Here is a 72,089-nt window from a genome sequence, read left to right on the forward strand (position 1 = left end):
TTACACCATCACAACATTCGGTGGGATATGAAATTCACCTCCCTACAAACTCAATTGGATCAGATTCAGCGGAAGCTAGAAGAAGATATGGCCTAGCTATTCCATGACAAAAAGGGGGAGATGATGTTCATAGGGGGAATACAATGAAAATGGGAGAAATAGCTTGATCAAAGAGGGAGAAGACTATTAAAGGGGGAGATTTCAGCAAGCAGGCCTATGTTCAATATTTTTGTTTAATATTTTTCTTAATATTAGCATATGCTATTTTAGTATTTTATGGAACTTGTTTATGGTACATTTTGTACCCATGTTGCTTTTGTAAGTTTTTAGGGTTTGTTTCCATGTGTTTTGTAGGCTTTTATGGTTTGTACCATGCTTATGCATTCTTTTTTTTTTGCTTTATTGCCTAGTACTTCTAGCTAAATGTTATGCTTTTTCTTTAAGTACTCTCACTCTTGTACCCTAGTAGGATCTTGTTCCTAGATGCATATACTTTATGTATTGTGCATTGGTTGAGTGTTGGGCATGCAAGTGATTTGCACTGAGCTTATTGGCTTGTATGTCCGGATGTTCATTCCAAGTGTGAATGAGCATTGTGGTCACTATTTTATAGTGATTGCTTGTTTGGTCAAGCCATGGTTTATTACTTTATTCTATTTTGCTTGATCGTATTATGCTTGCCTCATATGCATTGCAAGTTTTTCTACATACAATGATCATATTGTGTTATTGTGTTTCAGGAGATTCTTGTTCATATGATTCAAGAGCTTATTAGATTTTAGAGTTAGGTGTGAGTGAGTTTTGTTCAACTATTCCCAACTCACATGTTAAGTCTAGAGTTTGTTTTGGGGTTTTGTCACGGAATAACCAAAGGGGGAGATTGTAAGGTTGAATTTTATCAACCATCTTGTTGGCTTTATTATGTGCCAAATTTGCTTGTATTTTAGCAATTAATAACTCTGTATTTAGGTGGGAATCATGTAAGGGTAGTGAGTGAGAGAGTGTGAAGAAATGCTCAAGATTGTGCAAGGATGCAGAGACTCGCGACTGACTCGCGACTGGCAAGCCGCCAAAGCTGGCACACGTGTGAAGCATGCAGGGGAGTTGAAGAGTCATGCCAGCTGTTGCACTATAGGACAAAAGTCCTAGGCTGGCCAGGCTGTTAGCTCGTGACTTGAACTCGTGACTCAGTCCAGTCGCGAGGCCAAGTCGCCAGACCACCTTGTTTGGGAAAAACTGACTCTTCGCATTTTTTTCTCACCTCACTATATAGAGACCCTTATACTCACGAAATATAGAGAACTTCCAAAGAGAATTTTGAGAGAAAAACCCTAGAGAAAAACAAGATTGATTCATCCACAATCTTCACATAGAGACTCTTCAAATTTCTTTACTCTCTTCCTTTCCATTGTTACATTTTTGAGAGGTACATTACCGAAACCTTTTTTCACCACACCCATATCTGTGAGAAGGCTGTTTGGTGCTTTGGGAAGTAGTTAAGAAGGGACCAATTTCATATTGGTTGATGCTGTGGTCAAGTAGCGAAATCTGGTAAGCTAAAGAAAAAATAGGTTCGGCATAACCTCGTTGGAGTAGGAGTTTAGAGGGTCTTTTACTATTCATGTATCCCAACTACATTCTTTAGTGGATTATTTACCGCTTGGAGGCTAGCAGAGAGGTTTTACGCCGAGGGCTTCGGTTTCCTCTTCGATAACACATCGTGTATTGTCCTTGTGTTTGCATCTCTCTTCCCTTAATCTTTGCCATTTAATTTTTGCTGTTGATGTGATTTTATTTGGTTTAAATTGTTTATCAATTATGTATTAAGCTTATGTTCATATTCTGCACATTAATTTTTTGATATTAAGCTTGAATTGGTAATTTGTAAATTGGGGGTCTAAACGTTCAAGGTGTTTTGTACACTTATTGAACTTTCAATACTAGAGTGAGAATGAAATGTGAAGAGTCAGTTTTTCCATAATAAAGTGAACTGACGATTTGGCCTCACGACTTGACTGAGTCGTGAGTCCAAGCCACAAGCTAACTGAATGGCCAATCTGGACTTTTTGTCCTGTAGTGCTACAGTTAGCACGACGGTTCAACTTCTCTACAGGCTTCACTCGTGTGCATCTTTTGGCGGCTTGCAAGCCGCGAGCCACCTGTGAGATCCAGCTGCGAGCCCCTGCTTCACTGCACAGTCTTGAGCATTTCTTCACATTCTCTCATACACTACCCTTACATGATTCCCACCTAAACATAGGGTTACTAATTGCTAAATTACAAGCAAATTTGGCACGGAATAAAGCCAACAAGATGGTTGATTAAATTCAACCTTACAAATGTTACTAATCTAATTTAGGTTCAATACTAACATCACATTTTTATCCACAAATAATAACTTGTAGCACAAGATTTGTTATTAAAATATTGTGGACATATCATTTCTCCAAAATCATTCTGACTTGCCAAATATAATTCTTAACCCCTTAAAAAAAGGCTTAAATATTATCAATAAAAATTAATCCAAATAACAACAAAAATAACTCAAACAAAAACAAGAATAGGTCAGACAATAACAGGTGAAAAATTCTTCCAAAAAAAAAAAAAAAGCCTATTCATAAACAAAAATAAATAAAAATCCCAAATCATTCAAATTCATAACCCATTCAAAAAATTACTTAAAAATAATCTTAAATTTCATTTTTCCTTAAAAAAATGATATAAAGAGAAACGCTATGGTCATGGGTTCTCCTTGGCGGTGCCAGCAACAATTTTGCTCTCCTTAGTGACTTTGCTCACAGTTTTATTAAATACCATTATTTGCGTGTTTTTTGTGACATTGATATATTTAAGTTATTTATTTTTTAGAATTTTTATATTTTAACTTTTTTAGTGACCACCCTAAAAAGAATTCCTAGAACCGCTATTGGCTTTGCCAAAACGGCTGTTTTGTTGCATACCCATTTTTTTGTTTTTCAATCCTATTCATGTTTTTGTTATCTTTTGGTCGTGAAAACTTTGTGGGCTTTACATTATGTGGTGCAAGGAGAAGGGTTTCCCATTGTTCTTATTCATGTTTTTTTATTTTTTATTTTTAATTTTTAATTTCTGGGTTTGTGTTCTTAGATCTGGGTTTGTATTCTTGTTGTTCTTGTTCAAGACATACTTAGATCTCAATTCATGTCATTTTTGGTTTTTAATTCTGTTTTTAATTTTTTTATTTAGTTAAAATTAACAAATTAATTTTTTTTTTAATTTAGATGCTAACGTGGCATTTTTTAATGCCAAAATAAATTTATTATTATTATTTTAATAGTTCTGTCGGCCGCCAAGGACTTTGCCATTAGGGCACTAAAGGAAATGACTAAAATGGATGGCCTTTTTTTAAATAGGGACTAAAAGCGGTAAAAATAAAATCTAGGGACCAAAGTGGGAATTGCCTGAAAATGTAGGGACAAAAATGTGGTTTTCGCCTAAAAATAATTGATGATAAAAGTGGTGAGTTCATGCGAAAATGATAGTAATGAGTTACAGTTTGCCATGTAAGATAATTGTGCCAATATTATGGATACCGAATTTGTGGGCTCAATTCCATATTTAAAATGACGAATTATATGGGCTCATTTCTCTCTTTCAGCCAAAAAGTGTGAAAAAAAATACACCAATTTTGGTACTCATTATATGGAAATTTCTCCGACTTCTCTCTCCCTTAAATAGCTACTTGTCAATGTCCTATTTACCTATAAACATGTTCACAAGCTTTGGTAGGAAGATTTTGATTACTTAGAATTTACTTGGCATTTAACCCCACAAACAAGTAACTTCTAGTGGTGCTTCTTAAAGAAGTATGATATATCTAAAGTGAGTTCTTACCTTGTTATGTATATATTAACCACAATTTTAAAATAAAACCAACAAGTCAACAACTATGACAAGGGTGTCTTCCATTAATTTAGGCTTATTTTTGTTTATTATTGCTTGCATGAATCCGCAAATGAATTGTGAAAGGGTTTAGTTTACCTCCAGTACTTTTTTAATTGGAATTTCCTTTTGTTTAAATGAGAAACTGTCACATCATCTACTAACTAAATAAAAGGTGACGATTAAAACCTATTACCACTTGCCATTGTATATTTAAAATAAAAGAACATGTCCAGTTAAAAAATTATTGGAGATAAGACAAACCCATTGTGAAATACACAGATCTAACAAGTTTAAAAAATTATGTTGAAAATATAAGAACAATAATGTATGAGAAAAAATAATTAAAAAAAAAAAATATATATATATATATATATATATATATATATATATATATAAAGTAAGTTCTAATATTAAAATAGATATAAATTTTGGCATGAGTAAATTTTGGCATCAATTTACCCATTATATGCAAAAAGATATTACAATTTGGTTTCCGTCACTGATTCAAGAATTATGTAAATCAATATTTTTTAGTAAACGTGTCAATCATGGTAATATGTTGCCAATCATCAAAACTGATTCCACCAACTTCTCACATTATATTTTATTATTTGGTTTGGAGAGAACCAAACCATACTACTAAACAATAAGCTATTGACTAAGAGGAGAAAGAGTGACCCCTTATTGTGTAGCCCATAAATAATAGACCTTTACTAGACAAAATGGAAATTATAAGCAAAAGGATATTAAAATTTGATTTCCTTCACTGATTCAAGAATTATGTTAATCAATATTGTTTAGCAAACGTGTCAATCATGGTAATATGTTGCCAATCGCCCGAAATTGATTCCACCAACTTTTCACGTTATATTCTATTATTTGGTTTATTACGTAAGTAACTCGACATATTTGTCACAAGAGATATCTCATGCACCTGCATGTTGTACCAGTTATAGACAGAAGGAGAAGACTATGGAAATAGGAAAAGAAACTTGTCCTATTATTCGTGCATGGTTGAAGAGATATATAGCTTGGACTTTTACCCAATCATTTTCTAAAATATAATGTGAAAAGTTGGTGGAATCAATTTCGATGATTGGCAACATATTACCATGATTGTCACGTTTGCTAAACAATATTGATTAAAATAATTCTTGAATCAATGAAGGAAATCAAACTGTAATATCCTTTTGACTATAATTTCCATTTTGTCTACTGAAGGTCTATTCTATTATTTATGGTCAACACATCAACGGGTCACTCTTTCTCTTCTTAGTCAATAGCTTATTGTTTAGTAGTACGGTTTGGTACTCTCCAAACCAAAAAATAAAATATTACCATGATTGACACGTTTGCTAAACAATATAGGAAAAGAAACTTGTTCTATTATTCGTGGTTGAAGAGATATATACCTTGGACTTTTATCCAAATATTTTCTAAAATATCTATTTCAAGTATATATTTATCTAATATAGTCCCTTGGGTGGGTTCCAGTTAGCTCAACTGATAAAGTCTCTGATGGTTGTATAAGAGATTTGGGGTTCAATCTCCGTCTACACCAAAAACTGATTAGTCTCTTAGTTTAATAATAAAAAGCTATCATTAGGAGTGAACGCCATAGATTGAAACTCTCTCAAAAAAATAATATAGCCCCTTGGACCCTTGCGCTTGCCTCCTCTACCAATCAGAGAGAACAAATTACATCCACATTCAAAAGAAAGTCTCTCTCTCTCTCTCTCTCTCTCTCTCTCTCTCTCTCTCTCTCTCTCTCTCTCTCTCTCTCTCTCTCTCTCTTTGTATGTGTGTGTATGTGTGAAGTTCCTTTCTAAAGACTTGGACTCTCAACCCTTGCCTTGGTAGCATACCCATGAGGCATGTCCCCTAGCCCAGCCCTTGGCTTGGCATCAGATGTTTTCAATATTTAAATTATTTAATTATAATCTAGCATCAAGATACATGTTTAAGATTTGTAGTTATAGTAAGTTTTTTGAATGCTCAAATAATGTATAAAACACTTTGAACGTTTAGATCCCCAATTTACAAATTACCAATTCAAACTTAATATCAAACAATATATGTGCGGAAAATGAACATAAGCTTATAACAGAATTGATAAACAATCTAAACTAAATAAAATCACATCCATAGCAGAAATTAAATGTCGATCAAGACACAATCTGCTTGTGACAAGACACAATAATGTCGATCCAACTTTTTAGATTTTCTACTTTTTATGTGTTTTGGATTTTTGACATAAAAACAAGAAAAGATTGATAAAAAACAATAATAAAAATTTTTTAAAACAAATGCAGACAAACAAACAATTTTCAACTCAAGCTAGCAACAACACACAACCAAGCATAGTCACAAAACATTGGAAGTATTAATACATGGACATGTTGTAATGCTTATGCATGAGTACTCCTTTTCACCCACACGTCACACGTGTTTGGGGTGATATCCCTATAGGATTGGGTATGAGAGTTAGGACTTTTAAACCTTCTAGTGAAGCTTTCCAAGCAAGTGGTGAATGCACCGATCATCTTCATCACGTCCATCACACCCGGGATCACCATTTCAACCTCTTGATGACTCAACAGCCCAAGTCCTCTTGTCATTTCTTGGTTCTCTTGACCTTTGATCACTTGCATTCTTCAATGCTCTTAGCTTATGACAATTCGGTTTAGTGTGCCCCTAAAGTCCTCAATGAGATTGGTTACGGGGCTTGTTCAACACCCGTTGTTCAACCACATTCTTCTTTTTCTCAACCTTTGCCTTCTCCACAATAGGGGCAACTACAACTGGCTCTTTGACCTTCACAAACTTCACTTCTTTAGAGATATTCACAGCTGAACTACTTTCTCCGGTGTATCCTAATCCAGTTTTGTCAGAGAAGGGTTTTCGATGAGAGAGGACATCATCAAGTTCCTTTATGGATACTCGCTCTACCTTGGCATTTGCTTGAACCACCTCAAGCTCAAGGAATTTCACCTTGGTGTAAGCATCGGTTAGCTCACCATTTAGCGTCTCAATCTCACACTTGGCCTCCTTATATCTTACTAGGTGACTTCTATAGTCCTCCTCTGCTTTCTTCATCTTCTTCACAGCCGCCTTGGCCACCTTTGCATACTCTTCCGACTTCTCAAGGAGTGAGTTGTAATTCTCTTGAAGATTGGCTGTATCTTTATCTTCTTTAGCATCCGATTCTTCTACAATTCCCATGGATTCCTCATCACTATGCTCCCCCAAGTTCTTGCGCAAGCAAATTCAAGTCCTCCAAAGACTTAACATGAGCAAAAATCATAAATGCTGAGAAATTCCCTTCTTCATCACAACTATCCTCCGAATCAGAGGTGGAGGAATCTGAGTCACTGAGAGTGGTGGCATACGCCTTGCCCTTCAATCTTAAGTAATTAGGACATTCCTTTTTGAAATGGCCATGTCCATTACATTCAAAACAAGTGACTCCTTGATTAGATTGGGACTCCTTCTCATCTCTCTTTTTGAAGTCCTTCTTCTCCTTTCCGGAACTTGTGAATTTCCCTTTATCACCAAATTTCCCACTGTTCTTGAATTTCAGGAATTTGTGGAATTTTTTTGCAAGGTAAGCAACATCTTTCTCGACAACATCCTTATTTGACGAGTCGTGTGCTTCTACCCTTTCATTTATGGTCTTAAGAGCAAGAGATTTGCTCTTCCTTTGAGTGGGCAATGACAATTCATAAGTCTGAAGTGAGCCAACCAGTTCTTGGACTTTGATATCATCAAGATCTTTGCTCTCTTCAATCACCGTCACCTTGGCACGGAAGCTTTCCGGCAATGACCGAAGGATCTTCCTTACTACCTTCGAATCCTTCGTTTTCTCTCCCAAATTAAACTTGCCGATGACCACTTCATTTAACTTACTATAGAAAGAGTCAAATGACTCATCCTCACTCATTCTGAGCTCCTCATATCGAGTGGTCAGCATCTGTAGTTTCGTGTCTTTTACTTTCTTCATTCCCTAATAAGTGGTCTCCAATATATGCCAAGCCTCCTTGGCAATGGTAATGTGAGAAATTCGATGGAACTCATCTGGAGACACACCACAAAAAATAGCGTTAAGTGCTTTGCTATTAGCATTTGATGTTGTGAGGGCTGCCTTATCCCATGTGGATTTGGCTGCCTCCAGCCTAGTCCAATCGATATCAACGGCATCCCAAATAGATTCATCTATCAAACATAAAAATTCTCTCATTTGTACCTTCCAAAAGGAATAATTGATACCATCAAAATATGGTGGAGTATTTAAAGATTGAGACAAGTCCATCTCAAAAGGGGTCAAGGATCACACTAGGGTAATTAAACCACAACAAGTGCACCCGCTCTGATACCAATTGAATGTTCAAATAGCGTATAAAACACCTTGAATGTTTAGACCCCCAATTTACAAATTACCAATTCAAGCTTAATATCAAACAATATATGTGCAGAAAATGAACATAAGCTTATAACAGAATTGATAAAAAATCTAAACCAAATAAAATCACATCCACAATAGAAATTAAATGGCAATGATTAAGGGAAGAGAGATGCAAACACAAGGACAACACAACGATGTGTTATCGAAGAGGAAACCGAATCCCTCGGCGTTAAACCTCTCCACTGCCCTCCAAACGGTAAATAGTCCACTAAAGAATGAAGCTGGGATACATGAACAGCAGAAGACCCTCCAAGCCTAATCTACCCAGTGTACCTAAGCCCTCCAAGGTTCTTGCTCCAACGAGGTTACACCGAACCTTTGTCTTCTTTAGTTTATCGGATTCTGCTATAACCTATAGCATCAACCAATATCAATTGGTCCATTCCTAACTACTTCCCAAGCACCAAATGGCATTCTAACAGATATGGGTATGGTGAGATAAGGTTTTGGCTAATGTACCTCTCAAGGATGTAACAATGGAGAGGGTGAGAGTTGAGGAATTTGAAGAGTCACTATGTAAAGATTGTGGATGAGCCAATCTTGTTTTTCTCTAGGGTTTCTCTCTCAAAATTCTCTCTGAAAGCTCTCAATATTTCGTGGGTATAAGGGGTATTTATATTGGAGTGAGAAAGTGAAAGTTCAATAAATGTATAAAACACCTTGAACGTTTAGACCCCCAATTTACAAATTGCAAATTCAAGCTTAATATCAAACAATTAAAGCGCAGAAAATGAACATAAGCTTAATACAGAATTGATAAAAAATCTAAACCAAATAAAATCACATCCGTAGTAGAAATTAAATGTAAAAGATTAAGGGAAGAGAGATGCAAACACAAGGACAACACTCGATGTGTTATCGAAGAGGAAATCGAAGCCCTCAGCATAAAACCTCTTCGCCGCCCTCCAAGCGGTAAACAATCCACTAAAGAATGTAGTTGGGATACATGAACAACAGATGACCCTCCAAGCCTAATCTACCCAACGTACCTAAGCCCTCCAAGCTCCTACTCCAACGAGGTTACGCCGAATCTATTTCTTCTTTAGCTTGCCGGATTCCGCTACTTGACCATAGCATCTACCAATATGAAATTGGTCCCTTCTTAACTGCTTCCCAAACACGAAATGGCCTCCTCACAGATATGGGTATGGTGAGAAAAGGTTTTGGTAATATACCTTTCAAGAATTTGACAATGGAGAGGAAGAGAGTAGAGGAAGTTGAAGAGTCTTTATGTGAAGATTGTGGATGAATCATTCTTGTTTTTCTCTAGGGTTTCTCTCTCAAAATTCTCTCTGGAAGCTCTCTGAATATCGTGGGTGTTAGGTTCTAAAGACTTAGGTTTTTATGTATTTAGAACTCTAATGTGTATTGTTGGCAAACCATGATCAAAAAAATATGTTTAGTTGTGTTTAGACTTGCTCAAAGTTGTATCTTTTATGTAAAGTTAGAATCGAGCCGATGCAGAAGTTACTGTGCGTTTCGGCCTGGCTCGATCGATCGAATCTCGGGCAGAATGCGTTTTTCTGCAGATTTCCAACTCAGCCCTAGTTTGTTTTAAAACGTTTAGAGTTTTCTAATTTGTCCTAAGTATAAAAGGAAAACCCTAGCCACGTTTTAGTGTTGCTCATATTGCTGTTTGTGTAAATCTCTTGTGAGATCTAGAGGAGCTTTCTTTTATACAAACTTAGGATTTTCAAGGAGGAGATATTATCTACACCTTGATGATCAGCTCAGTTGCTACCATTAAAGCTTAAAGAAACACAAGCGGGTGTGTTTGTATTTGGTGGTGAATCCAAGAAAGAGGGAGTCCGTGGATTCGGAGCTTGCACGTGGTCGTGTCAGTAAGTTCTACTGATGGGTAGTAATAAGAAGTCGAGTGTGGGGGCTTGTAAGTCTTATTGTATGAACTTCTATTCTTTCTAGTGCATTTTCTTTTTACCTTGAGGATAGCTAAGTTAAATCCTCCCTAAGTTTTTTACCGGTTTGGTTTTCCTAGGTTATCATATCATTGTGTTTTTTTTTATTTTCTGCTGCTATACATTGATATGATATATTTGTGTTAACCTAAATTTGCTAATTTGACTAAGTTATCACTTGGCTAATTACCTAGGTTAATCTATTTGTGGTTTTAAGGGGTCTAAAAACTGTCAAGTGGTATCAGAGCGGGTTGCTCTCTTGTTGTTGATCTTTTGATCACTGAGCTGATTCTTGACCCCTGTTGTCATGGAACACGAACACTCTCTAGTTATTCCTCCTCACTTTGATGGGAATAATTATGCTTATTGGAAAGTAAGGATGAAAGCATTCCTGAAATCGATTGATGAGAGAGTTTGGAATTTCGTTGAATACGGATGGGAAAAACCCACTACTCCTGTTAGTGAGTGGCAAACTTCTCAAAAAGAAGCAGCCGCATTCAATAGCAAGACTATGAATGCTATCTTTAACGCTGTTTCTATGGAGGAATTTAAGAAAATCTCTAATGTTGAGGTTACTCATACTGCTTGGAATATCCTCCAGACTGTGCATGAAGGCACAAAGGCTATCAAAATCAATAAATTGCAGCAATTGACTTCAAAATTTGAAAGTATTAGGATGTCTGATGATGAATCTTTTGATGAATTCTATGCTAAATTGAATGATATTGTTAATTCTGCTTTTAACTTGGGTGAAATCTGTGATCAACCTAAAATTGTTCGGAAGATTTTTAGATCTTTAACTGAAGACTTTAGATCCAAAGTGATTGCCATTACTGAGAGCATGGATGTGGACTCCATCCCTGTTGATGAACTTGTAGGATCTCTTCAATCTTATGAGTTGGACCTACCCAAAACCAACAAATCCAAATCAATGACTCTTAAGTCAGTTGATGATGTTGAGGTTGGTGGATTTGATGATGAGCTTTCTACTACAGAGATTGCTTACCTTGCCAAGAATTTTAGAAACTTTCTCAGGAATAGTAACAGAAAGGCAAGAAGCACGAACACTGCTGAACCTAGAAACTTTAGGAAGAATGATCCCACTAAGGTTAACAATAATGATAAACCTAGAGAAAAAGTAGGTCAATCTTCTAATAATTCTATGGGTGTAACCCTTAGCGATGGTGAAGTTTCTAATGATGAGCCTGATTGTGATGAGGATGGAAACTTCATTGCTTTCACTGCTACTGCTATAGTAAATGAGAGCATATCTGCTGAAGAGAACCCTTCTGATGGGGAACTCTCTGAGGATGCAGATCTTTAAAAGGCCTAAAATAAACTTTGCAAAGTTGCTACAAAGGATGCTATGAATGTTGAACTTGGCCTGAAGAAAATTGAATCTCTTGAGCTTGATAAGAAGAATTTGCTTGTAAAACTGTTTGATACTAATGAACTTTTGAACAATGTGAAAACTGAGAATATGCTATTGCTTGATATAGTTAAATCTTTGGAACTTGATTTATCTGTTGCTAGATCTGCTAGTTCTAAACTTGATCAAATGCTGAGTGTTCAAAAGTCTCCTTCTGACAAATCTGGATTAGGTTATGTTGAAAGCATCTATGTGTCTGCTCCCCATTCCACAAACTTTCTCCCTTCATCTTCTTTTGAACCTTCTGTGAGTGAGATTGTGAGTGAAACTATCAAACCCCCTGTAAGTGAAGTTGTCAATCCCATAGAAGTTTCATCATCTAGGAAGATTAGGGTTAATCTGAAAGAGTCTAAACCTAAGAAGCCTACCCTATTTAAGGACAAGTCACATGATAAACCTGCATGGGTTTGTCATTTTTGTGGAAAGTCTGGACACATTCGTCCAAACTATTACAAGCTGCAAGCTGTAAGCTGTAAAGAGAGCAAACAAACCAAAAGTACCTGTGCCTCAAGCATAAGATCCTATGGTACTCATTGGTGAATTGGTAAAGGCTTTAAACCTTTATTCCAATCCTGGAGTTGGTAATCATTTTCATGTGAATAAGAACTCCAATGCTCATGGTGCATCTAAAAGGTTTTGGATGCAAAAGACTCGAACTAATTGAGTCTTTCTGACATGGTCCTTGTACTTCATTGATCTACCCTTTGTGACCATTGTTATTTGGTTCTGTGTTTTTTTTCTAGGATTTGCATTGCATAACATTCATGCATTTCATTCTAGGTATTTTTTTTAATATATATATATATATATATATATATATATATATATATAAGGAAAAAAGGGAAGAAAAAGGAAGCAAATTGTGTTTTGCACTAGTTTCTTGGTTTTTGAGAACAAGGTTGGTCAATTAATTTTCACATGACATGTCTTTTATACCTTGTTTAGCTTTGATGAGCTTACTTATTGCACTTTACTAGTTGAAGCTTTGTAGTGCATGTTGTGTGGGAAAAATGTTTATGGTTTTGATCATTTTGTCTTGATCTTGAAGTCATATATGTTTGACTGTCGAACTTGAACTTTTAGAGAAAGGCATAAATAACCATCTCACCACTATTCACTAGCCAATCATTACACCTTAGTGCATATCGTAAGATTTTGTGCTCGAGAAAGTGTAGCACATGCACAAAAAGAACATAAGGTGTAACCTTGATTTAATTGCTTAATACTTAAAATTGGTGTGTACTATTAGGCTTGATGCCAAATCACATAATTAAAACTGGTGTGTACATTATCCTGGCTCTTTAATAAGTTTCTGAATAAATTAAAATTGGTATGTATATTATGAGGCAAAATTCAAGAAACTTACATGATTGCAAGCTTATGATCTAGGAGATGTGGAAGTTATATGATGTAACCCTTTAAGTGATAGTCTCTTTTAAATTCTATATGATGAATTTTGTAGACTTTGTGATTGATTGCTATTTACATATCACCTCACATGTATCTCAAGTTTTTGCTAGTTGCACACACTACACGAGTTACTCTTTGCTAAACATTGTACATGTTATTGTGTGTGTTTATGGTCTGACCAACCAAGTTTGCAATTACTTTGAATTCTGTGCAAAATTGATTTGATGCTTTAAAATTTATGGAGAATGCAAGAAATTTTAATTTTGGGAAATTTGGGCTTCAATTCTTGTTTTTGAAAATCATATCATCACATACTCATGCATTTTGTTCCTCAATGTCAATGCTTTAAGTTGTTCCTAAATGTCTTTTCAAAAACTGTGTTTTTCCTCAAATTTAGTGAGCCTCTACCAATTTCGATTGATCCAATCTATTTTTCGATCAATCGAAATTTAAAATTTTTTTTTTTTAACGAGCCTCTGTCTGTTTCGATTGATTGAAACTGTTTTTCGATCAATCGAAACTCGTGAATCAGGTTTTTTAAAAACTCATATTTAACTTGTTCAAATCACTTTTTCAAAACTTTTCAAAACTTTTTTCTCTCTCTCCGACTAGGCAAGGCTCCACAGAGATTTTTTGTCGTTTTCCTCCAAATTTTTTGCAAGGTTTTCCTCTCCCAAGGCCGATAAGACCTTTATACCCTTCCTTTTGCATTTATTTTCATGTTTTCATGCATAAACTCATGCATTCTTGTGGGATTTTCAGAACTTTTCAAAATTGGGATTTTTGTTGATTCAATCCTCTTATTCTGAAATTGATCATTGGGTTTTGTTCCTTTATTGTTATATTCATGATATATGTTGGTTAATTTGATCAATTTGGGGCTTTGTGAAAAATAAAAAATTCTAGGGTTTGTCTTGAATCCGAATTGGGGCTTTTTGTTCAAATTGGTTCAATTGATGAAATTGGCTTGTTGAATTGATGTAATTGGTCTTTATTTTCTTAAATCTATCTTGTATGATGATCAATTCATCAATTTATTACAAATTGATCAAGTGGTTTTTCAAAATTTTGGGGTTTTTGTTAGAAACTCTATGCTCAAGCCAAATTTGTGAACTTGAACTAATTTTGAACTTAATTGCACTGCATTAGGTCATGCATCACTACATTTAATTTATTCATGCATCATATAGATTTTTGTTCTATATTGTTTTTGTTCTAACTTGCAGTCTGCCCTTGGTTTTTGTTTTTTTTGCTTTGTGTCTTGGTCCTTATCCTAGCACTATGCCTAGGAAAACTAGAGCCCATAGGACCCCCTCCACTTCCTCTGAGTCTCCCTCTAGGAGTGAGGTGTTTAGGAATGACAAAAGCAGAGAGGCCTTTGAGAATCTGAACAGTAAACGTAAGATTTGGGCTGAGCGTGCTGTGATTTTAGATGAGATTGATCTAGCCATTATGGCTAACTTTGAGTCGAGAGGTTGGTTGTCCCTCTTAGAGATAGATCATCCACCCTCGCCCGCCCTGATTAGAGAGTTCTTCTCAAATCTCTCTTGTCACGTCTATGATTTCAACACTCTTGTTAGGAGTTGGATACAAGGTGTTGAGTTCACCATTACTCCTCGGGTAGTGGCTGAAGCTCTTGGGGTTCCGGTTGTTCGGGAGCCTGACTATCCCTATGATGAGTCTCCGCCCTTAGATGTTGTCATGCCATACATCACTGGGTCTTCTATCCAATGGGGTTCTGATCCTCGGATTACGTCTGTTGAGCTTACCGAGATTGCCTATCTTTTCTTTAGAATAGCGTGTCATTCTTTGTGGCCTATCTCTCATCTCCACACCATCCCTCTAGAGCGATGTGTATTTTTGTATGCTTTTGTTTCTGGTGCGTCTATCAGTTTCCCTTATCTGTTCCTTCGTTCTTTGAACGAGGTTCATAGGAGTTCTACCGTAGGGCATGCGCATCCTATTTTCATTCATAGGATTTTGCTGTTTCTGGGTCTAGATGGTTTTCCTTTCGATGAGCCTGTTCATGTTGTTGCTCCTATAGGTGCCACCTTTCTTAGGCAGAGGGCTGCTCACTTGAGAGTTGCTCCTTCGCGTCCTAAAGGTGTGTCATCTGGTGTTGTTCCCCCTCCTCCCTCTTTTACAGGTGCAGATGCCGCTGAGACGTCTGGTGCTACTGCTGCTGATGCTGATGTTCCTCCACCGACTACTTTGGATGATTCGGACATTCGACGTACGTTGGATCATGTCTTGACCGTTCAGGCGGCTTATGGATAGATTTTGGTGGACATGCTCGATGAGATTCATGCTTTGCGCGCCGAGTTGGCACAATTTAGATGATCTTCACCGCCACCTCCCTTTTGATGATGGATTTTGATTGCCCTTTGGCATTCTGTCACAAAAATGGAGAGTACATATTTGAGCTTGTAGAGTTTTGTCTTCAGGGGGAGAGTATTTTTGTTGGTTGGAGCTTGTGGAGTTTAGATTGTATTTAGGTGCTTCACATAGTATTTTATCTTTTTAGCTCTTGCCATATTTTTGTTGGGATATTCATGATAGGGGGAGTTACTTTTATTGCTTTTTATGTTGTTTTCAACTGTTTATTGATTTATATTTATGAGTTATTCATTGATATATGTCTTTATTGTGTGTTGTTTGAAATCAAGATTTTATTTTGTTTACTTGTATTTTCCACACATACGGTTATGCATTTTGTTTTGTGTTTCAGGAAATATACAGGTTGATTCAATTGAATTGCTGTCTATACTTTCAACTGATGGATAGTAGTTAGGATTGAGTTTGTTTTATGAGCATTTGTTTTGTAAAGGGTTTTTCTTTGTAAACTTTGAGCTTCTAGTTGTGTTTTGTCACGGATTGCCAAAGGGGGAGTTTGTTAGGTTCTAAAGACTTAGGTTTTTATGTATTTAGAACTCTAATGTATATTGTTGGTAAACCATGATCAAAACAATATGTTTAGTTGGGTTTAGACTTGCTCAAAGTTGTATCTTTTATGTAAAGTTGGAATTGAGCTGATGCAGAAGTTACTGTGCATTTCGGCCTGGCTCGATCGATCGAAACTTAGGCTCGATCGATCGAATCTCGGGCATAATGCATTTTTCTGCAAATTTCCAATTTAGCCCTAGTTTGTTTTAAAACGTTTAGGGATTTCTAATTTGTCCTAAGTACAAAAGGAAAACCCTAGCCACGTTTTAGTGTTGCTCATATTGCTGTTTGTGTAAATCTCTTGTGAGATCTAGAGGAGCTTTCCTTTACACAAACTTAGGGTTTTCAAGGAGGAGATATTATCTACACCTTGATGATTAACTCAGTTGCTCCCATTAAAGCTTAAAGAAACACAAGCAGGTGTGCTTGTATCTGGTGGTGAATCCAAGAAAGAAGGAGTCTGTGGATTCGAAGCTTGCACGTGGTTGTGTCTGTAAGTTCTACTGGTGGGTAGCAATAAGAAGTCGAGCGTGGGGGCTTGTAAGTCTTATTGTATGAACTTCGATTCTTTTTAGTGGATTTGCTTTTTACCTTGAGGATAGCTAAGTTAAATCCTCCCTAGATTTTTTACCGGTTTGGTTTTCCTGAGTTATCATATCGTTGTGTTTTTTATTTTCTGCTGCTATACATAGATATGATATATTTGTGTTAACCTAGATTTGCTAATTTGACTAAGTAATCACTTGGCTAATTACCTAGGTTAATCTATTTGTGGTTTTAAGGGGTCTAAAAACTATCAGTGGGTATAAGGGTATATACATAGTAGGGTGAGAAGGAATGTGAAAAGTCAATTTTTCCCAAACAGGCTGTTCTGGCGACTTGACCTCGCGACTAGGTTAAGTCGTGAGTTCAAGCCGCGAGCTAACGGCCTAGTCAACCTGGGACTTTTGTCCTGTAGTGCAACAGCTGGTGTGAATCTTCAGCTTCTGGCATGTTTGGCACGTGTGCAACTTCTAGCGGCTTGCAAGCCGCGAGTCACCCGCGAGATCCAGTCGCGAGTCCTTGCTGCTTTGCACAATCTTAAGCATTTCTTCACACTCTCTCACACACTACCCTTACATGATTTCCACCTAAATATAGGGTTACTAATTGCTAAAATACAAGCAAATTTGGCATGGAATAAAGCCAACAAGATGGTTGATAAAATTCAACCTTACAATCTCCTCCTTTGGCTATTCCGTGACAAAACCCTGAAACAAACTCTAAACTTAACATGTGAGTTGGGACCAGTTGAGCAAAACTCACTCACACCTAACTCTAGAATCTGATAAGCTCTTGAATCATATGAACAAGAATCTCCTGGAACATAACAACACTATATCATCATTGTATGCAAAAAAAAACTTGTAATAGCATATGAGACAAGCACAATGCGATCAAGCAAAATGGAATGAGAAAAAAACCATGACTTGACCAAATAGGCAATCACTATAAAATAGTGACCACAATGCTCATTCATACTTAGAATGAATATCCGGACATACAAGTTAATAAGCTCAATGCAAATCACTTGCATGCCCAACACTTAACCAATGCACAATACATAAAGGATATGCATCTAGGAACAAAATACTACTAGGGCACAAGAGTGAGAATACTTAAAGAAAATGCAAAACATTTAGCTAGAAGTATTAGGCAACAGAACATAAAGGTTGCATAGCGTGGTACAAACCATAAAAGCCTACAAACACATGGAAACAAACCCTAAAAGCTTGCAAAAGCAACATGAGCACAAACTAAAAACATACTGAATAACAACTTCAAATATTAACAAACCAGAGTAACATAAGTGTTTTAAAAAAAAACAGATCCATGAGTTTTAAAAAAAAAAACAATAACCAAGAAACACAGCTATACAAAACCAAGAATTTATAAAGACAATAGAAGATTATAAGTAAATGACTGGTAAACTAGGCTAGCCAAACTTAAGCAATAATATGTCCAAAGTTATGTGTGAGTGTATATGACAGCTTTCTCCTCTTGAGCACACAACTCCCCCTTTGACTATGCACACTTCCCTTTGTGTTGCTTTCCCCCTTTCAATAAGCTCTCCCCCTTTTTGGCACGAATAGCTAAAGACTATCCTCTAGCTTTTGCTGAATAGCATCTAGCTGATTCTCCATGGTCGTGAGTCGCAATTGAACTTGATTGTCGGTGGAGTAGATAAGTCTTCCAATTCCTTCAATGTGCATATGAAGATTTGCAAACAAAAGACCCAACCTATCAGCTTGAGGACCAGACTGTTCTGGCTGATTGCTAGTTGGCTATAACTCAGGGGTGACAGGAGAGATAGTTGCGGTATGCACAAGTGTATCTGACCCATGAGCAGATGTTGTAGCAGGAGACATATGTTTAGTCTTTGGTTTTTGAGAGGAGTGACTCTTGCTAGCTTGTAGAGATACCATGGATATTGGTTGAGGACGGTTGATTATTTTTCCATTTGATGGGGATTGACACCTTCAAGAAGTATGATCTTCTTGATGAGACTACAAAATGGAATACATGCTCCTGTTACTGTTCGAGCCGCAGTCTTCCCAATAGTTTGGAAGATATGGGCATATATATCAATCGGGGCCCCAGTAATAAGATCACATAGGAATTGAGCTCTTCCAAGATTGATAAAAGCAGTGTTGGACAACGGGTAGAGATTGGAGAATATGATTAGCTTTAGTATGGTCAACTCAGGAGCAAACTTTGCAGTGTTTATAGATGTGCCTTTACTAGAGACTTCATGATTGGGCCCAAGAATTTGCATAATGTCTTGAACCTTAGGAGTTCGATCATCATAAGGGGTGAGGTCCACATTCTCAGGTCTAGTGATGCGAAGAACCTTGGCTTTGTAGTTCGGATTGATGGAAAACTCTTTCCCTCTTACCTAGCATTTTAACTCAACACCAATGTATCTCGCATTTGAGAAGAATTCCCTAACCAACTCTTCCATTGGTTCTTTGAAATTCCCAAACAGATTGGCCTAATCTTTAGCTTCAAAGATTCTAGGGATAAAAGTTGTCCCTAAAGTGTCAAACTTTACCACTCGTTCCACTATGAGAGTAGCATCTTCAAAAATGCTTGAGTGAGTCTATGAATCAAGAGGAGTTTTGAACCTCTCATAGTTTAAGTCTTTAGACGACTGAGATGAGAGACGAGTTTGTTTAGCAACAGGGGAAGATGAAATATCAGTTACAATCTCTTTATCTTTGGACGATCGATGAGACATCTGTAAGAGAACAAACACACAGCAAAGATCCAAGAGCACAAACACAAGACACGAACAACAACTTGATTAGATACAAGATAGTCAAAAAATGGAGACTCATTGAAATTCAGACTAAGATATCACTTAAACATAGTACATGAACCCAGTCAGTAGTATGTGAGAATGAGAAACACTGAGGAAATGTACACTAATGCATGCAACAGATGTTCAGCACAGATGAATAAACAGTCACAGTTCAGTTCACTGTAACCTAAGGCGATCACAAAGTCTCAAATATTTGACATTGTGACATTCTACCATGAGAATGATATGCTCAAAGCAGCACAGTTAAGATACACAACTAAGAAACAGTCAAGAATACCAGAGAAGCAAGCATTAAAACACTAGAATCAACAAAAACCTCTTTAGCCAACCTAATAGAGTAAACTCATGTACGAACATTGCAAAACACACAAACTCAAACAAAATTTCACAAATCGAGGAAATACACGGATAAATATGTAAAATAGAGTGAGAAAATAGAAGCCCAAACCTTTTTCCTGAAGTTTTGAATGAGAAATGAAGCAAAATGGAAGTTCGTTTGAGAGTGACACGGTGAGTTTGAGAGTTTTTCAGAAAAGGAAGAAGATGAACAGTCAGAAATGTTTGAGGGAAAACTGAAAAGGTTTAAAAACTGACCAAGTTTGCCCAAAACACGTGATTTTCGTGACTGACTCAAGTCGCGTGCAAGTCGCCAGGACCAGCCGTTAGAACACTTGAAAGGGAAATCTTGAAAAATTTTCTAAGTGTTTTTTCGCGACTGGAAGTTCCACACGTGAGAGAGTCGAGAAACTGAGTCGTGAAAATCTCTGTGTACCTCTCGCGATTGGACCTTCCACCCGTGAACAAGTCGCCAACCTGAGCCGCGAAAAGCATGAAATTCTAATTTTTTGTAAAATATTCTAAGTCTTTTTCGCGACTGAAGCATTTACCCGCCAATGAGTTGTGAGTGAGTCGCGAAAAATCTCTGTGATGGACTTGCGACTGGGGCATGCGACTGGTTCTACCCGCGACTGAGTCGCCAAAATAGGGCAAAACAATTTTTGAAATTTTTGACAATTTTTGCAAAAACAAAGTACTTTCCAAAAACAACTAAAGCACTCAAAAATCATTTTGTGATAGATCAACAAAGGAAGAAGATGAACAATCAGAAATGTTTGAGGGAAAACTGAAAAGGTTTAAAAATTGACCAAGTTTGCCCAAAACACGTGATTTTCGTGACTGACTCAAGTCGCGTGCAAGTCGCCAAGACCAACCGCTAGAACACTTGAAAGGGAAATCTTGAAAAATTTTCTAAGTGTTTTTTCGCGACTGGAAGTTCCACTCGTGAGAGAGTCGAGAAACTGAGTCGTGAAAATCTCTGTGTACCTCTCGCGATTGGACCTTCCACTCGTGAACAAGTCGCCAACCTGAGCCGCGAAAAGCATGAAATTCTAAATTTTTGTAAAATATTCTAAGTCTTTTTCGCGACTGAAGCATTTACCCGCCAATGAGTTACGAGTGAGTCGCGAAAAATCTCTGTGATGGACTTGCGACTGGGGCATGCGACTGGTTCTACCCGCGACTGAGTCGCCAAAATAGGGCAAAACAATTTTTGAAATTTTTGACAATTTTTGCAAAAACAAAGTACTTTCCAAAAACAACTAAAGCACTCAAAAATCATTTTGTGATAGATCAACAAAGATAGAGCATGTGAAAACACATTTAATCAAGTACAATCACACAAATGAATATGGCTTTCATTGAATATAGGCATGTGTGTTATGTGTGAATATCAAAGATGAGATAGTCCTTAGTCTAATGTGAAGCTTCAATGATCAATTCAATCAAGACATACACAACTAGCACTAGATAATGTGATCCATCTCAATTATAGAAATATGCATATATGACCTCCTACAAAGGCTTGAGTATAATATCTTTGAAGTTTTTCATTTGGCTCCATGTTTGACATATCATTTGATCTATTTGAATCAACACATCTCATTTTGAGATCGATGCTTGAAATTTTTGATATTTCACTTTGATGAGTTAGCCATTGGCTTTTTGGGCACCATATACTTTTATGTTTTGGTGGCTTTCCCTTTCTCCTATTCAAATACTAGTATGTGCGACAGGCTTTTGTAGCTCAATATCTCTTTCCATTTGGAGATTTACATTTGGTGAGCTCTTTTAGCAAAAACAATAAAATAAAGAGTGGGAAGATATATAGACACAAGTCTATGCATGTCTCAAGATCAACAAAACCATTCACTAATCATTCATGTCAAGGTTGAAGATTTATTTACAACAGTCACAAAGATTTCAAAATATCTCCCACAATGATATAAGTGCATAGGGAACAAGCTATTCTCGTAGATGCACAAAGCCATTTGCACAAAGGTATAAGGTAAAACATATTTGAGACAAAACTCAACAATGTTGATCAATCTTTTTGGATTTTCTACTTTTTATGTGGTTTTTGGATTTTTGACACACAGGAAGGAAAAGATTGATTAGAAGAAACAATGTAAAAACAAAAACAAAAAAAAAAAAAAAAAAAATGAAACAAACAAACAATTTTCAAATCTCATAATCAATAAACAAACCAACAGTCACATAACATAGGTAGTATTAATGCATAGAAATGTGGTAATGCTTATGCTTGAGTACCCTTCATCATCCACACGTCACGTGCGTTTGTGGTGATATCCTTATAGGATTGGGTATAAGAGTTAGGAGTTTCAAACCTTCTAGTGAAACTTTCCAAGCAATTGGTGAATGCACCAATCATCTTCATCACATCCATCATTCTGGGATCAACATTTCAATCTCTTGATGACTCAACAGCCCAAGTCCTCTTGTCATTTCTTGGCCTTTGATCACTAGCATTCCTCAATGATCTCAACTTATTACAATTGGGTCGGGTGTGCCCTTGAAGTTCGTAGTGATGTCACACATGATTCGTTCTAGGACCTCTTTGCGATCGAGGAAGAGATTTTGATCTGCCTTCTAACCTGACCACAGATTGATTACGAGGCTTGTTCAACACTCGCTGGTCAGTTACATTCTTCTTCTTCTCAATATTTGCCTTTTCAACAGTAGGGGCAACTCAACCGGCTCTTTGGCCTTCACAAACTTCATTTCTTTGGAGATGTTCACAGCTGAACTACATTCTCTGGTGTATCCTAATCCGGTTTTGTCAGAGAAGGTCTTTTGAGAAGAAAGGACATCATCAAGCTTCTTTGTAGAGACTCGCTCCACCTTGGCATTTGCTTGAATCACCTCAAGCTCAAGGAATTTTACCTTGGTGTAAGCCTCGGTTAGCTCGCCATTTAGCGTCTTTATCTCACACTTGGCCTCCTTATATCTCACTAGAAGACTTTTCTAGCTCGCCACCCTTGCATATTCTCCTGACTTCTCAAGTAGAGAATTGTAGTTTTCTTTAAGACCAGTTGTATCTTCATCTTCTTCAGCATCTGATTCTTCTACAATTCCCATGAATTCCTCATCACTATGCTCCCCAAGTTCTTCCACAAGCAAATTCAAGTCCTCCGAAGACTCAACATGAGCAACAGTCATTAATGCTAAGAAATTTCCTTCTTCATCACAGCTATCCTCCGAATCAGAGGTGGAGGAATCTGAGTCACCGAGAGTGGTGGCATACACCTTGCCCTTCAATCTCAGATAATTAGGACATTCCTTTTTGAAATGGCCCTGTCATTACACTCAAGATAAGTGACTCCTTGTGTAGATTGGGACTCCTTCCCTTCTCTCTTTTTGAAGTCTTTCTTCTCCTTTCCGGAACTCATAAATTTCCCTTTATCACCAAATTTCTCACTGTTTTTGAACTTTAGAAATTTGCGGAAATTATTTGCAAGGTAAGCAACATCCTTTTCTATTGCATCCTCATCCAATGAACTATGACCTTCTACCCTTTCATTTATTGTCTTAAGAGCCAGTGACTTGCTCTTTCTTTGATTTGGTATTGAAAGTTCATACGTTTGGAGAGAACCAATCAGCTTTTGGACTTTGATTTCATCAAGGTCTTTGCTCTCCTCAATTGCAGTCACCTTTGCATGGAAGCTCTCCAGCAATGAACGAAGAATTTTTCTTACAACTTTCGAGTCCTCCGTTTTCTCTCCTAAGTTAAACTTGCCGATGACCACTTCATTTAGCTTACTATAGAAAGAGTTAATGGACTCATCCTCGCTCATCCTGAGCTCCTCAAACCGGGTAGTTAGCATCTGTAGCTTTGTGTCCTTAACTTTCTTTGTACTCTCATAAGTGGTTTCCAAAATCTTCCATGCTTCCTGGGCAACAGTGATATGAGAAATCCGATGGAATTCATCTGGGGACACACCACAAAAAATTGCATTAAGTGTTTTACTATTAGCATTTGACGCTGCGAGGGCTGCCTTATCCTAAGTGGATCTGGCTGCCTCTGGCTTTGTCCAACTTATTTCAACAGCATCCCAAACAGCCTCATCTATAGAACATAGAAATGCTCTCATCCTTACCTTCTGAAAGGCATAGTTGTTACCATCAAAATATGGTGAAGCATTTAAAGATTGAGACCGGTCCATCTCAAAATGGGGTCAAGGATCACACTATGGTAATGAAACCAATAAAAATGTACCTGCTCTGATACCAATTGGAAGTTCAATAAGTGTATAAAACACCCTGAATGTTTAGACCCCCAATTTACAAATTATCAATTCAAGCTTAATATCAAACAATTAATGTGCAGAAAATGAACATAAGCTTAATACAAAATTGATAAACAATCTAAACCAAATAAAATCACATCTACGGCAAAAATTAAATGGAAAAGATTAAAAGAAGAGAGATGCAAACATAAGGACAACACTCGATGTGTTATCGAAGAGGAAATCGAAACCCTCGGCGTAAAACCTCTCCGCCGCCCTCCAAGCGGTAAACAATCCACTAAAGAATGTAGTTGGGATACATGAATAGCAGAAGACCCTCCAAGCCTAATCTACCCAATGTACCTAAGCCCTCTAAGCTCCTACTCCAACGAGGTTACGCTGAACCTATTTCTTCTTTAGCTTGCCGAATTCTGCTACTTGACTATAGCATCTACCAATATGAAATTGGTCCCTTCTTAACTGCTTCCCAAACACCAAATGGTCTTCTCACAGATATGGGTATGGTGAGAAAAGGTTTTGGTAATGTACCTCTCAAGGATTTGACAATGGAGAGGAAGAGAGTAGAGGAAGTTGAAGAGTCTCTATGTGAAGATTGTGGATGAATCAATCTTGTTTTTCTCTAGGGTTTCTCTCTCAAAATTCTCTCTGGAAGCTCTCTAAATATCGTGGGTATAAGGGTATATATATAGTAGGGTGAGAAGGAATGTGAAAAGTCAGTTTTTCCCAAACAAAGTGTTCTGGTGACTTGACCTCTCGACTGGGTTGAGTCGCGAGTTCAAGCCGCAAGCAAATGGCCAGGCTTGCCTGAGACTTTTGTCTTATAGTGCAACAGCTGGCATGACTCCTCCGCTTCTAGCATGCTTGGGACGTGTGCAACTTCTGGCGGCTTGCAAGCCGCGAGCCACCCGCAAGATCCAGTCGCAAGTCCCTGCTTCTTTGCATAATCTTGAGCATTTCTTCACACTCTCTCACACACTACCCTTACATGATTCCCACCTAAATACAGGGTTACTAATTGCTAAAATACAAGCAAATTTGGCACAAAATAAAGCCAACAAGATGGTTGATAAAATTCAACCTTACAGAAAGGAATGCGAAGAGTCAATTTTTCCATAACAGAGTGGACTGGCGACTTGGTCTCGCGACTTCACTGAGTCATGAGTCTGAGCCACGAGCTAACTGAATGGCCAGTCTGGACTTTTTGTCCTGTAGTGCTACAGCTAGCATGACGATTCAACTTCTTTGCATGCTTTACTCGTGTGCATCATCTGATGGCTTGCCAGCCGCGAGCCACTCGCGGGATCCACCTGTGAGTCCCTGCTTCACTGCGCAGTCTTGAGCATTTCTTCACACTCTCTCACACACTGCCCTTACATGATTCCCACCTAAATATGGGGTTTCTAATTGCTAAATTACAAGTAAATTTGGTACGGAATAAAGCCAACAAGATAGTTGATTAAATTCAACCTTACATTTGTTTTCCTTAATGTTGAAGTTGGACTAACTATATGTATTAATTTACAATTCATAATAAATAATTATGTCGATATATTTAATTATGTTGCTATGTTATTTTCTTATTGAAATTGTCAAATTATATTTTTATATTTAGTAAGATATATTTATTATTTTGTTGGGATCATGGGAGACTCTAAAAATATTATGAATAGGCTTGAACTCAATTAACTATTGAAGAGCCATAAACAATCTTAAGCTAAACAAATAAAAATAAAAATAAAAAAATAGAGTAATTGTGCTGGTTCTTAGGTTAGGCCACTTCATCTATTAATAAAACTAGTATATAATCCACACTATGTTCAGGGCTTGTATTTTTTGTTCTAATACCAAAGTTGTAATGATCCAAGGAAAAGCGCTAGTCATATCTGTGCTATACCTCAAAAGGACTAGTCTTAATTGAGGCTCCTTGTAATTGTTAATAAAGCCCAGATCTACCCAGTAAATACCCGATGTGGGACTCATCACACACCCACACACATCACACAATCAATCAATCCCGTGTGGGCTCAGAGACACTACCCCACAAATTGGGCCCTAACGAGGACATTAGGGATTTAAGTGGGAGAAATTGTGATGCCCCAATTTGATTGATTGTGTGGGTGTGTGATAAGTCCCACATCGGGTATTTACTGGGTAGATCTGAGCTTTATTAACAACTACAAGAAGCCTCAATTGTGACTAGTCCTTTTGAGGTATAGCGCAGATGTGACTAGCGCTTTTTCTTGGGTCGTTACATATGGTATCAGAGCCGGCCCGGTAACCCCGTGTGGGTTCAGAGACACTACCCCACAAAGTGGGCCCTAATGAGGATGTTAGGGATTTAAGTGGTGGAGATTGTGATGCCCCAATTTGATTGATTGTGTGATGTGTGTGGGTGTGTGATGAGTCCTACATTGGGTATTTACTGGGTTGAACTGTGCTTTATTAACAACTACAAGGAGCCTCAATTGTGACTAGTCCTTTTGAGGTATAGCGCAGATATGGCTAGCGCTTTTTCTTGGGTCGTTACATATGGTATCAGAGCCGGCCCGGTAACCCCGTATGGGTTCAGAGACACTACCCCACAAAGTGGGCCCTAATGAGGACATTAGGGATTTAAGTGGTGGACATTGTGATGCCCCAATTTGATTAATTGTGTGATGTGTGTGGGTGTGTGATGAGTCCCACATTGGGTATTTACTGGGTTGAACTAGGTTTTATTAACAACTACAAGGAGCCTCAATTGTGACTAGTCCTTTTGAGGTATAGCGCAGATGTGGCTAGCACTTTTCCTTGGGTCGTTACAAAAGTAGTTCATATATAAACATTTATATATATATATATATATATATATATATATATATATGATAACCATTTATTCTAGTGGAAATCATGTAGAAAATAGTGCAAATATATCCAACAAAGAAAAGTAATAACACATAAATAAATAAATAAATCAAATATGATAAAAAGTGGGAAACAGATTGCTTAATAATTTTATGGAAATATTTAAAGTACTATCTGCTGCAAAAAATGAAAATTCCTTGCTCATGCGGCTTTACCGAATAATAGAATATTTTACGAGATTCTTTTATTCATTGCATTTTGTTTAGTACACTTTTAAAGCAACTAGATTGGCATGCCATCATTGTCTAAACATTTGGGACTAAATCTTCAACAGTTGAGTTAGTACACCGAGGACGATATTTTTTAAGGGCTTGTTGTTCTATTGTAAATAATAGTATGCTAGGATGAGCCATTTGCTCTTGATCTATGGGGACCTACATCTAGTAAGTCACTTGAAAACCAAGATAATCCAAAATATCATTGTATCAACCAGTTACAGTACCAAAGGAAAAGCTATAGTTTCTCGTTGTAAATAAGTTTTGGTCTCTACATTTTGGGCCACTTTTCATTTTAGTCATGTGGGCGCAAGCGCCCGCGATGAGTGGTTTCTTCATAGGAAATACGCTTCGTCCTAGAGTAGAGGGTGAAAATGGAGTTGTTATCTAAATTAGGTCTAGGAACTATATGTGTAGTGCCTTTATGTGAAGAACTAATTTTTAACCAGAGCACGTGTCTTAGACAAGAGAGTCAATTTCATACCGGAAGTCGTTTCGGTTTAACCAAAGGAACGATATATTTCGGTACCAGTTAATACCGGTGTACCGTTTTAGGATAACTGCTAAATATATATATATATATATATATATATATATATATATATATATATAAATAGTGTTTAAAGCCCATATATATAAATTCAAAGATTAGACTAATTTGTAATTTTAAACCCAAGCCCAAGCCCAAGCCCAAGCCTAAGCCCAAGTCTATATCTATGAAAAGAATTAAAAATCAAGTTAAATTTAACGTACTAAGCCTACCTTTCACAAGTGAACTAACTGAGGGCTTAAAATAAAAAAATAAAAAAATAAAAAAATAAAAAAATAAAAAAATAAAAAAATAAAAAAATAAAAAAAAGAAAGAAAAAAGTAGAACAACTGACATTTGAGAGGACTTTTGAAAGTTTTTAGGTGCTAGAAAATAATAAAAAAATGAAAAAAATCTTACATATGAAAGTTGCTTTTGACTTTAAACATAACTTTTACAAGCTGTCAAATTTATTGGGTGTTTAAAGAAGCTGAAATTCAGGCTATTCGACTTAAGTTGTACACAACCAAGAAAGAGGAAAGAGAAAGTAAATCTAAAAGAGAAAGAGAAACGCTGGTTTTTCATGTCAAGGAGATCTGGAATTTGAGGGAGGAAAGACCATGCAGTATGAGTTTGAGAAGCTACGAGTGACGCCGGTGAGGAGAGATGAGAGAATGAGAACTTTTTTTTTTGTTTTTTTTGTTTTCTTCTTCTTCTTTTTCTTGTGTTGGGAAATTTAGACCCTGGTTGATAGAATTAACAAATTTTAAACCCAAGTTGTTAATTAGATTTACTATGAATAAAACTTGTTAAAACAAACAAACATCAATATCATGTCAAAATCATGCAGCGGAAAAATAAATAAGACAAAATATGATGACCCAGGAAAACCAATGAAACAAACTGGTTTCACAGTAAAAAACCTAGGAGGAAACCTTCCCGAAAAGCAATTCACTATAGTGAAGAGAAGTTTCAGATCTAGTACAAAACTTTTGTCCCTAGACTCTACAATCCCCTTAGATAAACTCACAGCAGAAACTATCTACCACTTCAGAACTTCAGAACTCTTCAATATATGAATGCCACCCTTTTTGCACGGATCCCAGTACATGACTAACCAATGATGCATAGCTCCCAGTACGTGACTAACACACCAACTAGAAGAAGATGTTGGCTACAAAGTTCTTCACTTCATCAACAATGAAGATCAAGAAACACTTGGTTACAAAATCCAAAGGCGCAAAGACGCAGTAGCTTCTTTCAAAGAGAATAAGGCATCAGTCACATTTTGCATATGTTTTCCTTGTATTCTCTTATGTGACGGCCTCTGAAATAAACTTTATATATGTCTAGGGTTGTGAGAAAAGAAACCTTACACATACATGTCAGCATGGGCCAAAATTCTCGATCAATCGAGGAGGTGTCGAGGGGACAGAAATTTGCTCGATCAATCGACCTAGCTATTGAGAGGTGTCAAGATTACGATAAGAAGCAACTGAAGAGCTCGACAGATAAGCCAGGTGTCGAGAGGGGTCGAGTAGCTATCGAGCTTTAAAATTTAGCACTTTCTCATTTGATTCTTGGACAGACTTGCATGGCTTTAACACTTGAACTTAAAACAAGGTTTCATAAAGTATTAAACACATCCTAAATCTACCCAAATACAAGTAAAGTGTGTTTTGTCAAAGGATTAGCCAATTACATAAAATAGTGAATCACATATGTCCTAACAATCTCCCCCTTTGGCAATCCGTGACAAAATCACAACAAACAAATGAACATATGAGAGAAGTCATAAATCACTCAATTCATTTTCACTTGTTGAATACAATAAAATCTATCCTAACACAAACTCTTGAAAAACTTTGCAAGAAGAGAATTTATGGCAAGGAAGACTTTGACAACCTGTATTTCTGAAACACTTTAAACAAAGCACATCAAGGCATCTTTGTGTGAAACAAAAATAATAGATTGCATACAAGTAATAAGAAGCATGTGCATAAAGATAGAAAAGAAACAACACATGTAAGGGTAGATGAAAGAAACATACATCAACATATAAAGAAGAAAAAGTACAATGTATGTAAACATGGTCACAAGACTGGTGTACAAGAAGAAGGAGGTAAGCACTCCCCCTAACAAGATGAAACACATCTCCCCCTTACAGAGGCATGTTTTTGTCCCCCTAACATGTAGAATCTTAAAAAAAAAAAAAAAAAAACACAATGTCTCCCCCTTTTTGTCATGATTGACAAAGGGTACAAGAAACTAGAAAACTTCACTTAATAGACATAAAAATTATCAAGGATGATCAAGGGGGCACAAGAAATCCATATAAATGCATGAATGTAATGAAACAAGATGCTATGGATGACAAGATAATAGAAGGATGCAAAACATGTGAAAAACAAATCTCTCAACAAGAAAAATGTTATGCACATAGATCCCAAAACACACACACACACACTAAACAAGTCTAACCAATTTTATATTTCAAAAACAAGTCAAGACAGTTTAGTGAGCATACATTAACACATGTAAACCTTGTGATGACCAAATCACATTGTACCTGCACATGTATCAAGAGTAGCAAAGAATATTGTGTGTTGTGTGTGAAAAACATCGCAAGATTGCATAAGTGTCAACTAGTTATGACGATTTGAGATATGAGAAAATCACTTTAACTCACACATAATTATAACTGTTTGATGGGGACTATCACCTTTGAGGTACATCCTATAACTCCCACATCTCCTAGGATACACGCTTGCAATCATATATAAAGCATTACGATCTTTTTATTTTTTATTTTTCTTTGCATATTTTTATTTTTAAGCAAATCATGCATGGGCATATAAGAGATAGAAAAGAAATACCCAATTATGTTAAACATTTGACATTCCAATTTTGCTATGTCGAAGCACACAAATGTCATTGATATCACACTATTGGCTGTACCAGCCGGTACGGCACAGATTCTACTTCCTTGGTCTTAGAGGGTTAGTAAGTTTAACTAGAAGGTTTTGGACTGAAATAAGTCATAGCCAATAAATTTTAGTTTTAGGATTCTTTTCAAAGTAAAAAACTTCTCTTGAATCACGTTTTTGGAGTAAATTCTCTTTGTATTTGGGAAAAGGGACATGGAGCTTTTTTTTATAGTATTCAAAAAGAAAAGGGCAGAACTTTCCCCAAGTGACGTGGGGGGAGGGAGGATGGAAGAGGTTTTAGTTTTTCCTCATTGTGTTTGGTTTGAGTTGAAAAAAGTGGAGAGATAAAAACCATTTTTATTTGGTGAAAAAAGAAAAGAAAAAGAGGATAGAAAATGTAGTTTATATAAATTTACTCCCACATGCAATGGCAGCTCCAAAACTTTTTTCTAGGATGGTCATTAAGAAACTTCAATTATACAAAATATAATTAAAAAAAAAAAAAAAAACTTCAAATATTGACCAAAAAAAAATGCAAATACATAAAGTATTTCAATTTCCTTTTATGAATTTTCTTATTTTGAAATTATTGCATGGTAGTCTCATTGTCAATGCTGCAAGTTACATCTCTTTCAGAATTTTAGTTAAATAAAAATTTTTTGGCCATTTTCTTTTTGTTTGTAAGGACCTTAACATATTGTTAAGGGGTCCAAAGTTTGGTTACAAGCTTAGTTATAGCCTAAGGCTACAAGTCTGACTAAAAAAAATTAACATAGCTACATATTTTGAAAATCTAACCGTTGAATTGCATATTCTTTATGTTTTTAAAATACATGTCAAGTTTCATGCCAATCGGATGTTATTCATTATTCGATCCATAAACTTATTTTTTATGTATAATTTTAGACTATGAAAAATTGAAATTTAAACATTTGATTGATGATATAGTTATTGATCTTTGAGATTCTTAAAATTTTGCAAGTATGGAGGATATAAGAAGAAAATGCAATCCAAATGTGGATTTTTCAAAATTCACATCCAATAAAAAATATATATATATTGAATGGAGTTGTAGCCTGTCTACAACCAAGTTTGTTGGCAAACTTTGTCCAATGTTTAATTATGTTGGGCTTAAAAAAAATTCGGATGGTCACAAATTCTTTTTAAGGATAAAAAAATCATAATTTTTTTAGAAATTTATATATAATAATAATAATGTTTTCCATGTCAAGATAGTCCTTTGTGACCACCCTAGACCCAATGTAGAGCCACACTTGCTCCCATGCCCTTATTACATAATACAAAAAATAATTTCTTGTAATTATTGAATAAAAATTAGTACTTATTATCAATTAAAATTAATAAAATATCATTTTAATTAAAATTAACATATTACTCTATTCACCATTTGATTAAAACAAAAAAAAACTATTGATATTGTATTTTGTTTGCATTGGTTTATGGGCCAAAACCCCGTTTTTCACAAAAAAAAATTTTAAAAAAATTATCTTTTTAATCACAAGGTTATGGGAATGTTTAAAATGATGGAATGTATCCCAATTAGATGGTAGATTATCTCGTTTTCTAGTTTTAAGGTCAAAATGATCAAAATACCCATGTTTACAAATCTTTGACCGAGTTGACCAGTAGTTAAACTAAAGGTTCATTTGGATACAACTTATTTTTGCTGAAACTGAAAACTGAAAACACTATAGCAAAATAATTTTTAAATGTGTGAACAGTGTACTTTGTCTCCTGCACAGTGAATCCATGTGATTTTACTGTTCATATGCGTTGGGAAAAAAAAAAAAACTGAAAACGTAAACATGGTTCCAAACACTCACTAAGTCAAAAATTTTCCCAAATGATAATTTTCATCTTTCTGTAGTACCCATGTCATAGATAATATAATTTCCTTTAGTTTGATAGTTCAAGGGTTCAAATCAAACTTAAAATGAGCAAGATTTCGCAAAAAAAAAAAAGTTTTTGGTGATTAAAATTGGCAACGTATCATTAAGGTGTCACTGGAAAGCTCTTGTGATGAATTTTAATTTGGTGAGCTTGATTTATAAAAATCTCATTCAAATAAGATGACTTTATCAAAAATCAAGAAAACCACTATACTATTATTATCTATATATATATATAAAACCGAAGCTTTTCAAGCTCCCACAATTTTCCACGTCAGCATTACTAAAAAAATAAATAAATAAATAAAATAGCAAATGAAAATAGAGGATAAAAAACTATTAAAAAAAAAAAAAAAAACTAAAACCCTTAACTATTTCTCCCTAAAACAAACCCGATAAAATTTACTCTCTCCAACTCCTAAACAAAATGCCATACAAAAACCTATTTCTCAGTCTCTGACTCTCTATCTCTCCTTCAAACACTGCAAGACCCATACACAGGAACCCAAAAATGGAAAACCTAGATGCAGAGCTTTCTCTCTTCCCTGGCGACGGTAAGCTTCAATTGAAGAAAGTGAAAGTAAACCTAACATCAGACTGCTGGAACGGCTACAGGTAAAATCTTTTATCTTAACTTACGGTTTAGTTCAATTTTGTTTCAAAACACCTTTTATGTTTTAACTATAAATAACACAAAAAGCTCTTAACAGTTTCTTTTTTTTCTTTTTTTTTTGATAGAAGTGTTAGGACATATGTGTTTCACTTGTTAAGACCATATGTCATGATTTTATATAATTGGTTTATCCTTTGACAAAACACACTTTACTTGTATTTGGGTAGATTTAGGATGTTTTAAATACTTCAAGAAACCTTATTTCAAGATCAAGTATTGAAGCTTTCAAGTCTGTTCAAGAAAACAAGTTCAGAGTGCAAAATCATTAAAGCTCGATAGCTGGCTCGACAGCTGCATCTATCGAGCTTAAGGAAGCTATTCTTCATTCGGTGTGCTCTACACCTGCTCGACACCTGCTATTGGTCGAGATTTAAGATTTTCAGAATTTCAATCTGGTTTTTCTTGGGATCCGTGAATGTATCTTTGGGCTTTCTTTTCTCCTAACCCTAGACATATAAAAGGATCAGTTTAAGGGCCGTCAAAGTGTTCACAAGTTGCACAAGTTTTGAGCAAACTCTGTTCAGGCAAATTGTGACCAGAGACGAAGTTCTTGCCCTAGTTCATCTCTTTCTCTTGAAGAAGTTGCTGTGTATGTGCACCATAAGGTTTTGTGACCAAGAATCTTCTTGATCTTCATCGTGTGGATGAACTGAAGAACTTTGCAACCAACAACCTTCTTGGTTGGTGATTGAAGTCGCATACTGGGATCCGCGCAATTGGTTAGTCACGTACTGGGAGTCGTGCATTTGAAAGGAGAACTGTCACTACAGAACAAGTCCAATTGGGTATTGGGGTAAGGGTTCAACTATAGGTTGGTAAGGTACTAGGATTCCTTTACTTGTAACTGCTTGTTGTGATAATAGTGGAGTTTCGGGAGTGGTGACCTGAAAATCATCCGGTGGGGTTTTTGCCGTTAAGTTTTCCCCATTCGTAAACAAATCACTGTGTTATTTATTTTCCGTTGCATAATTAGTTTATTGGTGATTTGTTTGTACTATCACGCATTTGCATGTTAAATTGATTAATTAATAACTTGGCTAATTAATTAATTAATTTCTATCACAATGGGTCATTCAGTTTGTGGCCTATCAAGAAGCTCTCAAACAGATTCTATTCTACAAAAAAACACAAAACCACCCCCATAAAAAAAAAAAAAAAAAAAAAAAAAACACAGATCCGCGAAACACTGAGACAGAGATAGCAATTTGATTTTGAGGGTCCTTCACCATTCTCTTTGATTTTCGGGTTGTGGCCTACTTCCTCTCAAAAGGTAATCTCCTCCACCCATAAACAACACCTCTGATGGGTTCCCATTCTTTCTCTGATTTTTTTTTTTAAAAAAAAAAAAAAAAAAAATCTAAATGGTAAATTAGATTTGTTATACGTTTTCAAATTTTACAATTTCAGTTGGCTTTGGTTCTAGATTTAAATTCAGAAATTAGGGCTTAGAAAATAGGATTCTAATGTGACTTATTAAATGTTTTCATTTATATATATGTATATAAATATATTTAATTCGTCTCTTTGGATTTAAATCATTCAGTTTTTTTGCAGAGATGAAGTGGAATTTTTCACAATGTAGAGACTCTAATTTCATCACAGCAAAGGTATTAATTTCTTTTTCTAATATTCTCTTCAATTATGGTTTGTTGTCAATTTAGGAATTTTAGTTCATACCCCTTTTCCTCTCTATTTATTGATATGAGGGAAAACCCCTAGAAGATGAAATCCTATCTGAGTATTAATGGTTAGTGATCTTTTAAACTTAATCATGTCACTTTAATTTTCAAGTTTTGTTTTCCCACTTATCTGTTCTATTATTCATAAGGGGGAGTGAAATTGGGGAATTCTGTTGGTTTGATCTACTTTTGGTTTTTTGGGTTGCTATGGTTGAATGGTTGGCCTTTGGTTCAACGCCCTTAAAAAGGGGTTTTTAGCAAATTTTTAATTGTGTATTTTCAGTATTTGATGTCCTCCACCATAAGAATTCTTAGTTTATGCTCTATTTGTATTAATATGAGACCTTTATTCTTATTATTATTTTTATTTAATTAAATTTTCTAGGTTATCTCAAGCTTTGGTTTCATGTTTAGTCTCTATTTATTTTGTATTTTAGTTTGATCAGAATCTTCTTTAAGAGTAGCATCTAGATTTTTGAGGGGTTTTGTTTGATTCTTTGTTTTGTTGCAGACCCCAGCTTCTTTTCCAATGTCCTTCTTCAGCAACCCACGGGATTATTTTCTGCTTTCTGTTATGCACAGCGAAAGACCAAATCTATATAGTTTAGAAGCTGTCTGCATATTCTAGCAATAGCAAAGTGAAAAGGTAGAGCTGTGTTTTTCCTTCTTCTATATCTATTTTTGAAGCATATTTCCTAAGACTTTACTGTCATCCAAGATGATATATTGATTGTTGAATCTAATGGGTAAATTGTGGGTTATTTTTCATTGCTATGTTGCCATAACATTAGCTTTTTGTTTTATTCTATTTCTGGGCTTGAGAATACTAGATACTTTGAAGAAGCTTTCTTGTCAGGGTTTTCAGATTTTAGTTTTGTTGACTTCAATTTTGTTTTCATGGTAAAAGGAGTTAATCTTGGTGATTAATTTTCCTTGCTATTTAGTCGGATTCTTCTTAGGGTGGGGGAAGGACATTATGGGTAGTTGGTTTTGATGCCTTGCTATTTTGCGTGGCCTTACTTTTAGTAAGGCCAGATTGTAGATTGTCCCAAAATGCTATTTTACAGAATATTTTGATGTCAAATATATTTTCACCATTAACAAAAAAAAAAAAAAAAAAAAAAAAAAAAAAAAAAAAGTGAAGCGCTTATTATTTTAGACTCTAACGTGCCTTTTAAACTTCTCAAGTTGCATAGTTCTTCTTCTTCACACAACCCCCCCCCCCCCCCCCCCAAAAAAAACCATTTATTTCTTCTCCCTCTCTTTCTATTTGTTCTCCTCCCTCTCACTGCCTCTCTATACTTTATTTCCAAAGGTTAGATCTCTTCTCTCATTTTATAATTTATTAATCAAATTATACCCATCTTTGACACAATCCAAAAGATACAATAAATGGCCAAAACTGATTTAAACTTCTTAACCTCTTGCGATTGCCGCAATAGTTGTTTTTATTCTTCTTACACACGTATAAGGATTGTGAGAGTGCACTTTTTTGTGACACTCAGGCCCAAGGATCCCGAGCCTAAATAAAAGGTTTGGTAAACCGGGCCTTGACTCACCGCAGCTAACGAGCTGTTTAAGAATCAAGTGGTATACAGGGGATGCTCCTGACAATATAAAAAATGACAAGCAAGGATATTCGTATCGAAGAATGCCAAAAAAATTAACAAGGTAAATTCAGAAGGAAAGAAACAGGATTAGCAAAGCGATAAAAAATTAATGCTGAGAGGATCCTGGGAAATATGAAGCATATTTCATTAATACATTGTCTGTTTAATTACGGAAAGCTCACTAGGACGTGATATCAAGCTCAAAAATTACAGTCTTGAATGGCTATTTCAGCCTTCAAAACTTGCAAAGTTTGATTCTCTTTGAATCCGAGTATGTGCAATAGTGGCTTTTACAGGATACCGGGAAGCAATGTTTGTTTTTCCCTTAGTATTTTCTCTTCACCACAGATTTTACTGACAGTTTTTCTAGAAAATCTCTTCTTTTTTGTGTTTCTCTCTTTTTTCGTTGCCTTTTCTTCGCAACCCATCCCTTCCTTTTATAATGGAGTTTTTGGTCTTCCCGGGGAACTGTTGGTTCCCCTGTTTTACCCTTTTGCAAACAGAGCACGTCCTGTACCCATCACTCGGTAAGTCCCATTTCCGTTTTTTCTCATTCTTGCCTTCTTTCAGCTCTGATTCTTTTGAAAGTTCCTGGTTGGCCATCTTCTTTGGGATGTGCTGAGGTATGCCCTTCTCGGCATCCCCGTTTTTTGGCATTTTCCTTTTCTTTCCCATCCGGACGGAATATTGTTTTGCCAACTTGAAAGCCGCTTGTTATCATTCTTTTTTTTGTGCTTCCCTGTTCTGGTTCCCCGAGGCTTTTTCTGTCTGTGCCATGAGAGGTCGCTGGGTTCTACTGGCGCTTGCGTTCTTTTGCTTTTGTTTCTTGTTTTCTTCTTCTGTCTTTTTCTTTCGAGCTGTCCTAGTCTTCCTTTGTCTTTGTGCCTGAAAGGATCCGCGCCTTTTGATGGTTCCTAAGGATCCTTGCTTCTTATCCCTTGCCGTGGTTCTCTTTTTTTTTTTTGGATGCTTCTTCGCCTGGGCTTCAAGATCCCCTGGGCCTTTTTATTCCTTCATGGGTCTCCTACTACTGCTACTCTGGGCTTGGCTTAGCTTGATTTTTCCTTTTGGGCTTGACTCATTCTTTTGGGCTTCCTTCACTATGATCTTTTTTAGACCTCAACATTTAGCCCCCCAAGCTCGTGGGTTGCCTGAAGCCCACACGTGAGTGATTTAGGTTTTCTAAGATTTTCGTAGGATCCCCCTTTTTTAACTTCTATTGGGTTCCCTTCTTTTTTACTTGGGATCCCAGCCCTTTTTTGCTGCTTTTGGTCACCTCCTTTTTGCGTGTTGCGTTCCCTTATAATTATTGTTTTTTGCAGCTTCCTCTTTGCACAGGACGTGGCAGTTGAGTATTTGAGGTAAAATTCCTCTACCCACTTTTCTCATTTCCTGTTACTTCTCATTAATAACCGCTGATTAATCCCTTCTTCAAATTAAATTTTTTGGCAACTGGCGCGTCTTTCCATACACTGTCTTCCCCAACTGCTATTTGCGCCTTTATTGTAGCCGTTTCATCTTATCACTTTGCTTCTCTGAGTCTTTCATTTTTTCTCTTCTTCTCTGTTACTCCGGTCTTCCCCCTTTTCGCACTTTCAATCTCTTCTCTTCTCATTGTACGTGTTATTCCAATGGCTTCTTGTTCTTCCCGAAAGAGGAGAGAGCGTACCCCTAGTCCTTCTGAGGGTGAAGGTTCTTCTGGTTCTGCTCCGAGTGATTCTCACGAGGTTATCAAACGTCCGGCCTTCCCTTTACGGGATCCTTGGTATTCTCTCAGTTCATTTTTCCCTCATGTATCTCATGGTGAGGCTCCTCCATCTCCTCATGCTTGGATGTTTTCTGGCCAAGCGGGTTTCGCCGGTTCCGCCCAGGTTCCTGATCCTAGAGAGATTTTTGACCTTCAGATTAGACAAGGAGTTTGAGAGGCGGTTCCTATCTTCTTTGATTTTGTCCCTGGAAAAATTCAGGGCTGGCCTATCTGGGTAGACAAGGAACTGTCTGATGCTGAGTTTGTGGGTCGCTTGGAGCGCGCTGGTATCCTAAAGGCAATGGCTATTTTCAGAAACCTTGAGGGCTTTAGAGACGCCAAAGGGCTCAGGCATCTGGTACGTCGTTGGTGCCCTTCCCTTCATACTTTTTTCTTTTCTGTTGGTGAATTGACGATTACCTTGGAAGATGTGGTTAATAAGTTCCTCCTCCCGGTATTCGGTGACGAGAGCCCCTTTGATATCAACCTTTCTGGGGAGGATCTCGTGGTGGAAGATAAATTGTTTGGTTATTTTGGTGGTCGTGTTGCCTCTTCTGGTGGTAAGCCGGCTAGAATGGGGAGATGGGTGATGACCCTCTCTCGTGAGAAAGATAAGGAAGTGAGGTGGGCCGGTTTTCTGGCTTTTTGGCTTAGCAAGTTCTTGTTTAGTGAGTTTCGTGGGTATGGAGTTAAGTCTTCCTTTTTTCCTTTGGCAATCAAGTTGGCTTGAGGTACCCAATATCCTTTGGCCCCTCTGTTTTTGGGTCATGTTTACTCTCAATTGGACCAGTTTCATGGAGATGAGACCGAGGGTGATTCTTGTTATGTGATTACCTCATCTCTTCACTGTGCTATCCTTTAGATTTTCATGTGGGACCGTTTTGCAGCTACTTTGGCCAAGTGCAGGAATTTGAAATTTGTGAAGGACAAATTCCAAGGATCCCCTGACTTAGTGAAGGGTCTTTGTGGCAATTCTACTGATGTTTTTCCCATTATCTTTCGTTGGATTAGCTTGAAAGGTGGTGGCCTCAATCTTGTGGAATTATTTGACCAAGCAGGGAACTTACATTGGAGATCCCCTCGTGAGTTTGGCCCTGGCTTTACGTGTGATTCTGTATTGTCTTCTTTTTTATCTTCTACGGGTAATACCTTTGACTTGCGCCGTGGTGATAAGGGCAGTCTGGCTTATCTTGCTTGCATTAGCCCCTCTTGGCTTCCTGTGCCTTCTTCGAGTGGTCCAAAATATACCCATTATTCAGCACACCGGGTGCTCCGACAATTTGGTTTTGACCAGGACGTTCCTCTAGTTTTTAAGGATGTGGTGCCGTCCTTTCCTTCTTTGGACCCTTTCCTGAGGCTGCAGGCCTTTTCTTATTGGTCACGGAGGAGCCCCCAATTTGCAGTGCCTAACTCCCAGAGAGGAGTCTTTGCTTCTAGTGGCTATACCAGTTATTGGAGAAGAGTACAGAAGTCTTTTGTTGACTATGTTGGCTCCGGTACAGTTTGGGAAACCCCGAATCTTAGTATTGTTTCTGCTCCGACATCCAATAGGCGTTTATCCCTTCCTACTGCTGGGATTGTTTCTGCTGCTGCAAGCAGCAAGACTGGGTTTGCAGAGTGGCATGCCTCCAGGGGAGGTTGGGTGACTTATGCACAGGATTTTCCTAAGACTTGGCTGGGCTATAGTCTCGTCATTGGCACTTCCTCTGGAGTGCCCATCAAGAAAGGTGCAGTGGAGACAATAGGTGCTGCCACTGCTCCGAGTAAAGGTAAGGATGTTAGGCCGAAAAAAATGAAAGCTATTGATGTTGATGAAAGTACAGAGGGTGTGGAGATAGGTTTTGAGGCGAAAAGAAGAAAAACTTGGAAATCTCAAACATACTTGGCATCTCAGGAAGGCAAGGATGTCGGGGAACCTTTGGCTTCAAGGACCCGGAAGAAGACCAAGGTAGAGTCTTCTTTTTCCCAGGTTCCTGTGACTGCTTCAGTCCATGGTTCTTTAGGATCCTCTGGTTTTGTATCCCAGCCTACTTTAGGACCCTCTGGGCGTACTCGTAGTAAGCAAAAGACTTCCAGAGAATCTGTAGAGAGAGAGAGAAGGGCAAGACTTCTTTCCTTCTTCTCTCTTTTTCACTTGTTCACCTTGCTGCACTTATTTCTATTTTGCTGATGAGTGGTGGTTTCCTTTGCAGTCCAAACGCAAGTCTGATTACAAGAAGGGCAAAAGCCAATGTTCTAGTGACGACGTGGTATGTGTGCCCCCCCCCTTTTTTTTTATGTTCTCTCCCTTTTGTTCTGGCACTGTGTTGTTAGCATTACCCTGTTGTTTTTCACTTGGCACTGCTTTTTCCTCCTCTTCTTTCTTTAGGTGGAGGTATCTCCTCCTATGACCGGCAAGACTCTAGGAGAGGAAACTGTTACAGCTCTTTCTGTTGCTCTTCCTATTGTGGGGGGTGAGCCCCCTATTGGTGGCCTGGCTGAGGAAACCGGGCAACCGATGCAGGGTTCCCAGGATTCTCAGGATCCCAAAGCCTCTAAGATCCCTACATCTCAAAGTCCCCATCTTGAGCGCACTCCTAGTCCCATCAGGACTGTGTTTCCTTAAACATTGTCAGGTAAAGGTGCTTTGGGAGACACTCCTTTATCCAAGCAAACAGGTGAGCCATGTTTCCTTGAAATAGCGTTACATCTCTATTTTCTTTTCCAGTTTTTTTTTTTGAGTTCCTTCTTTTCTTTCTCCTCTTAGGTCAAACCAGTGAGAAGTTTGCTCCCAGTGTTGCCTCTTCTTTAGAATCAGAAAGCTCAGAAGGTGAGTGCGAGCTGCTCCCATTGTGTTTCCTTTTCCTTTCTTTCCTTCCCTTCGCCCTTCTCTTTTTTTAAAAAAAAATTGGCGAAGCCCCCTGCATCTCTTCCTTCCTTTAGCCATTTTGCCATTGGTTCTTCATCCTTTCTCCAACTTGCCTTATGTTCTTTCCAAGAATCTTCGGAGAAATCAGGGGATCAGGAAGTAGAGGCTCTGCCCCAAGAAGCCGGTGCTGGTTTGTCATTCTTTCTCCCCTTTTCTTTTTTAAGACTAAATCTGCTCTTCCTTTTCTTTTTTCTGAATATTGATACAGGCTTTACAGATTCTGAGCCTGTTATCCCTGAAGGAATTGTGAGACTCGTTCGAATTGCTGATCTTCAGCCAGAGCGAAAGGCTGCAAGTCCTCCAGTCTCTGCAAGTGGTGACACAGCGATGGGGGACGCCTCGAGAGTGGCTACCTCAGATCTTGATTCAAGGCTTTCCTCCTTCCTGGTGCGCTTTGATCTCTTGGAATTTAACAGTCTTCCTGCCAGCCATTTCCATGCTTTTGGGTCTTCTTATGGCAGCTTCCTACGCGTCTCTGTTCTTGTTGAAGCCCTGCCGCTGTTAGAGAGTCTGCTCAAGAGTCACGGGGATTTCACCAGTGGCTTCAGGGGAGGCGTTTTTCTGGGTAATATTTTAATGGAGTTGCTATGTGCTGTGCTGGTTTCCCTGAGGAATTCTTCTGTAGATTCTTTGTCTGAAGAAAAGCTTGTGAAGTGGAGAGGGGTGGTCCAAGACCTTCTGGAGACCAAGTTCAATTTGTCTTTTTTGTTGGATCACTTGCATCTGTTGGCTCATATGCTGTTTCAGAGGCAATCATCCAAGAGTATAGACACCGAGATAGCTGCTGCTGAGGAAGCTTTGGCTCATGCTCACAAGGTTTTACAAGACTTGAAGGTCAAGCGGCAGAGGATCCTTTCTACTTCGACTGTGCCTGTTATTTCTCCGGATGCCTCCCTGTTGGCCGGCCTCATTCCTTAGCTTACTTTAGATTTACATAAACAATTTGGGGTTGTATAAGTTTTTTTTTTGAACATTGCTTTCCTCTTTGTTTCTTTTTTTTTTTTTTTTTTTTCCAAAACTGCTTCTCATTTCTTAGTATGTGAATCTGCCTTTCTCTTTGATATATTGTCTTTTCTTTCCTATGACTTTTCTCTTTTCTTTCCTGAGTCCTGGACTGTGGTTTCCACAGGCTTCACTGTAAGTTCTGGTTCAGGTACCCGGTAATCTATTATGCAAGTACTGAACTGGGTACATTGGTATCTTTTCCTATATATTTTTTTTTGAGATACGGTCCCAGTTCATGAACTTTGACAGGTTCCCCCCTTTGGCCAAGTGCTAGGCTAAGTATCTTGGATACTTTACTTTTATCTGTGATCCTAGACCTATGCACTTGGAACTGTCTGTGGGGTATCTGAAATTATCTGTGAGGTGAATCCTGGGCCATATGTAAAAGGGTATTACATACCTTTTTTTTATTTTTTTTTTTGACTCAGGTATCCTTCCTTAAATCTATCCAAACTTGGTCTTTGCAGTATTTAAAGAAAGACTTAAATATTGAAGAAAAAGGAACTTCATTAAAATATGGTCATTTTTAAGGAACAAAGAAAAATCATTTAGTGCAGTATTGACCACAAAGTGTCAATCTATCATATGTTCCTGAACAAAATCATTTTAGACCAGAATTCATGATAAAGGCTGAAATAAAAAGATAAAAATAAAAAAAACTTAGTAGATGGTGAAGCTAGTAAAAGGACCCTGAGGTACCGGGATCCCCTCGTCCTTATGCATAGTATTGTTTCAGCCATTTCCCGTTTACGGGTTCTGTCAGGACTGTCCCATCTTCTTTGGTAAGGTAATAATACCTACTCTCATGAGCTGCACTAATGATGTAGGGTCCTTCCCATTTTGGGGTGAACTTGGAAGGCCCTGGCAGGTTCCTCCTCACGTGTTCCGCCATCCTTAGTACTAATTGCCCTTTAGTGAACATTCTTGGGCGTACTGCTTGTGCATATGCTCTGGTCATTCTTTGCTGGTACCTCTGGCTTCTTTTCTTGGCCAGCTCTTTTTCTTCTTCTACCCCTTCCAGATCTACTAGCCTCCTTTCATTGTTTGTGTCCTCACTTTCTCCTTGATTTTCCTCCAGAACTACCCTTGCTGTAGGAATGACTAACTCCACGAGGCTGATGGCTTCTGTTCCATAAACCAGGGAGAATGGGGAGAATCCTGTGGCTGTCTTTACAGAGCTTCTACATGCCCAAAGTACATCTACCAGATGGTCACTCCATTTCCCTCCATACTCATGCTTCATTTTCTTAAGGATCTTCAACATTACCCTATTAGTAGCTTCAGCTTAGCCGTTTCCTTGTGGGTAGTATGGGGTAGATCTCCCATACTTGATGTGGTATGCTTCAGTTAACCCCTTCATATCTTTGTTTATGAATGGGGTTCTGTTGTTACTGATCAATCTTCTGGGGATCCCGAACCTTGTAATGATATGGTTTTGAATGAAATTTGCTACGGCTGCTCCAGTGGCTTTTTTCAAAGGGATGACCTCTACCCATTTTGTAAAGTACTTGGTGGCTGCCAGGATCCATATATAACCGTTGGATGAAGGGTTTATAGGCCCTATGAGATCAAGCCCCCAAGTGTGAAAAGGCCATGGTGTCGTCATATCCTGTAGAACATTTGGGTGAGTATGAATTGCATCTCCCAGGACTTGGCAAGTGTAGACACCCAATTTTATAACTTGCATTTAACCAACCGGTAGATCTTTAGATTTGTGATACAAAACAAATCTTGATATTCTAACGATCATAATGGTATGTCATGGGTTTTGATCGGACCACCTGATCAAAAGTTATCATACAAGCAATTTTCAATGATCATGGCCTGCCTACACGATGGGCCTGATCGCGTCCTATTCTAAACACTTAATTTTGATTGGTTCTCACAAGAATTAATTTAAAATTAATCAAGTGTGATTTTTGATTGGATTTCATTTTATTTCATTTTAAAAAAAAAAGAAGAAAATAATAAAAAAATGTTTTTCTTTATGGCATCTTATCTGCTCTTTTGAAAAAATTCCAGAGATATGATCCATGAAAAATTCAAAAAAGAAAAGAAAAGAAAAGAAAAAATTCTCAAAAAAAAAAACGTCATTATCTTCAGCTGAAACTTGAATCACATTTTTGGTCAGAAAAACGTTGAAATTTGGATTTCTCTATTTCTATAAAAGTTGTAGAGAATTAAATTTCCTTTCAAAAAACATCAATCCCGAATCAATTGGAATTTTGATCAGCAAGTTATGGCCAAAATACGAAACAGATGCAGAAGACAACATAAATTCAGCATTATCTTCAATTTTCTCTCAAAATTCCAAATGAGTTCAACGTCAAATCTGTTCAAGCCTATCTAATAGACTTATCCTTTCCCTTTACTTCAAAAGAAATATTTTTGAAAAATAAATTGGGTAAAGAAACAGATACAGCCTATGAAAAAATTCAAAAATGCTCAAAATACGTTACTATTTTCAGCAGCAATTTGAAACACATTTTTGGCATGGATAACGTTGAAATTTGGCTTTCTCTATTTCTGAAAAAGTTGTAGATAATTGAATTTTCTTTCAAAAAACACCCATCTTGAATCAATTGGAATTTTGAGCAGAAAATTGGAGCCAAAATACAAAGCAGGTGCAGCATCATTTCAAAATTTGAATGGGGATCAGCCCCAAATCCGTCCCCAGCTCATTTAAACAGATTATCTCCTCCCTTAGCTTCAGAAGAAAGCTAATAATTTAGCTTTAAAGCTAAGCCATCCCTTCCCCTATAAATAGAGAAGACCTCTTCCATTCTCTGCACCCCGAATTCCCTCTAGAGAGCTAGTGAGAAAGCGGAAAAAAAAAAGCTATTGAGCAACCATTGTTCTTACTTTGGTTGTAGTTGAGTACTTCCTTGCTTTCTCCTTAGCCCTTTAGGTGATCATTTCCCCCTTTAATTTATGCTGGTAAGTAGTTAACTTTTTTTTTATTCTTTATACATGCTAGAATAAATGCTTACAAATCATTATTCATTTCTTTTATGCTATGCTTGGATGAACATGCCTATGTTTTATTTGGTTTTCTCTTACATGCTTAGATGAACATTTCTAGGCCAATACACAATTTTCTTTTGAATGCTTAGATGAGCACTTCTAGGTTAAAACACAACTTTCTCTTTAATACTTAGATGAACATGTCTAGGTAATTGTTTTACATTTTTAAATGCTTGAACAAACATGTCAAAGTATTTTTGATTTTGCCTAGATAAACATGTCTAGGGTTTTTCTTTTACTTCTCTTCATAATTGCTTGGATGATCAAATATGCTTAAAGGTTTTATTTTTATTTGCTTCTCTTTGCAATTATGTTGATGTTAAATCACATGACAATTTTGTTTTCCCTCACATGCTTAGGTGAACATGTCTAGGCTAGGAATTCTTTATTTATATTGATCTCTTGGATGAACATGCCATTACCTTCATTTTTTTGTTATCTATCCAGTTTTATTTTATTTTATTTTATTTCTCTTCATGTCAAATTCCTCTAGCATATATTTATTTACACTTCTTGCAAATCACATGTTTATATGACATATTCTTTGTATTTGTTTGACATGACATGACATTGGCCACCTTAACCTAGGAGACCGGTTTTACCGGGCGAGATGGGTGCTTAATCCCTTCCCATCTCGTAAATTAGCCTCCGAACCAAGATCAAGGGTTCTAGACAATTTTTTTGTATATACAATTTTACCTTTTTTAGAATGTAACTAGGGAATAAAGCAATGTAATTTACTTTTCTTAGATTGTACCTAGGACAAAAAGCATTGTAAATTTTTGTTACAAAATTCGATGTAAATTGTCATATACGTTAATACAACAGAAGTATTTTTCATTAAAGGTTTTCTTGTTTCTCCTTTTAAATTAAATAAGTGGCGACTCCATGTAAAACCCTCGATCTAGGGGGGAGCACATTTTTACAGCAAGTATGACATGTTTTGACCAGCTCCTCAGAGTCTCTTTTCATCGTTGGCCAGTAATATCCCAACAACAGTAATTGCTTGTACAACCTTCTCTTCCCTGGGTGACTTCCACAATCTCCAGAATGTACTTCTCTGACTACTTCTCTAGCTTCCTTTGGTCCTAGGCACCTTAGGGGATCCCCACGGTATCCCTTTTTGAATAAGATGTCATTTTGCAAGAAATACCTGCCTGCTAGCTTTTTGAGCTTGTGGGCCAGTTTTCTGTCGGTTGGCAGGATCCCCTGAGCCAGGTATCCTATAAAAGGAACTCGCCAATCTTCTGCGATAAACACCGCGTAGCTTTCTTCTTTATCAATTTCCAAACGACACTCTTGGCATTTCCCCTGTATAATTGTTGCTTCCTTGTCCATATTTGGCCAGTAATACCCCACGTGTTGCATCCTTCTATATAGGCTGACCTTTTCTGCAACTCCACATGCTTGGGCGTGTAATTCTTCTAGTTTTGACTTTCCTTCCTTCTCGGTGATACATCTGGACAATATTCCTCCTGACAGCCTTCTATACAATTCTCCTTCTATCTGAGTGTAATCCATTAGTTCTTTGATGTTCCCCCTAGACCCTGCCTCTTTCATCTTTTCTTTGACTTCGTCCCTCCAGTCCCACTGTTTGGACTCTCCGGGGTACATCCCTTGGAGGATCCTTACAATAGAATGTTCCTGCCTTCCTATTTTTATCAGCGTATCCCTCCCATTAAATGGTATTTGGGATCCCAGGGTGGCGAGCGCATCAGCAAACCTGTTTTCACTTCTTTGAGTGTACTCTATGCTAAAGGTCTGAAATTCCATCTCCAGCCTTTGTGCCCAAGTCCTGTAGGCTGCTAAGCTCTGTTCCCGTAACGCGAAGTCACCTTTCACTTGGGAGACTACAAGATTGGAATCTCCCAACACTCTCATATGTTTCACTCCTATGCTAAGTGCTATAGTCAACCCGGTTAAGTATGCCTCATATTCAGCTGCATTATTAGAGCACGAGAAACCAAGCTTGAAAGACAAGGGCATGATATCCCCATTTTCACAACTTAGTACAATTCCTACCCCATTTGAAGTTACTGTAGCCGACCCGTCAAATCTCATGGTCCATTTCTTCCCTGGGATCTCCATTACTGCTACCTCACCAGGGATTTCTTCGCTCAGCGGGCCTTCCTCCTTTCCTGGGAATTGAGCTAGCAAATCTGCTATGGCCTGACTTTTGATAGCCTTGGGAGTTCTTATGCTTATATCATATTGAGAGAGCAACACTAGCCATTGTGCTATTCTTCCCGTAAGAAGGGGCTGGTGCAGGAGTGCTTTTATGGGGTGGGACTTAGTTACCAAAAGGATTTGGTGAGCTGAGAAGTACCTCTTTAGCTTTTGGGACGCATAAATGATCACTAGGCAGGCTTTCTCTATTCTGGGGTACCTGGTCTCGGCATCCTTCAGTGTTTTGCTTACATAATATACAGGCTGCTCATTCCCTTGGTCATCTTCTTGTGCCAGGAAAGCTCTTATTGCTTGGGAGTTTGATGCTAAGTATAGTAGCAGAGGTCGCCCACGTACTGGTGCTTGGAGGGTGGGCAAATGATTCATGATGCCTTAAATTCTTTGAAAAGCTTCCTACTGCTTCGTCCCCCAGGTAAATTCATTCCCCTTTTTCAACAGTTTGGATAGACCTGCTGTAGCTGAGGCCAAACCAGGCACAAATCTCCTAATATAGGAGACCTTTCCCAAGAAGCTTTTGAGTTCCCTAACAGTAGTTGGTCTTCTCATTGTGGCAATAGCTGTGGCCTTGGCTGGATCCACACTTATGCCTTTGTGATGTACCAGAAACCCAAGGAACTTCCCAGCAGACACTCCAAAGGCGCACTTCATGGGGTTCATACGTAACTTGTACTTCCTGCATCTTTCAAAGACTTGCTCAAGTACTTGGAAATGTCCTGTTCTGGTCTTTGACTTGACCACAATGTCATCTACATAATCTTCCATCTCCTCGTGCATCATGTCATGGAAAATGGCTGTCATGGTCCGCTAATATGTAGCCCCCGCATTTTTGAGGCCAAAGGGCATTACAGTGTAGTAAAAGTTCCCAATTGGAGTTCTGAATGCTGTCTTCTCTGCATTTTTGGCAGCCATGCGGATTTGGTTGTACCCACTATACCCATCCATAAATGAGAACATTGAGCTTCCTGCAACTGAATCTACAAGGAGGTCGATATTGGGCAAGGGGAATTCATCTTTAGGACATGCCTTATTCAAGTTGCGAAAGTCCACATAGCAACAGATTTGACCGTTTTTCTTCTTCACAGGTACAATGTTGGAAAGCCATTTTGGGTGTTGGATGGGTTTGATAAAACCAGCTGTTAGCAATTTTTTTAACCTCTTGAACTATTTGAGCTTCTACCTTAGTGTGGAAGACCCTAGTCGGTTGAACTACTGGCCTCATCCCTGGGTCCACATTAAGAGAATGGACTACCAACCCTGGGTCTAAACCAGGCATCTCATCATAGGTCCATGCGAACACATCTCTGTATTTTTGAAGCAAGGTTACCAGTTGTTCCCTTTCTTGCGCCACCAATTGACTGCTAATGAAGACAGGCTTTCGGGATCCCGGTTCTGTTCCCAAATCTATTTCCTTTAATTCTTCCTCAGGCTGAATCTGGGCCTCCTTAACTGGTTCTTCTGGAATTTCTTCTTGTGCCATCATGCAGCTTGGTGGTCCGGGACCTTCCTACATAATGCATTCGGGTCCCGTGCACCTTCACAAATGATAGATTAGCCTTCTCCCGGGTTCTCGCACCACCACACATTCTCGGGATCCTGAAGAGCTGGGCTCCCTTTTTTGTCTTTTTCTTTCTAGAAGGTTCCTCAGGTCACGGGTGCCCCTCCCTCCTTCTTCTTCTTCTAGGATAGGTGCCCCTGGGGTCCCTGGGGCGGGGTTCTCAACATCTGACTCCAATTCATCATAAAACATCGTTTCTGCAAAGTTCACTTCTCCCTGGCTGAAAGGATTATGGTTGGCAGGGATCCTTATGGGCCTCCCATTCAGTCTCCCTTTAATGGATTGATGGAACGTGGATGGAATAAGACGATGTTTATGAAGCCACGGGTGTCCTAGCAACACGTGATAAGAAACTTCTACATTAATCACATGAAACCTTGTTAGGGCTACTATTGGCCCTACCCTTAAGGCTAGCTGCACGTATCCTTCTGTTGATTCCACCGATTCTCCAAATCCTGTTATTTCCATGGGAGCCCCCAAGATCCTTCTGTCAACTAAGCCCACAGCTTCCAGGGTACTCAAGGCTATGAGATTGAGTGATGCCCCCGTATCCACCAGTGCTCTTCTGACTTGAATGCCGTTTATGGTGGCCATTAGATAAAGGGGTCTACGGTGGTCTGGGTGCTCAATCTCCATGTCTTCATCAGTGAAGTTTATTGCATTGGTTGTCTCCAGGAAAGCTCGACTGGCATGTGACTTTGCTGCAAAGCATTCCATCCCTGAATCTGCTGCTATGCTCATGAGAGACTCTGTGACTTTGTTTCTGGTCCGAATCCTAATTAATTGAATAGTGACTTGAACTTAGGATTCTTCTGGAGGGTCCTGACTGTGCTCGGGTGGAAGGATCCTTCAGATTCTCCTGCTTCTGCCGGGTTCCCATGTATTACTATTGCTACCACCCATTTTCCTTTGTGGTTAGGCAAGGGGTTCCACTGCACTTATGGCTCCTTCTGAGTGAGTTCCAGGGTTCCTTCCCTCAACTTTTTGTGGAAGAGTCTGCGAAGGGTCCAGCAATCTTTGGTGGAGTGCTTGACATAATTATGGATTCTGCAAAATAAAGGGTTCTTCCTTTCTTCTTCAGTTGGTGGCCTGGACACAGTGAATGGCCTAACAACCCCATCTCCGATCCATTTGTCTAAGACATGGCTTAACTCCTCAGCTGTACATGGGATCACCGGTGGTTCCTCGAACACCTTTCTATCTGGTCTCTTCCTTTTCTCTCCTACTGATGCTGTCATAGCTTGGGATGCGGGCAGCCTTTTTGTCCTCATGGTTTGTGCCGTCCTTCTAGTTCTCTGTAGCAGGTCAGCAAACTGCGTGATACATAGATTTTCAAGGTTGAGCCTGTAATTAAAAAGCATGTTGGCTACACAGGTTTCCACGAGCTCCTTTTCATCATGGTCCCCATAGCAGTCTAGGGACACATCTTCAAATCTTTTAATGAATTGGACGGGATCCTCTCCAGGTCTCTGCCTCACCATTTGCAGATTCTGGAAAGTGATCTTATCTTCACCAGGGTAATATTTGGCGCAGAATTTTTCCATCATCTCATCCCAGGTTTTGATGGACCCGGGTCTCAGCGTGGTGTACCAAGTGTACGCCTTATCCACTAAGGACTTGGCGAACTCCCTTAGACATAATTCTCTGTCTCCTGCATAGGGGCTCATAGTGTGGACAAACCTACTCACATGTTCCACGGCACTTCCATTTCTTCCATTGAAGGGATGGAACTTTGGGGGTTCGTACCCCTTAGGGTATGGTTTGCCAAGAAGTTCTGGAGGAAACGGGGGATCTCGAGAGAATTGCTTGGGGATCCCTGAGAGTTTTTCCCTTTCTTGCTCCAGGAGGGCATTGACATCTGCCAGTGTTAAGTACTGAGGGTTGGCTCTTCTTCCCACTGCTGACCCTCCTTCTGGCTGCGTCCCATCTTGGTGGCCAGTAGGGGGAACATTGTCTCTGATTTCCTGTGTCCTGCCCTCTTTGAGAAGACGAACTTCTTGCTCCAGATCCTTCAACATTGCTGTCATCCTGGCCATGAGGTCTGGTTCCTGCCTTGCATGTCTTTGTTCTGACACAACCTCCTGTTCTACCAGGGGTATCCCGCCTCCTTGCCTGAAAGCTACCTCGTTTTCTCCTACGGGCTCAGTGGTCGTAGGTGGCACATTAGTTCCTTTGCTGTTTCTTTGTCTTGGAGGCATACTCTGTGAAGGGATTGCTTCTTCCTTCTTCTTTGCCCAGTCCCCAGCGGAGTCGCCAAAATGTGAGAGTGCACTTTTTTGTGACACTCAGGCCCAAGGATCCCGGGCCTAAATAAAAGGTTTGGTGAACCGGGCCTTGACTCACCGCAGCTAACGAGCTGTTTAAGAATCAAGTGGTATACAGGGGATGCTCCTGACAATATAAAAAATGACAAGCAAGGATATTCGTATCGAAGAATGCCAAAAAAATTAACAAGGTAAATTCAGAAGGAAAGAAACAGGATTAGCAAAGCAATAAAAAATTAATGCTGAGAGGATCCTGGGAAATATGAAGCATATTTCATTAATACATTGTCTGTTTAATTACAGAAAGCTCACTAGGACGTGATATCAAGCTCAAAAATTACAGTCTTGAATGGCTATTTCAGCCTTCAAAACTTGCAAAGTTTGATTCTCTTTGAATCCGAGTATGTGCAATAGTGGCTTTTACAGGATACCGGGAAGCAATGTTTGTTTTTCCCTTAGTATTTTCTCTTCACCACAGATTTTACTGACAGTTTTTCTAGAAAATCTCTTCTTTTTTGTGTTTCTCTCTTTTTTCGCTGCCTTTTCTTCGTAACCCATCCCTTCCTTTTATAATGGAGTTTTTGGTCTTCCCAGGGAACCGTTGGTTCCCCTGTTTTACCCTTTTGCAAACAGAGCACGTCCTGTACCTATCACTCGGTAAGTCTCATTTCCGTTTTTTCTCATTTTTTCCTTCTTTCAGCTCTGATTCTTTTGAAAGTTCCTGGTTGGCCATCTTCTTTGGGATGTGCTGAGGTATGCCCTTCTCGGCATCCCCGTTTTTTGGCATTTTCCTTTTCTTTCCCATCCGGGTGGAATCCTGTTTTGCCAACTTGAAAGCCGCTTGTTATCATTCTTTTTTTTGTGCTTCCCTGTTCTAGTTCCCCGAGGCTTTTTCTGTCTGTGCCATGAGAGGTCGCTGGGTTCTACTGGCGCTTGCATTCTTTTGCTTTTGTTTCTTGTTTTCTTCTTCTGTCTTTTTCTTTCGAGCTGTCCTAGTCTTCCTTTGTCTTTGTGCCTGAAAGGATCCGCGCCTCTTGATGGTTCCTAAGGATCCTTGCTTCTTATCCCTTGCCGTGGTTCTCTTTTTTTTTTAGATGCTTCTTCGTCTGGGCTTCAAGATCCCCTGGGCCTTTTTATTCCTTCATGGGTCTCCTGCTACTGCTACTCTGGGCTTAGCTTGATTTTTCCTTTTGGGCTTGACTCATTCTTTTGGGCTTCCTTCACTATGATCCTTTTTAGACCTCAACAAGGATATCGAAGAGTAAGCGGTGGATGAGCAAGAGTCAGAGTTGTTGTTCTTTCCATCTCCTCAATACTCAGTTTCCACTCCTATTTGAGCCCACTCCTCCAAGAAGGTCACTCTCTCTCTCTCAGACTAAATCCATTTTAGTACGAATAGCATTAGATATTCTTGAATCGTTTTAACTTTTATTTAGTTTTACTAATTGGTTTATATTTGAATTTCTTTTAGTTTGAGTATTGTTGGTTTCAAAAGTCAATTTGGATTATAATAGTCTAATCACACCTTAGAATTTGTTCAATTAATTGGGTTTGTTCGTTTGTTTCCATCTCATTAATTTTTTAATATAATTTCTTATTATGATTTTGTAGCCGATAAAGGTAATCGTAAATGTGCACACAGAGATGGATGAAGAGAGATTAAGAGAGGAATTCTAGGACTGTCAAACTACTACCATGTCAAATCATTACCCACCTTCAACCCTGCCTCTTGACACCTTCATATACTGCAAGAACCATTACCAGTACAGGTATTTTTAACAACAAAAATTTGTGTTAAATATTATTTAGGTTTTGTTATTTGTTAGTTTTTTTTAGATTTAATTTTGTGAAAAATAATTATTAATATAACTCATATTTGTAGTCTAATTATTGTGTTGATGGTTTAATTAGGCCGACAACCGTTCACAGCTGCTTATGCTTCACAGTCATCATTCTTTTGAATCCTTGGAGGGGTGAGCTTCAGTAATTTGAAATAAAATGATTTAGAAAGAAGATAAAGTTTTTCACTTACCAAAAAAAGGAAAGAAGATAAGGTTTTAGTCAACAGGCAATCTTCATTTTCCAGTATTCAAACTAACATTATTGCTGCTGTGTGCTGCTATACTAAGGCCTGGTGCTGCTGTTTGTGAAATTTTTTTGTTGTTGTTGTACATGCTAATATGCATTATGCTTCTATTGTACTTAGTGTTAGTTGTATTGTGATAATTGGTAATTGTTGGCATTGTACTAGGAATTGATGCAAAGTCCAAGATGTTTTGGTAGTTATTGGCAGATTCTTAAAAAAGCACTTAGTGAGAAATATTAACATAGGTTGTTTTTTTTTTATTCATGTTAATAGAAGCTTGCAGGGAAATTCAAATGTTAATAAAAATTTGGCCTCTTAAGAGTGTGCCACCTCAACTTTGGAGTCTTCACAATTTTACACCTCAACAATATTTTTAATTTTTATTTTTAGCATGGTATTTTAGTTAAATATTTTACTTAGTTTGAACTTAGAACTACTTTGAACCCGATAATGCACTCCCCCTCTCTATCTCTGTAACCTCAATAGGCTATGGCTTTATTCCGTGCCAAATTTGCTTGTATTTTAGCAATTAGTAACCCTGTATTTAGGTGGGAATCATGTAAGGGTAGTATGTGAGAGAGTGTGAAGAAATACTCAAGATTGTGCAAAGAAGCAGAGACTCACGACTGAATCTCGGCGGTGGCTCGCGGCTTGCAAGCCGCCAGAAGTTGCACACGTGCCAAGCATGCTAGAAGTTAAAGCGTCATGCCAGCTGTTGCACTACAGGACAAAAGTCTCAGGCTGGCCAGGCCGTTAGCTCGCGATTTGAACTAGCGACTTAGTCCAATCGCGAGGCCAAGTCGCCAGACCACCTTGTTTGGGAAAAACTAACTCTTCGCATTCCTTTCTCACCCCACTATATATAGACCCTTATACCCACGTGAAAGTTCAATAAGTGTATATGAAAGTTCAAAAACGTGTATAAAAACACTTTTGAACGTTTAGACCCCCAAAAACCAACTAAACCAACACAAGCAATATGTTAAACAACTAGTGTGCGGAAACTTAACATATGCTACAATATGAAATTGGTTAAGTAACTATCTAAGCCATAACAAAATAAACCACAGCAGATAATGTAAAGGCAGAGATAGAGAGAAAGGAAGATGCAAACACAGAGATAACACCCGGATGTGTTATCGAAGAGGAAACCGAAGACCTCGGCGAAAAACCTCTCCGCCGCCCTCCAAGCGGTAATCAATCCACTAGAAAATACAGTTGGGATACAAGGACAGCAATAGACCCTCCAAGCCTAATCTACCCAATGCACCTAAGCCTTCCAAGCTTCTTGCTCCAACGAGGTTGCGCCGAACCTTTTTCTTTTCTAGCTTTCCGGATTCCGCTACTACACCGTAGCATCAACCAATGAATATTGGCTCTTTCCTAACTGCTTCCCAGAACTCCAAACGACTGTCTCACAGAGATGATAATGGTGAGAACCAGGTTTGGTATAAAGCCTCTCAAGGATTTGACAATGGAGAGGAAGAGAGTGAGGGATTTTGATGAGACTCTAAGGTAGAGATTGTGGGTAAAACAATCTGGTTTTTCTTTAGGGTTTCTCTCTCAAAATTCTCTCTGGAAGCTCTCCTTCAATCGTGGGTTAAAAGGGTATTTATACTGGAGTGAAGAGGAATGCGAAACGTCAGGTTTTTCCAAAACAGGGGTGGCTCGCGGCTTGACCTCGCGGCTTGACTAAGTCGCGAGTTCCAGTCGCGAGTTAACCGTATGGCCAGTTGTCCTGTTTTGTCCTGTAGTGCTCCAGCTAGCATGACTGTTCATCTTCCAGCATGCTTGGCACGTGTGCATCTTCTGGCGGGTTGAAGCCGCGAGTCCAGCCGCGAGTCCCAGCCGCGACACTCTGTTTTCTTGCACACTCTTGAGCAATCTTCACACTATCTCACTCACTACCCTTACAACAATCCCACCTAAATACAGGGTTACTAAATGCTGAATTACAAGCAAATTTGGCACGGAATAAAGCCAATTAGATGGTTGAATAAATTCAACCTTACAGTATAAAACACCTTGAACGTTTAGACCCCCAATTTATGAATTACCAATTCATGCATAATATCAAACAATTAATGTGCGGAAAATGAACAAAAGTTTAATACAGAATTGATAAAAAATATGTACCAATTAAATTCACATCCACAGCAGAAATTAAATGGAAAAGATTAATGGAAGAGAGATGCAAATACAAGGACAACACTCGATATGTTATCGAAGAGTCAACCGAAGGCCTCGGCGTAAAACCTCTACGCCGCCCTCCAAGCGGTAAACAATCCACTAAAGAATGTAGTTAAAATACATGAACAACAGAAGACCCCCCAAGCCTAATCTACCCAATGTACCTAAGCCCACCAAGCTCCTACTCCAACGAGGTTACGCCGAACTTATTTCTTCTTTAGCTTGCCGAATTCCGCTACTTGACCATAGCATCTACCAATATGAAATTAGGACCTTCGTAACTGCTTCCCAAACACCAAATGGCCTCTTCACAGATATGGGTATGGTGGGAAAAGGTTTTGGTAATGTATCTCTCTAGGATTTAACAATGGAGAGAAAGAGAGTAGAGGAATTTGAAGAGTCTCTATATGAAGATTGTGGATGAATCAATCTTGTTTTTCTCTAAGGTTTCTCTCTCAAAATTCTCTCTGGAAGCTCTCTCAATATCGTGGGTATAAGGGTATATATATAGTAGGGTGAGAAGGAATGTGAAAAGTCAGTTTTTCCCAAACAGGGTGTTCTGGTGACTTGACCTCGCGACTGGGTTGAGTCGCGAGTTTAAGCCGCGAGCTAACGGCCTGGCTAGCCTGGGACTTTTGTCCTGTAGTGCAACAATTGGCGTGACTCTTCAGCTTCTGGCATGCTTAACACATGTGCACCTTTTTACGGCTTGCAAGCCGCAAGCCACCCGCGAGATCCAGTCGTGAGCCCCTGCTTCTTTGCACAATCTTGAGCATTTCTTCACATTCTCTCACACAATACCCTTACATGATTCCTACCTAAGTATAGGGTTACTAATTACTAAAATACAAGCAAAATTGGCACGGAATAAAGCCAACAAGATGGTTGATAAAATTCAACCGTACAATCTCCCCCTCTAGCTATTCCATGACAAAACCCTAAAACAAACTCTAGACTTAAAATGTGAGTTGGGAACAGTTGAACAAAACTCACTCACACCTAACTCTAGAATCTGATAAGGTCTTGAATCATATGAACAAGTAACTCCTGAAACATAACAACACAATTTGATCATTGTATGCAGAAAACTTGTAAGACATATGTGGCATGCAAAATGCGATCAAGCAAAATGGAATGTGAAATAAACCATGGCTTGACCAAACAGGCAATCACTATAAAATAGTGACCACAATGCTCATTCACACTTGGAATGAATATCTGGACATACGAGTTAATAAGCTCAATGTAAATCACTTGCATGACCAACACTCAACCAATGCACAATACTAAAAGTATATGCATCTAGGAACAAAATCCTACAATGGTACAAGAGTAAGAATACTTAAAGAACATGCATAACATTTAGCCAGAAGTATTCGCAACAGAACATAAAGGTTGCAAAGCAAGGTACAGACCATAAAAGCCTACAAGTTCATGGAAACAAACCCTAAAAGCTTACAGAAGCAACATGGGCACAAATTACCATAAACAAGTTTCATAAAATACTAAATTAGCATAAACTAATAAAAGGCAAAAAGATAAACAGAAATATTTAACATAGGCGCCTGCTTGCTGAAATCTCCCTCTTTGATAGTCTTCTCCCCCTTTCACTGTTCTCCCCCTTTTTGTCATGGAATATCTAGTCCATTTCTTCTTCTAGCTTCCTCTGAATCTAATCCAATTAAGCTTGTAGGGAAGTGAATTGCATATCCCACTGAATGCTGTGATGATGTAAGATTGATGTGAGTCCGAACATCTTGGTGGTCAATTCGTGAACAGATGTCACAATGTTGTCGAGTTTGTCGTCAAAGGAGAATGAGCTAGAGCACAAACCATTGGGAGGTGTGCTAGTTTCTGATTTGACTTTCTTCTGGCTATGACCAATGCTAGCGTTGAATGTACAAATGGTGATTGGACTCGGTTTTGTGCAGGGAGAGTCATCATCTGTTGGTCGAATCCCTTTAAGCTTCAGAATTCTTGAAATGAGACAACAAAAAGGAACACACATCCTTGACTCAGTTTGTAGAACCATTTTGCACAGAATGTGAAAGATATGAGCATAGATGTCGATCTCCATATCAGAGATTAGGTCATGAAGAAACAGGGCATGCCTAAGGTTCATATACCCTGTGCTGGATAAAGGGTACAGGTTATGAAACATGGCTATTGTAAGTACTCTCAATTTTGGAGGGAGAGAAGAAACACTGACGGAGTTTCCATTAGATGAGAATTCCAAGTCTTGTCCAAGACTATCCCGAAGGAGTTCTTCGTCTGGGCATAGATCATCATAAACCGGTGATTTTTTGAGCATCGGTCTGTTGATGTGAAGGATCTCTGCCAAATATGCGGGAGAGACTGAGAAGCTTTTTCTTCTAACCCAGCACTTGAGTTCTCCACCTTCCACAATTGCATTGGCATAAAACTCTTTTGCCAAATTCTCATAAGCGACATCAAGGTCGGAAAGAAGGTAATTCCAATCCTTATGGGCAAACCATTTTGGGATGTCGGTGTCAAATAGTGACGGTTGATCAATAACGCTCTTAAGTAAAGGTGTAGCATCTCTGAAGTAATTCTCATGAGTCTGAAAAGCAGCATAGGATCTGAACTTGGTGGGATTGAACACTCCTGATGATGAACGAGTCCTTTTTGATCTAGTTGAGAGGTCATCAATATCAATGACAGGTTCCTTCCCTTTGTTACTGCCTCCTTTCACAACTGCTCTCTTAAATGGAGACATTTACACTCTACATCATATTTCATAAAGAAAGAAATCCCACAAGATGACAAACATTATTAGCAGTGGGTCAGTTCTAAAACAAGGATAATCATGAAAACCCTAAAAACTGGAGATGTATGTGCTAATCATAACAATGAGTGTGTGTGTGTCACTAATGACCTAATATTAACTCAAGATAGAGTAGATCAGAAAATAGCCACCAACAATCACACAAAGATTTCACCAGAAAACATAGACCCATGAACGAACATTTCAAAACACACAAAGTCAAATAAAATTTCACAAAATGAGGAAATGCACGGATAAAAATGTAGAATAGAGTGAGAAAATAGAAACCCATACCTTTTTCCTTGAAGATTTGAAAGAGCAATGAAACAAAATGCAAGTTCATTTGAGAGAGACACGGTGAGTTTGAGAGTTTTTCAAAAAAGGAAGAAGATGAACAGTCAAAAATGTTCGTGGGAAAACTGAAAAGGTTTAAAAACTGACCAAGTTTGCCCAAAACACGCGATTTTCACGATTGAGACAAGTCACATGCAAGTCGCTAGGACCAGCCGCCAGAACACTAAGAAGAAAACTTTGGAAAATTTTCTAAGTGTTTTTCACGACTAGAAGTTCCACTCGTGAGAGAGTTGCGAACTGAGCCGCGAAAATCTCTGTGTACCCCTCGCAACTAGACCTTCCACTCACGAACAAATCGCCAACCTGGGCCGCGAAAAGCATGAAAATCCAAATTTTGAAAAATATTCTAAGTCTTTTTCACGATAGAAGCATTTACCCGCCAAAGAGTCGCCAGTGAGTCGCGAACAATCTCTGTGATGGACTCGCGACTGGGGCATGCAACTGGTTCTACTCGCGACTGAGTCACTAGAACAGGGCAAAACAATTTTTGAAATTTTTGACAATTTTTGCAAAAACAAAGTACTTTCCAAAAACAACTAAAACACTCAAAAATCTTTTTGTGATAGATCAACACTGATAGAGCATGTGAAAACACATTTAATCAAGTACAATCACACAAATGAATATGGCATTCATTGAACATAGACATGTGTGTTGTGTGTGAATATCAAAGACGAGATAGTTCATAGTCTAATGTGAAGTTTCAATGATCAATTCAATCAAGACATACACAACTAGCACTAGATAATGTGATCCATCTCAATTATAGAAATATGCATATATGGCCTCCCACAAAGGCTTGAGTACAATATCTTTGAAGCTTTTCATTTGGCTTCATGTTTGACATAACATTTGATCTATTTGTATAAACACATCTCATTTTGAGATCGATGCCTGAAATTTTTGATATTTCATTTTGATGAGTAAGCCTTTGGCTTTTTGGGCATCATAAACTTTTAATATTTTGGTCGCTTTCCCTTTTTCCTAGTCAAATACTAGTATGTACGATAGGCTTTTGCAGCTCAATATCTCTTTTCATTTGGAGATTTACATTTGGTGAGCTCTTTTGGCAAAAACAATAAAATAAAGTGTGGGAAGATATATAGACACAAGTCTATGCATGTCTCAAGATCAACAAAACCATTCACTAATCATTCATGTCAAGGTTGAAGATCTATTTACAATAGTCACAAAGATTTCAAAATTTCTCCCACAATGATATAAGTGCATAGGGAACAAGCTATGCTCATAGATGCACAAAGCCATTTGCACAAAAGTATAAGGTAAAACATATTTTGAGACAAAACTCAACAATGTCGATCAATCTTTTTGGATTTTCTACTTTTTATGCAGTTTTTGAATTTTTGACACACAAGTAAGAAAAGATTGATAAGAGGCAATAAAGTAAACACAAACAACAAAAATTAAACAAACACACAATTTTCAAATTTCATAATCAATAAACAAACCAACAGTCATACAATCATAGGAAGAATTAATGTATGGACATGTGGTAATACTTATGCATGAGTACCCTTCATCACCCACATGTCATGTGCGTTTGGGGTGATATCCGCATAGGATTGGGTACAAGAGTTAGGACTTTCAAACCTTATAGTGAGCTTTCCAAGCAATTGGTGAATGCACCAATCATCTTCATCATGTCCATCATTCCGGGATCAACATTTCGATCTCTTGATGACTCAACAGCCCAAGTCCTCTTGTCATTTCTTGGCCTTCTTGACCTTTGGTCACTAGCATTCCTCAATGCTCTCAGCTAATGACAATTGGGTCGGGTGTGCCCTTGAAGTCCGCAGTGATGGCACACATGATTCGTTCTAGGACCTTTTTGCGATCGAGGAAGAGATTTTGATCTGCCTTCAAACCTGACCAAAGATTGATTGCGGGGCTTGTTCAACACTCGCTGGTAGGTGACATTCTTCTTCTTCTCAATATTTGTGTTTTCAACAGTAGGGACAACTTTAACCGGCTCTTTGGCCTTCACAAACTTCACTTCTTTGGAGATGTTCACAGCTGAACTACTTTCACCAGTGTATCCTAATCCAGTTTTGTCAGAGAAGGTCTTTTGAGAAGAAAGGACATCATCAAGCTTCTTTATAGAGACTCGCTCCACCTTGGCATTTGCTTGAATCACCTCAAGCTCAAGGAATTTTACCTTGGTGTAAGCCTCAGTTAGGTCACCATTTAGCGTCTCTATCTTACACTTGGCTTCCTTATATCTCACTAGAAGACTTTTATAGTCCTCTTCAGCTTTCTTCATCTTTTTCACAGCTGCTTTAGCCACCATAGCATATTCTCTTGACTTCTCAAGTAGAGAATTGTAGTTCTCTTTCAGACTAGCTGTATCTTCATCTTCTTCAGCATCTGATTCTTCTACAATTCCCACGAATTCTTCATCACTATGCTCCCCAAGTTCTTCCACAAGCAAATTCAAGTCCTCCGAAGACTCAACATGAGCAACAGTCATGAATGCTGAGATATTCCCTTCTTGATCACAGCTATCCTCCAAATCAGAGGTGGAGGAATCTGAGTCACTGAGAGTGGTGGCATACACTTTGCCCTTCGATCTCAGATAATTAGGACATTCCTTTTTGAAATGACCCTGTCCATTACCTCAAAACAAGTGACTCCTTGTGTAGATTGGGACTCCTTCCCTTCTCTCTTTTTGAAGTTTTTCTTTTCCTTTCCGGAACTCATAAATTTCCCTTTATCACCAAATTTCTCACTGTTTTTGAACTTTAGAAATTTGCGGAAATTCTTTGCAAGGTAGGTAACATCCTTTTCTATTGCATCCTCATCCGATGAACTATGACCTTCTACCTTTTCATTTATTGTCTTAAGAGCCAGTGATTTGCTCTTTCTTTGATTTGGTAACGAAGGTTCATACGTCTAGAGAGAACCGATTAGCTCTTGGACTTTGATTTCATCAAGTTCTTTGCTCTCCTCTATTGCAGTCACCTTTGCACCGAATCTCTCCGACAATGAATGAAGAATTTTTCTTACAACTTTCAAGTCCTCCGTTTTCTCTCCCAGGTTAAACTTGCCGATGACCACTTCATTTAGCTTACTATAAAAAGAGTCAAAGGACTCATACTCGCTCATCCTGCACTCCTTAAATCGGGTAGTCAACATTTGTAGCTTTGTGTCTTTCACTTTCTTTGTACCCTCATAAGTGGTTTCCAAAATCTGCCATGCTTCCTGGGCAACGGTGATATGAGAAATCCGATGGAATTCATCTAGGGACACACCACAAAAGATTGCATTAAGTGCTTTACTATTAGCATTGCTGTAAGAGCTGCCTTATCCCATGTTTGGATTAGACTCCAAGAAGCATGCCTCTACTCCTATAAGTTCATCTATGAAGCTCAATGTTGATTCTTCTGGGGTAGAAGTGATTCCAACATTGTATAGGAGTATCATTGGGAGTTTACTCTATCTCACGGCAAGTAGACTGGATATTGCTTTCAGCGTGGGTGTTTGTTCTCGATATCAGGCTGCTCCGAAAGAATCTCACTTGACTGCAGTGAAGCGAATCATAAGATATATCAATGGAACTTCGGATTATGGCTTGTGGTACTCTAAGGACTCTAACGCTTGTCTTATTGGTTATTCGGATGTCGATTAGGCTGGAAGTGTGGATGATCGAAAGAGTACTTTAGGTGGCTGCTTTTATCTTGGAAACAATCTTGTCTCTTGGATGAGCAAGAAACAAAATTTTATGTCTCTCTCTATAGCTGAAGCTGAGTATATAGTTGCTGGAAGTTGCTGTACACAACTACTTTAGATGAAGAAGCTACTTCATGTCTATGGGATTCCGCAAGATACAATGTGTGTTTTCTATGATAACACTAGTGTTGTAAGGTTGAATTTTATCAACCATCTTGTTGGCTTTATTCCGTGCCAAATTTGCTTGTATTTTAGCAACTAGTAACCTTGTATTTAGGTGGGAATCATGTAAGGGTAGTGTGTGAGAGAGTGTGAAGAAATGCTCAAGATTGTGCAAAGTAGCAAGGACTCGCGACTAGATCTCACGGGTGGCTCGCGGCTTGCAAGCCGCCAAAAGTTGCACACGTGCCAAGCATGCCAAAAGTTGAAGCGTCATGCCAGCTGGAGCACTACAGGACAAAAATTACAAACTGGCCGTTCAATTACCTCGCGGCTGGAACTCGCGGATCAGTCAAGTCGCGAGGCCAAGCCGCCAGCTAGCTCTATTTCGGAAAAACTGACTCTTCGCATTCCAAACACACACAAGTATAAATACTTCTTATACACACAAGTAAACTTGATGTGAAACATATGAGCAACTTGATCATACACCAAAACAGTCATATAGAAATGACTACAATGATCACTTAGCAAAGTAAATGATCATCTGAACATGCATTCAATGAAGCGCAATAGCATAGGGATATATGCATGTCCAAAACACAAACATGATGTGATGAGAACAACAAAGCATAATTCAAAACACCATAAAGCCAACAAAAAAACAAACAGAACAAAGTTTTCTAATGAACACAATGTCTTCTCCCACTTGGTATATGCATCTCCCTTATGGAATATCTCTCCCCCTACAAATGTGAAAGAGAAATAGAATTTCTCCCCCTAAGGATGTGCACAAGAGTCATATAGAAATGACAAAACTCTTCGGTATACTACTCTAAAGTATACTTTCCCCCTTTTTGACACGAATAGACAAAGGGGTCAAAGAGAAAAGAGGGCAAGAGATGAAGGAACAAATAATGCTAATGATGCATGAGGGGTGCGAGATGAATGAGAAAATGAAGCTCAAACCTAAGACAAAATAAAATGCTACAAAGCATAAGGTAAACATGACATGCTAGGATGAAGAAACAAGGTATAGACCAATACATGACAAGGGTAGCAAAGGTGTGTGCATGAGGTGGCTATATTCAATGCATGACCAATGCATGAAAAATGCACATGTGGGACAAGGTGTGTTAAATACACAACCAATGAACAAAAATGTTCCTAATGAGAAAACATGAGAAACCCCAAAATTTAGTACTCATTGGAGTCCAAACAAGCGAGAAAATGCCTAAGAGGCATTTTATCAATAACATACTATAAGGTTGAATTTAATCAACCATGTGTTGGCTTTATTCCGTGACAAATTTGCTTGTAATACAGCACTTAGAAACCCTGTATTCAGGTGGGAATCATGTAAGGGTAGTGTGTGAGAGAGTGTGAAGAAATGCTCAAGACTGTGCAGTGAAGCAGGGACTCGCGGCTGGATCTCGCGGGTGACTCGCGGCTGCAAGCCGCTAGAAGTAGCACACGTGCAGAGCATGTAGGGGAGTTGAACAGTCATGCCAGCTGGAGCACTACAGGACAAAAATCCAGACTGGCCACTCAGTTAGCTCGCGGCTTGAACTCGCGACTCAGTCAAGTCGCGAGGTCAAGTCATCAGCCAGTCTTGTTTTGGAAAAACTGACTCTTTGCATTCCATTCTCATACCAGTATAAATACCCTTCATTCCCACAAAATATGTGTGGCCATTCAGAAAGAAAAACCCTAAGAGTGGTTTCTTCAAAACACCCACCCAATTAGAGAGAGCTACTCATTCCTAGAGAAATCTTTGTAGTCTCTTCTCATTCCCTCTCTCATTGTCATACCTATTGAGAGGAGGTTTCTATCCAAACACTACCCACACCCATTTAGAGTGTTGAGTGTTTTTGGAGTTTTGGGAAGCATTGGAAGATGCCAAGGATGGCGGATGCTATGGATTATAGCGGAATCCGGTAAGCTAGAAAAGAAAAAGGTTCGGCGCAACCTCGTTGGAGCAAGAAGCTTGGAGGGCTTAGGTACATCAGGTAGATTAGGCTTGGAAGGTCTATTACTGTTCATGTATCCCAACTACATTTTCTAGTGGATTATTGACCGCTTGGAGGGCGGCGGAGAGGTTTTACGCCGAGGGCTTCGGTTTCCTCTTCGATAACACATCGTGTGTTGTCCTTGTGTTTGCATCTCTCTTCCCTTTATCTTTGCATTTTATTTTCTGCTGTGGATGTGATTTGTAATTGGCTTAGATTGATTTCCAATTCTGTTTATAGCTTATGTTCATTTTCCGCACACTAGTTGTTTGTCATAAAGCTTGAATTGGTTATTTTGTTTTTGGGGGTCTAAACGTTCAAGGGTGTTTTATACACATATTTGAACTCTCACATACACGCAACACATATGCCTAACGTTCAATTAATTTAGTGAATTTCAGTATTCAATAACATAGTTAATCCCTACGGGTTCGACATTCGTTTTCTAAAAACACTTTACTACTTGTTACGATTCTGTGCGCGTGTAGATTATTTTATGTGAATAGCCACCCTTGCATATTCTCCTGACTTCTCAAGGATTGAATTGTAGTTCTCTTGAAGACCAGTTGTATCTTCATCTTCTTCGACATCTGATTCTTCTACAATTCCCATGGATTCCTCATCACTATGCTCCCCAAGTTCTTCCCCAAGCAAATTCAAGTCCTCCGAAGACTTAACATGAGCAATAGTCATGAATGCTAAGAAATTCCTTTCTTCATCACAACTTTCCTCCGAATTAGAGGTGGAGGAATCTAAGTCACTGAGAGTGGTGGCATACGCCTTGCCCTTCGATCTCAAGTAATTAGGACATTCCTTTTTGAAATGGCCATGTCGATTACACTCAAAACAAGTGGCTCCTTGAGTAGATTGGGACTCCTTCCCTTCTCTCTTTTTAAAGTCCTTCTCCTTTCAGGAACTCATGAATTTCCCTTTATCACCAAATTCCTCACTGTTCTTGAACTTTAGAAATTTGTGGAAATTCTTTGCAAAGTAGGCAACATCCTTTTCGACTACATCCTCATCCGATGAACCATGAGCTTCTACCCTTTCATTTATCGTCTTAAGAGCCAGTGATGTGCTCTTTCTTTGATTTGGTAATGAAAGCTCATACGTTTGGAGAGAACCAATCAGTTCTTGGACTCTGATTTCATCAAGGTCCTTGCTCTCCTCAATTGCAGTCACCTTTGCACGGAAGCTCTTCGGCAATGAACGAAGAATTTTTTGTACAACTATCGAGTCCTCCATTTTCTCTCCTAAGTTAAACTTGCCAATGACCACTTCATTAAGCTTACTATAGAAAGAGTCAAAGGACTCATCCTTGCTCATCCTGAGCTCCTCAAACTGGGTAGTTAGCATCTATAGCTTTATGTCCTTAACTTTCTTTGTACCTTTATAAGGGGTCTCCAAAATCTTCCATGCTTCCTTGGGAACGGTGATATGAGAAATCCAATGGAACTCATCTGGGGACTCACCACAAAAAATTGCGTTAAGTGCTTTGCTATTAGCATTTAACGCTGCGAGGGCTGCCTTATCTCATGTGGATTTGGCTGCCTCTGGCTTTGTCCAGCCTATTTCAACAGCATTCCAAACAGCCTCATCTATAGAACACAAAAATGCTCTCTTCCTCACCTTCCAAAAGGCATAGTTGCTACCACCAAAATATGGTGGAGCATTTAAAGATTGAGACCGGTCCATCTCAATTTGGGGTTATGGATTACACTAAGGTAATGAAACCAATATAAGTGAACCTGCTCTGATACCAATTGAAAGTTCAATGAGTGTATAAAACACTATGAACATTTAGACCCCCAATTAACAAATTACCAATTCAAGCTTAATATCAAACAATTAATGTGCGAAATATGAACAAAAACTTAATACAGAATTGATGAACAATCTAAACCAAATAAAATCACATCCACAGTAGAAATTAAATGGCAAAGATTAAGGGAAGAGAGATGCAAACACAAGGACAACACAACGATGTGTTATCGAAGAGAAAATCGAAGCCCTCGACGTAAAACCTCTCTGCCGCCCTCCAAGCGATAAATAATCCACTAAAGAATGTAGTTGGGATACATGAACAACAGAAGACCCTCTAAGCCTAATCTACCCAATGTAACTAAGCCTTCCAAGCTCTTACTCCAACGAGGTTACGCCGAACCTATTTCTTATTTAGCTTACCAGATTCTGTTACTTGACTATAGCATCAACTAATGTGAAATTGCTCCCTTCTTAACTGCTTCTCAAACACCAAATGGCCTTCTCACAGATATGGGTATGGTGAGAAAAGGTTTTGGTAATGTGCCTTTCAAGGATGTAACAATGGAGAGGAAGAGTCATACCAGCTGTTGTATGTATTTTATCAACCATCTTGTTGGTTTTATTCCGTGTCAAATTTGCTTGTATTTTAGCAATTAGTAACCCTGTATTTAGGTGGGAATCATGTAAGGATAGTGAGTGAGAGAGTGTGAAGAAATACTCAAGATTATGCAAGGATACAGAGATTCGTGGCTGGAACTCGCGGGTGACTCGCGACTGACAAGCCACCAAAGCTGGCACACGTGTGAAGCATGCAGGGGAACTGAAGAATCATGCCAGCTGTTGCACTACAGGACAAAAGTCCCAGGCTGGCCAGGCTGTTAGCTCGCAACTTGAACTCACGACTCAGTCTAGTTGTGAGGCTATGTCACTAGACCACCCTGTTTGGGAAAAACTAACTCTTCGCATTCCTTTCTCAACCTGTTATATATAGACCCTTATACCCAAAAAATTCAGAGAGCTTCCAGAGAGAATTTTGAGAGAGAAACCCTAGAGAAAAACAAGATTGATTCATCCCCAATCTTCACATAGAGACTCTTCAAATTCCTCTGCTCTCTTCCTCTTCATTGTAAAATCCTTGAGAGATACATTACCAAAACCTTTTCTCACCATACCTATATCTGTGAAAAGGCCATTTGGTGTTTGGGAAGCAGTTAAGAAGGGACCAATTGCATATTGGTTGATACTATGGTCAAGTAGCGGAATCCGGGAAGCTAAAGAAGAAATATGTTCAGCGTAACCTTGTTGGAGTAGGAGCTTGGAGGGCTTAGGTACATTGGGTAGATTAGGCTTGGAGGGTCTTCTACTGTTCATGTATCCCAACTACATTCTTTAGTGGATTATTTACTGCTTGGAAGGCGGCGGAGAGGTTTTACGTCGAGGGCTTCGGTTTCTTTTTTGATAACACATCATTGTGTTGTCCTTATGTTTGCATCTCTTTTCCCTTAATCTTTGCCATTTAATTTCTGTTGTGAATGTGTTTTTATTTGGTTTAGATTGTTTATCAATTATGTATTAAGTTTATGTTCATATTCCGCTCATTAATTGTTTGATATTAAGCTTGAATTGTTAATTTGTAAATTGGGGTTCTAAACGTTCATAGTGTTTTATACACTAATTGAACTTCAATTTTGTAACAAAGTACTTCTTGATCTTCATTGTTGATGAAGTGAAGAACTTTGCAGCCAACATCTTCTTCTAGTTGGTGTGTTAGTCACGTACTGGGAGTCGTGCATCATTGGTTAGTCACGTACTAAGATCCGTGCAAAAGGGGTGGCGTTCATATATTGAAGAGCTTAGAGGTTCTGAAGCAATAGAAGGTTTCTACTGTGAGTTCATCTACGGTGATTGTAGAGTCTAGGGACAATGGTTTTGTACTAGATTTGAAATTTCTCTTTACTATAGTGAATTGCTTTTCGGGAAGGTTTCCTCTTAGGTTTTTTATTGTGAAACTAGTTTGTTTCATTGGTTTTCCTAGGTCATTATATTTTTTCTTATTTATTTTTCCACTGCATGATTTTGACATGATATGGATGTTTGTTTGTTTTAACAAGTTTTATTCATAATAAATCTAATTAACAACTTGGGTTTAAAACTTGTTAATTCTATTAACCGGGGTCTAAATTTCCCAACAATAACCAACAAAACCCACACCACAATCTCACCAAAGCATTAAATACCCATATTCAAGCATCATATTCACATATATCATAAAAAACACTCAATTCAAGAAATCTTAGGCAAGAAATGTGAAATACATTGAGAAAGAACCAGAACCCATACCTTTTCTTGAAGATTGGTGAAGAAGTAAGGAAGAATATGGAGAGTTTGTGTGTGAACATGGTGATTTTGAAAGAGGGAAAGATGGAAAAGAAGATGAATAGTCACAAGATGCAAGGGAAAAAAGAAAAGTTTTTGAAAATTGTCTTGAAAAAGACCTTCATTGTGCAAAACACGTGATTTTCACGATGTATATGAGTCGCAAATAGGTCACTAGACCAAGTTGCCAAGATCACCTAAGACAAAATTTTAAAAATTTGTCTAAGTGTTTTTCGCAACTGGAAGGTACACCCGTGAGGAAGTCGCAAAGGGAACCGCGAAACTTTCTGAGTAAACCTCGCGACTGGAGCTTCCACTTATGAACAAGTTGCCAAATTGAGTTACGAGAAATCTAAAAACCCAGATTTTTGAAAAAATTTCTAAGTCTTTTTCACGACTAGGACTTTGCAACTGGCTTAACCCGCAAGGGAAGTCGCTAGAACAAGGTTGCACAGTTTTTGAAATTTTTGAAAATTTTTAAAATAAAAACACTTTCCAAAAACAACTAAAACACTCAAAAATATTTTTATGTTTGATCAACATATAATTGAGCATGTGCAATATATTTAATCAAGTACAATCACACAAATGAATAAGGCATTCATTGAACATAGACATGTGTGATGTGTGTGGGTACCAATGATAAGATAGTCCTTAGTTTAATGTGAAGCTTCAATGATCAATTCAACCAAGTCATACACAATTAGCACGAGGAAAAGTGACCAATCTCAATTATAGAAATATGCATATATGACCTCTCACATAAACTTGATTACATAATTTTGAAGCTTTTCATTTGGTTTCATACACATCATATCATTTGATCTTTTTGAATCAATACATCTCTTTATGAGATCGATGCCTAAAATTTCTGATATTTCAATTTGATGAGCAAGCCATTGGCTTTTTGGGCATCATACATTTTCATAAAGGTCGCTTTCCTTTTTTCCTAGTCAAATACTAGTATGTGCGATGGCTTTTGCAGCTCATTATCTCTTTTCATTTTGAGATTTACATTTGTTGACCTCTTTAAGAAAAAAAAAAGTATGGGAAGATATATAGGCACAAGTCTATGCAAGTTTTAAGATCAATAAAACCATTGACTAATCATTCATGACAAGTTTGAAGATCTATTTACAACAGTCACATAGATGTCAAGATTTTTCCCACAATGATATGAGTACATAAAGAACAAGCTATGCTCGTAAATGCACAAAGCCATTAGTACAAAAGTACAAGGCAAAACATGCTTGTGACAATACACAATAATGCCGATCAAACTTTTTGAATTTTCTATTTTTTATGTGTTTTTGGATTTTTGACACAATAAAAAAAAGTAAAGATTGATAAAAAATAATGCAAAAACATTCAAAGAAATTTACAAACAAACAAAACATGCAATACAAAATAGCCAACAAAGTAGTGTGTGCGCTACAATAGAGAAATCAAATAAAGATAAAGAGGTAAAGCACACATCACACATGAGATTCAAGGAATTGTACCAACACCAATGGTCTTATGGAGTGATTCAAATAGTGGACCATCGAGAGGCTTGGTGAAGATGTCCGCCTTTTGATTGTCTTTATGTATGAATTCAATACATACAACTTTATCTTCCACCAAATCCCGAATGAAGTGGCAACGTATCTCTATGTGTTTTGACTTTGAATGCTGAACCAGATTCTTAGAGAGATTTATAGCACTGGTGTTATCATAAAAAACACACATTATATCTTAAAAAATCCCATAGTCATGAAGTAGTTTTTTCATCCAAAGGAGTTATGTGCAACAACTTCCAATAGCTATATACTTTGCTTTAGCCATAGAGAGAAACATAGAATTTTGTTTCTTGCTCATCCAAGACACAAGATTGTTTCCAAGATAGAAGCAGCCACCTGAAATACTTTTTCAATCATCCACACTTCTAGCCCAATCTGCATCTGAATAACCTGCAAGGCAAGCATTAGAGTCCGTTGAGTACCACAAGCCATAATCCAGAGTTCCATTGACATATTGTATGATTTGCTTCACCACAGTCAGTTGGGATTCCTTTGGAGCAGCTTGATATCGAGCACAAACACCCACGCTAAAAGCAATATCCAGTCTACTGGCCTTAAGATAGAGTAAACTCCCAATGATACTCCTATACAAGATTGGACTGACTTCTACCTCGGAAGAATCAACATTAAGCTTTGTAGATGACCTCATGGGAGTAGAGGCATGCTTTTTGGAATCTAATCCAAACTTCTTGACAATATTTCTAGCATATTTTTCTTATGAAATGAATATGCCTTCCTTCCTTGTTTGACTTGAAGACCCAAGAAAAATGTAAGCTCCCCCACCATACTCATCTCAAATTCTTTCTTCATCTCCTCAGAGAACTCTATAACTCGTGCATCAATGGTAGCTCCAAATACTATGTCATCAACATATGCTTGAGCCACGAGAAGGTAATCCCCATCATTCTTGACAAATAAAGTCTAGTCGGCATACCTTCTTTTGAACCCTCTATCCAAGAAGTAATGGGTAAGCTGATCATGCCAAACTCTAGGAGCTTGTTTCAAGCCATAAAGAGCTTTCTTCAATCTCAGCACATGGTCCGGGAAGTGAGGATCTTCGAAGCCTTTGGGTTTTTCAACAAACACTTCTTCATTTAAGTAGCCATTTAGAAATGCACATTTCACATCCATTTGATAGAGTTTGAAGTTCATAGTGCATACAATTGACATAAGAATGCGGATAGACTCAAGTCTTGTCACGAGAGTGAAGGATTCATCAAAATCTACTCCTTCTACTTGAGTGTATCCTTAAGCCATTAGCCGAGATTTATTCCGGATAATCTCTCCATCTTCATCGGTCTTGTATTTGAAGATCCATTTGGTGCCGATGACATGAACATTTTCAGGCCTAGGAACAAGTTCCCATACATCATTTCCCATAAATTGATTCAACTCTTCATGCATTGACTTAATCCAATTTTCATCTTGAAGAGCTTCTCCTACCTTTTTCAGCTCAAATGGTATGTTACATGATTGGCCAAAAGTAAGTTTCCCTTTCTAAGGCGAAGACCTTCATCTAAAGACCCAATGATGTTACTGTTCGAATGGTTTTTAATCACTCTTGATGATGGCTTCTTTGATGTGGACACTTCATCATTTTGGGAGATAGGAGAATGAACATTCGGAGGAGTGAGAGGACTTGATGTTCTAGACATTGATCTTGTTTCCATTCTTGAGTTTACAGGAGTTGATTCCTTTTCCAATGTAGGTCCTTCAACTTCAATATCAAGAGCTTTGACCTCAGCTATGGGCTCTTTGGTGCTTGGCCCTTCTCCATCATCAACCATCTCTACCTTTGTTATAGCATCATCAATTTCTACATTGATAGATTCCATTACCGTCTTTGTTCTCTTGTTGAATACTCTATATGCCCGGCTAGTAGTAAAATACCCAAGGAAGATGCCTTCATCACTTTTTGCATAAAATTTTCCAAG

At 38.3% G+C, this 72,089-nt stretch overlaps 1 long non-coding RNA gene across 2 annotated transcripts; it reads left to right on the plus strand.

Annotated features, from left to right (window-relative positions):
* The first annotated feature begins 34,395 nt into the window (after positions 1 to 34,395).
* On the plus strand, positions 34,396 to 53,246 carry LOC126707300 (uncharacterized). 2 transcript variants are annotated; one of them, XR_007648891.1, is made up of 4 exons: positions 34,396 to 34,477; positions 34,762 to 34,814; positions 35,398 to 35,532; positions 52,798 to 53,246. It is a non-coding gene; the product is annotated as an uncharacterized LOC126707300 (long non-coding RNA). The 2 variants fall into 2 exon arrangements; XR_007648892.1 differs by having other exon boundaries at positions 35,469 to 35,532; positions 52,798 to 53,245.
* The last annotated feature ends 18,843 nt before the right edge of the window (positions 53,247 to 72,089 follow it).

The sequence above is a fragment of the Quercus robur genome, chromosome 11 (genome assembly GCF_932294415.1).
Source record: "Quercus robur chromosome 11, dhQueRobu3.1, whole genome shotgun sequence".
Taxonomy (NCBI): domain Eukaryota; kingdom Viridiplantae; phylum Streptophyta; class Magnoliopsida; order Fagales; family Fagaceae; genus Quercus; species Quercus robur.